Source organism: Lygodium microphyllum, chromosome 6 (assembly GCF_053477565.2).
Source record: "Lygodium microphyllum isolate KBCC chromosome 6, Lygodium_microphyllum_v1.1.10, whole genome shotgun sequence".
NCBI lineage: Eukaryota > Viridiplantae > Streptophyta > Polypodiopsida > Schizaeales > Lygodiaceae > Lygodium > Lygodium microphyllum.
Window position 1 is genome coordinate 13,663,587 of NC_141140.1, and position 72,089 is coordinate 13,735,675.

Sequence of the window (72,089 nt, forward strand, 5' to 3'; positions counted from 1 at the left end):
TACCACTTGTAATGAATGAAGCTGAGAGGAGAGAGAAGAATGAGTTAAGGAGAGAGAAAGAGAGAAGGAAGAAGAAGAAAGACTAAAAGAGGAGAGAGAAAATTAGGAAAGAGGAAAGAAAGAAGGAGGAAGTCATGGAAGCTCGAGATGAAGGTGAAGAGTATGTTTTTTATAATATTTGGATGCCCTAAACTAGATCTCTTACACCTTATGTACCTTGGTTAGTGTGACTAGGTGTCTAACCCCTAGTTCTCGTATATCCTGCTCAATATAGAGGTAAAGAAAGATGAGACATATTACGAAGAAAAATAAAGGAGAGAAAAAATATATGACAAAAGGGAGAGAGAGGACATACATTTATTAGACTGCAAAAATACATATACATGTATTATGTACACATACACATATACATACATTCACATACATGCATGTGTGTGTGCGTGCCCACACCTACTCCGGACACATACAAAGCATAGCAAAAACAAGAATAAGTGGCAAAAAAAAAAATGTATCACTCACACTCACATGAACAATTGATTATGTATTAATTGTTAACTTTTACCTACTATTATGTAAATTATATTTAACCTATACTCAATACATATATGTATAATCAATATTTATATTGTAATATTATATATTAACACTTATTTATTATGTATAATTATCATTCATTTATTATCTAAATTAATTATAATTGTGTGTGTGTGTGTGTGTGTGTGTGTGTGTGTGTGTGTGTGTGTGTGTGTGTGTGTGTGTGTGTGTGTGTGTGTGTGTGTGTGTGTGTGTGTGTGTGTGTAGTTATTTATATATATACACATGGTATAATTATATATTAATAAAATAACATATAATTTATTAGATACTAATTAATCGTTATTAATATATTACTTAAATATTAATAAAAGTATATAATATATATGTATATAATAACTAATAAATAAGCTGATATATATATGCATTTTGTGATATCTATCTACATTAATATATAGTTATAATCTATAATAATTACTAAATGGGTTGTCAAATTATATGATATTATTGGCTTAGTGTGTGAGGATAATATGCATGCATGATATGCTCAATATGTGAATAGAAATCACCATTAAATGTGTTTGTCTTTGAGAAACTTTGAGAAATGGTCGTAAGGTTGGAGATATATATTAGATTAGATCCCGTTAATATTAGTCTTCTGCTCCATATACATTAGTGGGTGCCACATACCCATATATTGCAATTTTGTGCATTCAACATTGTATTAGTGTAAGCTACCAAAGCTTTCAAAGCTCAAATTATGTTTAATATATCAACCTCCCATGAACCCTCTTGCCACATGAAGATTTCTTTCAAAACCACGATGCAAAGCATTGGGAAAACACCAACATGAAGCATCGGGAGAATCTAGGTGTAAAGCACCTAGTACTGTATTGTTTACACCTTTGGTTGGGATTCTCAAACTAAGGAAAGTCCCCAAGCCTATGTAGCATAAGGAGAAAGGTTTTGAAATGCAAAGGTAAGTGAAGATGTTTATCCATCATGGCAGCCCCATTCACTCCCACATTTCAAGGTAATTATTCCCTCCCTCCCCTCTCCTTGCATTTCAAGATTTCAAGACACACACACACACACACTCTCTCTCTCTCTCTCTCTCTCTCTCTCTCTCTCTCTCTCTCTCTCTCTCTCTCTCTCTCTCTCTCTCTCTCTCTCTCTCTCTCTCTCTCTCTCTCTCTCTCTCTCTTCGGGGGTACACAAAGCAGTTATGGAAAAAGACCAAAGATAGAGTGGGCACATAAGCAATAGACAGGAGTGAAGGCATGGACAATGGTGGGCATGAAGGCATGAAAGTGTAGATGCATAAAGGCATGGAAGTATCATGACAAGGCCAGGCAAATGCATATGCAATAAGTGGATGGACGTGAAACGAATGGGTGGATGGACATGTGTAGTAACAAGTGCAAATAGAGGCATGATCAATAGATTGATTGTATATGCATGTATGCATGGATCTATGGTGCTTGTTGTGTTGGGACCTAAAATGGACCCAATACTAGCTCTAGGGCTCTAACCAGGCCTTCTATGCTCACCAAATCACCCTCACAGCCTAACACCTAGGAGCGTCTGGATTTTGTATACTCTCTAAATAAATCACACGTTTGTATCAATTTGTAGTCCAACATTTTTCCCTTTCCAACTCCAATAGAGGGAGTATCCAAAAATATAGGTGACTAGCATCTCAATTCACATATACAAAGAGCTTCCCCCAGCAGAGTGTTGTGGCTCCTATGGCTCTCCTACACCCCATTGATTGGCCCCAACATGCATCATCTCACATAAAACACGAACGTAACAGAGTACTGTCATAATATAAACATAAGGATCTAGGAGATTGTATATATTCCTCACTTAATCCCTTTCCCAAGACATCACACTACCCTACAGCAAAGGGAACTCTTACACTCTCAATGTTGGTCGTCACACCTAAACATACAATTACAATGCATCCATGAATTTATCTTCTGATACTATATTTAGATTGCATATGCACTCCATACTCAAACAACTTAACTAAAAAACCAGCCAACATGAAGTGCACAAACAATCTTTTCATGATTTCTTTCTACTAGTGTTGTGTTGCGTTGCTAGGGAACAACATCAGGCTAAATCGTACTATTAAACCTCTAAAATTTTATATAAGCCATGGCCTATATGCTAAGATATACAAAGAAATCAACAAATCAATCAAATATATTTCCATTTCAACCCCACAACCCCTACCGTTTACATTTAGATTATTTGCACAAATGTAGAGAGATTTCGTGATAATTTTTCATGGAAACAAGCTTTAAACATGCACTTTAACATATAAAGAAAGGTAAACTGTGACAAAATCTCATTTTTATCTTCATTACACAATCATAAACATTCTCTTATTTTTTGTAATTTCTAACGCACGAAAATCATTTTTTTCTTACTTTTTTTCCTTTATTTGATTATTCTGCATAAATTGTTCCATTTATTTCAACATAAATTATTGTTTTTTTACTTTTCTAATTTGTATGACTTATATAAAGTGTGATCCATCAATATATTCATTTTCATGCCATACAAACATCAAAATGGAATGTTTTGTTTTGCGTGTAGTTTGAAGCAATGGATGGTGAGAAATTGGTGGATCTCAAGCCCCAAAGGATAATAAAGAGAATTATAGCAAGCATTAAAAATCAATTTTTTAATGGGAGAAAGGGGCACTGAAAAAAATTCACCCCCCATCTCATGAGTTTTTTATGAGTTTTGCCTCTCTAAAGCACAATTAAAACATAACCTACCAAGTAACTAGTTCCAATTTCATCTTTTCACACTTGATTTGAAGTGGTTTTGACTCGGTCTCAAAGAGGAAAATGGCTTTGGAATTGCAACCCGACTGGATGGGTGGATTTTTGGCATCAAAATCTATCATCTTGGCCTCCGTGTCACTTACTTTTCAGTTGTTGAATTGAGTAGCTACTTCATAATGTCAAACCTTGTGACCATTAAATAGGGGGTCAAGTCGACGAATGGACACTTGCGTTGGATTCTTAGCATCAAAATGCATCTAGGAAACCTCCAAGTGCTTGATTCGTGACTATTTTATTTTTCACTAAAACCACCTCTTTTACAACTCTCAGGTCTCTTTGCACTTGAATTTCACCTTTAAATTCAGCTCTCATTTGGCGACCACGAGATAGGTCGACTCAACCTGTCAAATCCACGAATTGATTTGCACAAGCATAAACCATAAAGAATATCAAGCTACTACAAATAAGAATACACAATAGAGCACAAACACAGCTCTCACCCTGCCCCTTGACAAAATCAAAGTATAAAGTCTACGAGGAATAGGCCAAGCATAATTTGATAGAGATCCAAAGCTAGTCACTAAGCAACTGCTCCAACATAGACCGGCTAAAAAGAACTATCAAAGAAGTCATCATAAGTGGTAGTTTGACCTATCTACCTGACCTAGGACAACTAGACCAAGAACTCCTACTAGGCAAGGACTCCTATAGCCGAGTCCATAAAAAGTCATATATTTTCCATTGGCCATAATTTTTTGCTCTAGTATTTTTATACTCATGTGTAAAGAGGAGGGAGTTAACCATATTGTGACCCAAGGAGAATAGGGCATCGGTTTGAAGTCATGTGTCAATGCCCAAGAACCTGCCAAGTGCTCGTAAGGAGACACTAAATCCTTTTTCTTGCTGCTCACTTTTGTTTTCGCTCCAACCATATTTTTGTTTCAACTAAATGCCATCCCTAGGAAGACAAGGCATACCCCCAAGAATCTACCAAGTCTTTGCAAGGTAATGAAAAGCTCTTTGAATTTTTATTTCTTTATTTTCTTATTTTAGGGACTAGAACTCCTTTTTACACACCTTTGTATTATATATAATTCAAATGTATTCATTATTTCTTCTCTTTTATTTGACATGCTTCTCTAATTACCTCACAACTAATAGGGATTCCTAGAAATAGTTGCCTAGCAAGAAGCTAGCAGAATAGAGTCACTAAGACTACTGTCAAAAACAGCTCTTATAGTGTTTAACAATGTCTTTACAAGAGGTGGAAACCTCCCCAAATACACCTAACCCAATCTTGGGATATCATACCTTGAATGTTGGTCCCCGACAAAAGAAAAAATATCCCACATATAGATACACATAAAGCATAGAAGGAAAGAAACCGCAAAGGAATAGCATCACCTGGACTTGGCCACAAGAAGCTTCTAAGTAGTAAGATGCTCTCTCTAGATGCTCCGTCAAATCTATTTAGTACAGCACTAAAACAAAAAGCCATTAATCGCACCTGCACTACTAGACTTCCAAATGGCCCTCTTAGCCTAACAAGATGAATCCATGTCATTGCAAAACAAATGGCCCTCTTGGCCTAATGAAATCAAACAAAACTCTATGAGAGCAAAAATCTCCCTTTGCCTAACAAAATAAACCAATAAAGCACACCATTCAGCATCCTATTACTAAAATAAACCCTTGTTCCCCACATAAATCCTACTGAAGCACAAAACTAGACCAAGGGGATGGCCATTCAGGCCCTAAACTAAATGCATCACATTATTAGTTAACCCCCTTGCATAAATGGCAAGGGGTGTCCTATGAATATGTATTTGAACGATCCGATGCATCCATGATAGAATAGGAAAATCGCTACCTAACTCATAACCCATACTAAACATTGGTGGCTAAACAAGACATGTTAGTAAGTAGTCCCCATAGTAACCCTAGACTAACATCAAGAGGCCATTGTAAAAGCCCCTTAAGACCACAATTAAGAAAGATATCTTCAACAAAGGCATAATTAGCCAAGGAATCTGCAAAATGATTCCACTTGCATGGAATCGGCTGGCAGGTCACCACCTCAAAGATCTCAAGGGCATCCAAGGTTGCACAATGGTACATCCCTAGAATGGGATCTCTCACACTATAAGTTCCATTCAATTGGTTGATTACTAAATGTGAGTCACCTTTCACTAGTAATAGATGAATACCACCACGTTAGGCTAGATTTAACTCCATAAGGAAGAAGGCCTTGTATTTCGCCATGTTATTTGTAAAAGAAATGCCTAAATACATGCCCGTCTTTAAAACCACTCAGTGATGGGTATCTTTTATGATAACCCCTGCACTCGCATGCTTAGTAGGTCCTTGAGAAGCTCCATCAAAATATAATGTATAAACCACAACTTCATTGATATAACCTACCATGGCAATCAATCTACTCATACTTATGATAGTCAAAGTCTAAATTGAGAGAGGGGATGTAAGACAAGTACAATCCCTCATTCTTCACCGAACTCAAAAGGGACGCCAGTATGAACCTGATAACAATAATGGCAATAGACTCAAATATCCCACGTAAAAGATCTATCTTGCCACTCAATAAAGTGATAACCCTTAGTCCACCAAATTACTTTGCCTTTGTGGTAACACTGCTCTAAATATAAATGTTCAAGATAAGGAATGATTTTTCCCATCCAATAGTCTTGGTACCCTCTACGAGTTTAAGCTGGATCCTAAGGGACCTCCAAAGGCACCAAGTTCGATGTCAATCCCTATACATAATAGGGCTTCAATTTATTGAAATTTACTTTAGTTTTGAACTCTACCCCTTGCAAATTTGCTAAAAGGACTGTAGAGCCATTCTTCCTTATACGAACAATCTTATAAGGGCCATCCCATTTGGGTTCCAACTTGCCTTGAAAGAGCTCAAGACGAACGTCTGACATTTATCATTGTATTTGGTGCCTTTGCATATCATGTTATGGCTTTTGGCTTATGTAATGCATCAGATTCTTAGCAACATATGACTGATAAAACTTTTGGTGATATTTTCTTAGAGAAGTTGAAAGTTTTTATTGATGACCTGGGGGCAGCCACCACACAAGGGAGAGACAATTGATCATTTTGAGAAAATATTTCGAGTGGTATAGGCAATTTTGCATTGCTATTAATCCAAGAAAATGCATCTTCTTTGGAGTGCTCTATGGATTGTTGTTGGGCCATGTGATTGAGGCTTTGACAAAAGCTCTGAAGATTAAACATAATACAACTATGCCTTTCAACCCCCAAGCTAATGAACAAGTAGAGAGTGCTTAAAAATAGCATGTGGGGATTTTATCCAAGATTGTATATCCAGCCGAAGGTAAGCAAGATTAGGATAAGAAGTTGTATGTGGCTATTTGGGCTTATAATACAACATTTAAAAGAGCTATAGACCACACCTCTTTTAAATTAGTACATGGGAAAGAGTGTGTTTTATCTTTGGAGATTGAGCTACCTATAATGAGGTTTGCCTTAAACCATTCTTTAGGAGAAGGGGAGGCACTGCAAGAAAGGTTCACTTCCCTTGCACATCTTGACGAGATTAGATTACAAGCATGTTAGAAGTGGATGAAAATGCTTCATGATCTTCGAGCTAAGAAGTATAAATTTGCTAAGGGTCAATTGGTAGCCATTTGGTTATAAATAGTGAAGTATTTCATAAATAAATAGATATCCCTATCCATTAATTGATCTAGAATTTGATCAATAGAAGGCAGCAAATAGTAATATTTAATCAAATGTTTATTGAGCTCCCTAAAATCTACACAAAGCTGAATTTGATTATTTTTCTTTTTCCTGATAATTACTGGTGAACACCACTTTCTGTGTTGTATAGGAAATATCATGCCAGCCTTACACAATTTTTGTAGCTTCTCAAATAGTCCATCGTCCCTTAGCTCAAAAGGCATATGCCTCACTTTTTGTCACAAGGCAACTACCCTCCTTCAAAGGAATAGTATGCACATCTAGACTAGGCGGAATACCCCTCAGCTCATCATAGCTCTAGGCAAAAATATCACTTTTTTTCGAGCAGGGCGACTATCCTCCTTCAAAGAAATAGTATGCATAACCAAACTAGGAGGAATACCCCTCAGCTCATCATAGCTCTAGGCAAAGATATCACAAAATTCTTAGATTAAGAACACGTTGTCTTTCCTCTCTTCCAAACCAAGCATAGATCCTAATTTAATCAGTCATGGCTCATCCAACATACTGAGATCTAGCTCAATCACATCCACATCTCTAATTTTGTATCGACTTATTTAGAGTCACCTAGTAGATATCTTCTATAGTGGCCCATCTCTTGATTCATCACTTGATGAAGTCTCATTGTCAAGGGGGGGCTCTAATGCATTTAATTCTGTCAAAGATAAAGGTACTTTCTCACTTTGAGGAGATTCAAGATATGTATCCACTATCTCTACCAAAAATCAGACGACCCAGCGGGTATATCAACTTGATAATCGAATTGCAAGATCCATGGTCTTCCTACTAATAATACTTGATAACTTAGCCATCCTACAAACCTAATAACCCTAAAGTCCAAAATGCATTCCACATTAGCAACACTCACATGGACTTTGGCAATGTAACCTTCTAATTGCCTTAGAATGTCCTCAACCATCGTAAGAATTGTGGAGGCCTCCTTTTGGACTTCCAGTCCCAACCTTTTCATCAATTCTGAACTCATAATGTTGACGAAGGATCCTGTATCCACAATGGCATGATCCACTACTATTCCCAAGGGTTCAATGATATATCCAATAATACGGAGAATATTTTTAAACTCTTTATGCACTCCTAGAGATAACTTGATCAACTATGCAGGAGGATTCATATCAGGCTTTACCTCACAAAGAGAATTGGCTAAGTCAAATTCATGATAATTTGCAATGGTTATCTTTTCCCGCCAGACCATTCTTTCTCTTGGTCACTTAACAAGCTTAGATGTCTCTTTCTTGGCCTTTATCTTCTTCTTTAACAACTTCTTATCAGAGTCAACTTTGCCACCAGCAGCTTTTAGAGGATCGACTTTCACGTCAGGGTTAAGGAATTGCGTCCCCTTATCATCCTGTTTCAAGTTTGACTCAATAGGTTTCACATTATCTTTATCACCTTCTTTAACCTTCAATCCTCTTGTAATGGCTCATAAATTGGAAGCCTCTGTGGTGTTGACTTACATAGCTTCAATAAGGCTGACACCACTAACACTGGGTAGCTCTTCTTTGATAAATTTTTCTCTTTGCAATATTTGCTTTGGTCCCTCATCCAGCTAAAGGTTATTATTAAATGTTTCAATGTACATTACAAAATATACAATGCGACATGGTCATACGGATGGCATTTTCACGCGGAGCGTATCGACAAAATGCCCTCCACAACGGATTATGGTATCATGGCAAAGTTCGAGCAAGAGAGTTGATGATGAGCAACGGATCAAAACACCATTATAGATGAGATGGAGTATTTTGGGAACTTGCAAAGTATTATCACGGTGAATTAACATAGCTTCTCCATGATCCTATTCAATGTGCAGTGGTTCAAAGTGGTACTAGAAGGTGCCGGGATAATAGTTTGACGAGGTCCATTTGGATTTCTTGAAATAGATTTCAAAAAATGATGGATGAATTTGCACAACACGTTTGTATTGCTAGTCCATTGTGAACAGGTGCATGAACTTATGTTTTCTTTAATTTTATTACGACATGGTATATGTCACAAAAGTTAAATCTCTCTTGTACGTGATTTTGAACATGTAATTTTCTATCCAAACCCCCAACAACCTCGATGGTAATATGTTGTACCTTGAGTTTCCCGAAGTGCGAGAGTATACGATGAAAGCAATGTTCCTAGTGTAGATGAGAACAATATGCAAATAGATGGGTTGATATTGCATGGGGTGGAGGCCACCGAAAGCTTGGAGCAAGTAGAGGAGCCTGAATCAAGTAACAATGATGAAAAGACAGAAGACCAAGAATTCTTTGAGAATGGTGGACTCATCCTTTTGTGGTGACCTTTCTATCAACCTTCAAGTGTATGTAGAGTTGTGTCAAGAGATTGATATGGGACCATAGGGTACATCATACTTGGAGCATCCACCTACTCAATTCATTGATGAATCGCTTATAAGGGCACATAAGATATGCATTTTAAGTAAGATCATTTTTAAAAGATATATATTACTGTGCTTTACTTGATTTATGTTGGCTGTGACTGATTTGCTGGCCTGTTGCATCAAGGCTTTGCCTAAGCGGTACCGCTTGCGGCGCAGTCGCATCTCTCGATTTTGGTTGAGGGGGTGAGACTGGCGTGCTTAGGCTGGAGAGATCTTCGATCTCATCCTCTAAGATGGGCTCAGTATCTTTTAGGTGCTCTTGGCCCTCTTTTACCCATTCCTTCACTTTCTCGATAGCCTCTAGTTGGTGCTTTAAATGCGGGTATTCCCCTACCTTAGCACTTCGCTTTTTGGCCATCTTAGGAGTTGAGGTTTTTGCCTCTACGTCAGTGACCTTCTTTCCAGTAGGCAGAGTCGTGGCACTCTCAATTTTCAGCATGATCTTAGCTTCGGGTTTCTTCTTTCTCCATCTGTAACTCTTTTTCCCAATTGAGGCTACATCAAGGTTGCTAGGGCCTGGCAACGATATGCCAGCCTGCTTCGTCGTCTGTGCTCGGGTCATGACACGCAATGGGATAGGCGTGGCCTTCCCATCGAGGTTCTCAACGCCAAACAGTCCCAATGGGACAGATGGCAAGTTGGCTGAACTTGAGGATGGTTTTCACTTGGAACAGTCAATGAAGAGAGGAGTGATTCCACACTCAGGGCACCTTAGGTCTGCCTTATCTCTATTTGGTTGCTCCCTTTCAATACAACGTGATGAGATGTGCCCTGGATGAGACTGCAAGTCCGACACATGATTGGATCCTACGTCTATCCTCCTAGGCCTCTACCTCGGCCTCTTCCTATCAACATCACCGGTATTGGTCAATAGTCCATAAGGACTACGTTGCCCTCGTCGTCGTGCAAGACATATGGGTATACGTAAGTCTCTTCCTCATTTTACTCCTCCACGTAGTGGACTGGAGCCTCACTTGATGGATGGGTCACATAGGGACCAGGTGGTCTAGGTATGCCTGTAGGGTTTATGTCCATTCTAGGAACAACCGGTTTAACGTCGTTAGGCACAGGAAGGGCCAATGGGGCTCCCCTTCCGAAGAATAATTGGGGTTTGCTCGCTAGATATGGCTGGCCGTATGGTTGTGAGTACGAAAGTTTTCTCTGTAATCTACAATGCACAACATCGTGACCGAATCTACTGCAATTAGCGCAAGGTCGTGACCTAGGGTCTTGACACTTTGTCGACAAGTGGTTTTTGCCACAGTACACGCATTCGACTTGTGGGCGCGTTGGTCATCTCAACATATCCTGCAGTTTGGCTATCTGCATTTTTACCTCAGCCAAGTCTTGGTTTGTCTCAATGGCTTTCCCTTTGTCCTGGGCCATTGGCCTGATCGTTCACTACTAGAGGCTGACGCTCTCTCCAAACTCTGCAAGTTGGTCTCTTCTGAATTTGAGCTCCTAGAGCTCTGCTCTTTCATCTGGTTGTCTACTCGAATGGCCTCTTCAAACACCTTAGCTAGGGAGTCTCGTTGCAAGCTCGAGTTTCCTGCCAAGGCCTTATATGGCTCCTCACTCCGTATTCCACTAATAAACACGATGAACACCACTCTTTCAGTAGGTCGTTCGCCCATGGGGATTCTCTTGAAGAGGCTCCTCACGTGGGTGACATAGTCGCGGATGTCCTCTTTCTCTTTTTGCTTGACATTCATTAGTCTTACTAGCAGATTGTCAAAGTATCCGGGCTCGGAGAATCTCTTAATGAAGAGGTTTTTGAGGCCGTTGTCGTGATGTTATAAGGACACAGTGTGAAAAAGTATGGAATGCATCATCATTCAACTTCTTTATTGATCTAGAGAGTCAATGTGATCTGAGCCATTAGTACTAGTGTGAGTTGCATGGATTATCTAAAAATACTAGATTTTTGGATAATTTTAGCCTATTTTTTATTTATTTATTGTAAAAATCCAAAAAAGTTAGAAAAAAACTTCTAGATTAAGATGGCATGCAAAAAGCTAGTTGCTTTTTCAACCAATTAGGGGATTTTCACAAGAGGGACAGAGTGACGAAATTGTGCACGTTGCAATCACTGTAAACAGGCTAAAAACTGCAGATTGAACTAAAAGAAGAAGAAGGAGTGATCTGGGAGATCCGTGACTAGGTTTCCTGGAGTTTTACCCCCCTTTCAGAGCTAACGGAGCCATCAGATTTGGGTTCTGAGCAATAGAGAAGGAGCTGTAATTTTTATGCACGTTTTGTTCTACAAAGAGACTCGAGGAGATCTAATGCCTGGAGATTGCTTCTGAGTAGTGTGAAGATTCCAGGTTCTTTCAATACATATTTATCCAATTCATTGCGATTTGTCTTTGTAGTGTTTACCACTTGGGTATTCTCTATCTTCTCTTCCATCTCCTATCTCTACTTCCTTCTACTTCTGATCCCCGAGGATTCGACCTTTCGACAAAAACCCCTCCAACACCGTTAAACTCCACTGTTCTCTAGACTTGAGTATCAAGTCCTACCCTTGCCGCCTAAGCAAAGCCCGAATGCTTGAGAGCATTGAGTCAAGTCGGTGAGGCCGTTGGCCTCACAGACTTGCTTGAATTACTCTACAAAGCTGTATGGATCGTCATGGGGTTGGTACTTGTTGAGTTGCTTTGCAATAATTGGGATTTTAGATTGGCCCTTAGAGCCTTGGTTTGCTCCTAATCTTGCTAGTAATGATGTCGCTAGTACTGCAACACTCTGCTCCGATGTTGTGTTGTCGAGCAGTCGCTTCATGAGAAGCTCACTCAATGTCAAGTCTCCTTCCAAGGCTCTCTCATGATCGGTCTGATTTCCACATGCTAGGTTCATCACCCATTGTACCTCGCGCAATTCTGTGTTCTGCCTTAAGCTCCTAGCACATTGGTCTTGGTTGTATTTCACTATGCCTTGCAGCACCTTGTGGGCTAGCTTCCGCTCCTCTTCCAAGTATGTTATGATGGCCTCTATCATTCTACCGCGGTGCTCATACTGAGCGTGCACATCATAGCTACTCACTAGATATTGAATTGCCTCTGGAAAAACTCCTAAGTCGAGTTCCTCATTTGGCATGCAATCTGAGCTTTCCTCTGCCATGTCACATTCTCGTGCTCCACCAAGCTGTCGATCAAGTTGAGCAAGTTGGTCAAATCCACTTCTCTAGCACCGCTTGCTTGGTCCTACTCTATGCTTTCGCCGTCCGTCTATGTCTTGGGATCTTCTCCTATTGGTGGGTTCTTTGAGGGGTTTATCTGAGTGAGTGAATTGACTTATTGCATCCAATCCTCAATTTATCTCTACTCAGTGTGTGTGTATTCTTTCCCGTGCACTTGTGCTTAATCATGCTTTTAGCTCTCCTTAAATGTACTTCAAGTGTAGAAATTCAGGGCGAGTGCGAAAAATAAGTATCTAAGCAGCTTACACAGTCTCGCTTCATTTTAGGCTTAATAGGGTTGTTGGCCCAGTTCTGGCCATCTTGTTAGGTTTTAGGGTTTCTCACTGCATTGTCTTACCCATTATAGGTTTGTTCATGGTCTTTGGCTCAGCTGGTTGTTGCTAGGACTCTGGGTCTTGCAATACCCTACTCGAGCTGCTAAGTGGCTACATCCTACGAATTTGCCTATTCCCTGCACCAGAATCGAATTTTGCGCATCGAGAGAACTCACGAAGGTTTACATGGCCGAGGGTCTGGTCTAATTTCCTGAAAATTTGGAAAATTCCGACTCGGCCCAACTCGTTCGAATTGCAGGGACCGAGCGATCGATTTAGATGGGCCGAGGGCCGAATGGAAATTGTGGGCCGAGTGTGAAGCTCGGACAAGGTGACTCGGACGGGGCGATTGGGACAGACCGAGGAGATTCACTCGGATGGGCCGAGGCACGCGGGCTGAGGGCCAAGGGCCGAGTTACGATATGGCCAAGTGAACTTTTGGCCGAGTGGATTCACTCGGACAAATGGGATAAATTTGCCGAGGGCCGAGTTGCAAGTGGGCTGAGTGATATGCTCGGGCGGGCCGAATTGACTAGTGGGCTGAGTCAACAGAGAGTAAGTGGAAAGAGGGCCGAGTTGCGAGTGGGTCGAGTGATATGCTCGAGAGGGCCGAATTGATTAGTGGACTGAGTCGGCAGGGAGTAAGTGGGCTGAGGGCCGATTCTGGGACTCGGCCCAGGAACCGGCCACTTGGACTGACCAAACTGCACGCGACGACGGCCGCGAAGGCACTAATTTTCTTGAATCTTGTGACACATGCAATCGTATCATATAAGAGCTTCCAGATCAGTACCAAGGCATAAGGGGAAGGGCTTGATATACCTGGAACGCGCGGTAGACTCCCTGGCGGCAATATCGAATCGAATCTCCAAGAGCTCTCTCTCTCACTGTCAGGGTATGAAATGAGTTCTTCCTTGACCTCTTGGCTCTTAAATTCCTTCTGAGGTAAGGTTTTGATGTCCCCAATTACTCACTTGCCGATATTAAACGTCCCAAGCACTCTTTTTTTCCATTTTTGTATGATTTGTGCCCTGTTTTATCCTGCTTTACAGCAGCAAACCCTATGCTTTTCCAATCCAATTTTCTAATCCTAACCTATGCTAAATGCAACAAAGATCGAAGGCAAAAAAGCTGAAATGATTTCTCCATCTTTTCCAATCATCAAACCAACAAAATAACCCAAAATACTTACTTATTTCGAAGATCAAAAAACCCAAACTTCCTACCTATCTCAAGCTCTATTTCGAGGATGAATCCCTTACTTCAATGCTCGATATGAGGCGCGCAAGTGCTCAAGCTTGAATCCGTGGTCCCGACAACGAAACCAAAATGTAGTGGGAGCTCACGCTCAACCGACAAGACCCTCGGACCGCTTATTGTTGCAAGCGTTTCAAATGAGCTCTCATGGCTATCTCTCACCTAGCCGACACATCGTCGATCCTCTCGGGGTGTAGTAAGCTTATCTTGATGCCGAAATGAGTTGCCTCCTCTCTCACACATGTCAATAGCTCCACGATCCTAGATGCTAGCTCAAGCATCCTCAAGCCTCCTCTATCTCCAAGCTCCATCCACCATAGCTGTGCATGCGAGAAAAAAGAAGAGAAAAGAAGAGAGAAGAGGAGATGGTGAAGAGCTTCACCCTCTTGATCCCTCACTCCCATTCACTCACTCACTCCCTCCCTCAAGAGCACACACACAAGCAAGGTGCAGAGAAGAAGAGAAAAAGAGAGGACTCTTGTTAGCTACACACCAAAGAATAAGCTCTCATTCACTTTTTGAACTTTATATACAAAACCCTAAATTCCCATGGGCACCCATCCCTTTTTACATGACCGGCCATTGTAGCAAGGTCCCTTTTTCTAATTCCCTCTTCTTGCTTCATGCTCTAAACCTATACTCATCTATTCTTTTATAAATGGCACAGGAGAGAGCCTGGCGCTCTTTTACAAGAGTTTTTTGAGTTTTTTGAGGTGCCTTTCATTTAAAATTGTACTTTTTGCCCCAGCTTAGCTTTAGGGGCCACCTCTATGCCTTTGCTCTTTTTCCATCCTTTTTTCACTTTTTCTTTCATTTTTCCACCATCTCGAATGGGTTAACACTTTAGTTGGGGGTTTATCACATGCTAGAGAGGCTTAACTGACCTACAAACATGGCCATGACTATAGACTCAAAGTATGCAAGGACACTTAGATTCAATGAAAAGTTTCCATAAAAATCGAGTGACCATCACTAAACAACCCCATTAGACCAAGACCAACCCACCATTGTTGGAAATAGATGACTCGATTTCATAGCCTTAGAAGCCATTTCGATGTTTCAAGGATTCACCCTTATGGGATCATTGAGAGATGGAGAAGATTCTATAAATTAGCACCAATACGAGATGGAGATGACAATGTAGGATTAGGAAAACAAATTTTTAAATATGTGGCTGCAAGCTTTGAGGGCAGTAGTGGCATGTGTATAGATATTTGGGGGCCTATTTCAAATGCACAAGAACTCTTAAGCACATCTTTCTTGGGAGTCAAAACCAATTTTTTATGTTGAGCCCTATATCAATTTCACACAAGATCAATCTATTCTTGTGTGAAACATAAGACCAATCTATTCTTGTGTGAAAAACAATGTTCCTCTTATTTGCTTGTACAAGAGAAGAGACCTCAATATGAACGTCTACTTGCATTGACTATCTTCAACTTGTTAAGTATGGACAAATGACTTGTTGAAAAAGTTGTGGCTACTTTTTGAGTGTCCAATCCTTTGGATCTTTTGATGGGGATCATGGAGGGCCATATCAAAGGTTTCGTTTTACTTATGTTAGAGTCCTATTGCACATGATTCCCTTTTCCCATGCCAAAGTCACCATTCATGCATTTTGATGATGCTGTAGGTGGTTATTCATCATCATCAACTAATCTCCTTCTCCTCGATTACATATTTGTTGGGGGTAAAGGCGCTTTTTCCTAGCCGCCCGTGTATTACTACACTGACAATACCCCCTGAAGGCTTGATGTGAGCCTTCCTTGGCAACCATTGAAGCCTTCTACCACCCTGATTCAGAACTTGGTCTAATCTACCACTTTGGCATCACATAATCACTTAGGCATTATGTTTGGCATCATTTGTGCTTGCCTTGAGCTTTGAGGCACCACATTTTGAGCTCCTTCTTGCTATCATCAACAATAGACATGCTGTTACATGTCTGTGATAGTCATCCTCTCATTACTTGAAGCTCATATCGACCTTCATTGATGCTCATATGAGATAGTTTGATGCCCATATGCTTGGTGGGTATCATGCTATTGTTTTGCCATGATTTTGGATTGATCAATGGGCTGAAAAAATCACAGTTTTCAATAGTGAACCATTGTTGTACACATGTGGGGGCTAAAGCTCATTTGCTTATGTTTGGATATGTCTATTGGATTCAAGCTATGTCTTGGATGTATACATTGATGTGGTGACTCTCGGGGATTGACATAGAGCTTGGATTTACTCTTGGATCATTGGTTCGCATAGTATTTGGATCTCCATCTTTGATGTACATATGGCATGTACTTTGCTTATGGCTGACCGATCTTGACATGCTTGGCCTATGCCAATACTACATGCATGTTACATTGTCTAGAGTTGGATGCTACTAAGCCTTGCTTTGGCTTGGCATTTGATCGTCTGGAGCTTACTTTGGCTATTTCTTGGCTTGCTAGAGTTACACTTTGGATGTACTTGATGTCTATGGATGCTATGTACAGATGCTACATGGCCTACATCCTCGAGATGTCTCATTGATGCTTGATCTTGGACATTTGTCACTGGTGCACTCTTACATGCTTTGTTCAAGCTTTCTTGCTTAACACTTATGGCTTTTGTGCCAGTGGGAGCGTCTTTGGATGCTTGACAGACAAGGCGGCTTATGCTATTGAGCACTTTGGATACTTGAGACTACTGGGATCTTTGCTTTGGATGATGCTTGGCTTCTACTGTTTGTGAGATGACACCTACTTGTGTCAAGTCTTGGTAGTGGCAGGTACATTTTTGCTCCGTTGATTGGGGGCTGTATTGACTCACTAGCAGATATATACATATGATATGTTTGGGTATTGATTTCATGATTATCGACGATCATATGCCTATGTTATGCGTGCATGATGCTAGTTTTGGAGTTGGCAATATTTGATCGACTTGGGATTGCTTTTGACATTTTCAACGCTCATTTTTAGAGTTCTGTAATTTATTACAAGCATTTATGTATGGACTGATGTGGAATTTTCATGTTGAATCATCCTGATTTGATGTATTACTGATGCTATTTAGTGGGCAGCATCATTAGCTATCAATTCGTGGTCATTTTGCCTTGGTTTTGGTGGTATTTTGGTTGTTTACAACAGAAAATAGCAAGCAGTTTTTGAATTGTCTACACTATTTCAGCTTGCAGTATGGCATCTTCTTCCACTGACAGTGCTATCTTCAACATCACTAAACTTGATGGTACAAATTATGCCTATTGGAAGAGCCAAGTTTGGTAGATGTTGGTGTAGAAATCGCATATAAAACCACTAAGATTGACTAGAGAGCACCCTAAAACTATGACTGATGACGAATGGATGGAGATTTGATGAGTTATGCAAGTCCACCCTCATCTTGTCTCTCACTAAACAGGTGCATTACAATGTGGTTGAGGAAGCACAGAGTGCTTAGTAGCTTTGGGATAAGATCAAGAACATCTATGACAAGAAAAGTCCAGCAAGTCGAATATATTGGTTGAAGTAGCTTATGGACCTGCACATGAAGGAGAATGTGACAATGTCTGCTCATTTGAGCCAGTTCCATGCTATTCTCAAGAACTTGACTTCGTAGGATATTACTTTCAATGATGAAGTTACTCCATTGTTTTTGCTTAGGACTTTGAGTGAGTCATGGGATGTATTTTGCACTGCCTTATGTGCTTCTGCTACTACTTTGATCTTGCCTAATGTAGAGAGTGCTCTTCTGCAGAAAGAGCTCAACCATAAGAACTTGGATGCCTCTTGTGTGTCGCATGCTTTGATTGTTAGAGGTAGAGATGGTACTTGAAAGAATGACCATGGGGATGGACGTGGCATAGACTCGCAGACGTCTAGGTCTAAGTCACTTGGTAAGTTGCGCAACAAGTCTCATGGGAGAAATGCTAATGTGACATGTTATCATTGCAGCAAGAAGGGTTATATACACCCACAATGTCATGTGTTGTGCAATGAGAAGCGCAAAGAGAAAGGGAAAGACAAAGTACAGGAAAAGTCCTCTGATCGCAACATGGTGCCTTCGAAATCCAGTGTGAAAATCAAAGAAATAAATGTCACGCAGATTGAGGACTCCGATGGGGAGTACATACTTATAGCTAGTTCTTGTGATGCTATGCTCTATTGACTGAGGTTCACTCTATATATACATAGTATTGGCTTTTGGATTTTGGTGCTTCATTTCATGTCACGCAGGCTGAGGACTCCAATGGGGAGTACATACTTGCAACTAATTCTTGTGATGCTACACTGTTGATCGAGGTTCACTCTATGCATGCACTGTGCTGGCTTTTGGATTCTGGTGCTTCATTTCATGTTCCACCATGCCGTGAGTGGTTCCATTCCTACTGCATTGTCTCTGGTTCAATCCGCTTGGGTGATGACATGTCACTTGCTATTATTGGCATTGGGGATGTACATCTATAGTTCTCTACTAGCAGTACTTTTTTATTACATGATGTACGTCATGTATCTGCACTTACATGTAGTCTTATGTTTGCAGGGCAACTTGATGATGCTGGGTTTCATGTTTCATTTGGGGATTCTTCTTGGAAATCACGCGTTGCGAACTTGTGCTTACTAGAGGTGCCAAGACTGGTAGCCTTTATCCTCTTGTAGTTGATGGGTCCTCTGTTGACCATGTTTTGTTAGTGGGTTCCATCCTACATAGCTTTTGGGCTGAGGCAGACAATACAACTTTGAATATCATAAATAGATTACCTTCCAGTGGTTTGGATTTCCAGGTTGTAGAGAAGGTATGGACTGGGAAACCTCTGTCTTATGCGCATCTACGTGTCTTTGAATGTGAGGCATACTGCCATGTGCCCAAGGACAAGCGTAGTAAGCTGGATTCTAAGAGTGTCAAATGCGTTTTCCTTGGCTATGGAGATGCAACCAGGATGGGTTACCGCCTCTAGGATTCGCATGCGTGGAAAGTCATTCATAGCCACAATGTAGTTTTCCATGAAGACAAGATGCATTAGCAACTTGAGAAGGTGGTAGAGATATGGAGGGTTATATTCTAGGATGAGCCACATGCTCCTACATAACCAGTTGGACAGCTTGCAACAACAGTTGGTACACATGGCCAATGTGTTGGACAAGATGTTGGACATGCAGCAGAGCCTACAGTGAGATGGTCTACTAGAGATAGATGTCTGCCTGATAGATTTGAGCCCTCAATGCATTATATCTTGGTTACAAAGGCAAGAGAGCCTCTCACCTATGATGAGGCTATGTGCAAGGGTGACGATCACTCTTGGGAGAGGGCTATGCAATTTGAGATGGACTCCCTCTGTGTAAGAATATGACTTGGGATTTAGTTGCATTGCCTAAGGGCAAGAAGGCTTTATCATGCAAATGGATGTACAAGCTGAAAAGTACCTCTAGAAAACCCAAGCCGGCTTATAAGGCAAGACTTGTTGCTAAGGGTTTTAAATAGGAGCATGGAGTTGACTTTGATGAAGTCTTTTCTCCTGTGGTCAAGATGACCACCCTACGCTTGGTTTTGGCCTTAGTCGCACAGCTTGATTTGGACATTTATCAGATGGATGTCAAGACTGCATTCTTGCATGGGGATTTGCATGATGAGATTTACATAGATCAGCTTAAGGGCTTTGTAGAACCTAGCAAGGAGCACCTAGTGTGCAAGTTAAAGAAACGTCTATATGGCTTGAAGTAGGCACCTAGGGAGTGGTATCATAAGTTTGATACCTTTATGCAGTCACATGGCTACAACATGAGTGCTATGGATCCGTGTCTTTACACAAAGAAAACCTGTGATGGCTCATTGCTTATTTTGGTACTTTATATGGATGATATGGTAATAGCAAGGAAAGCTCATGATGAGCTAGATGCTCTTAAATATTAGTTGAAGAAGAGCTTTGAGATGAAGGATTTGGGATGTGCCTCTCACATTCTTAGTATGTGCATTAAGTGCGACATGCATCAAGGACTACTCTACCTCTCACAGAGGGAGTACATTCATAAAGTTCTTGAGTGTTTCCACATGTAGAACATGAAGCCTATTGGTTGTCCCTTACCTTCTTATGTGAAGGTCTCACAGGTTGATTGTCTGCAGATAGATGAGCAGAGGGCCGAGATGGCCAAGATCCCTTATGCATCAGCCGTGGGCAGTTTGATGTATGCCATGATAGCCACTCGTTCAAATATTGCCTTTGCAATTGGTGTTGTGGCACGCTATATGGCTACATCTAGCAAGAAGCATTAGGATGCCATGAAGAGTATCATGAGATACTTGAAGGGCATAGTGGATATGTGTATTTGCTATAGCAGCTAGGATACACAAACTCCAATTATGCAGGCCATGTAGATAGTAGGAAGTCCACTTTTGGCTATGTATTCACCTATGTTGGAGGTGTTGTCCCTTGGATGTCCAGGGTTCAAAAGTGTACAACTCTATCTATCACTAAGGCTGAGTATGTTGTAGCCAGGCCTGCAAGGAGGCCATATGGTTAGGCCGTTTGGTTCATGACCTTGGGATTGATGCTATACCTACACTGCATTCGGATTCTATAAGTGCTATTCAGCTAGCCAATAATCCGGTCTTCCATGCGAAGACGAAACACATTGAGATGAGGTATCAATTCATACGTGGGGTCGTGGAGGATAGGTCTGTTGGCCTTATCAAGATCTCCATTGATGAAAATCCTACAGATCTGCTCACGAAAGGCCTCACTATTGAGCACTTTGCCTTCCTCAAGAGATTGATGGGCGTTGGATGAGATGATGTTTTCCATCATCATATTGTACATGTGTACATTGTACTGTCTTTTCTTTTTTCTTTTCACTCCTCACTGGGGCAGATTCGCCTTTAAGTGGGAGGTTGTTGGGGGTAAAGGCGCCTCTACCTAGCTGCCCATGTATTACTACATTGACAATACCTGCTGTTGCACACTACAAGTAACGAGTGTCCGTCTCGCTGTCACTTTATTCTTTATTCTTTTAGTGACAGTTTGAATAAAGGAAGGCCCATTCACACATTGTGACTGTTGGAGTTCCCATTTCGTGTCTCTCTCTTTCTTGCTCTTGCTCTCCGGCCATAGCTCTCCAAGTGCAAGCTTCGATCCTTCTCACCTTTCACTATTTGCACTCCTCCTTTGTTTGTGATTCCTCCCCCTCCTTCTCTCTTTCCACCTACTTCCCTTTATCCTTTGATTGCTTCTTCTTTTACTACTACTTTGTCTTCAAGTATTCCTACTCCTTCCCCATCCCGTAAGGTTTCTTTTGAGGATGTTGAGCCCTCAAATGGGAGATTCCTCTTTGGATGAGGTGAATTTACCTTTACCTAGTGAGGGGGAGTCCTTATCCTAGATAGGTGCATTCTAGGTACCAGAGGCTTCTCAGTCCCCTTTACAATAGGATGAGCTTATCCCCATTCCTAGGTAGTATTGACAACTTATGTAGGAATTAGGTGTTTCACACTTTCTTACTGTGCGAGAGAATACAATCAGATCGACTTCTAAATGCCTTTTCATGCGATTTGCATTGGCATGCCATCTGTCTTAGCTATTGACTTTGCTTCAATGCCTATTCCAAAGGAGACGATGGGTAGATGAGCTTCTAAATGCCTTTTGATGCTACATCCCTTGCTTGTGTTTGGGCTCATGATTTGTTGAACCTACTAAGAGAGTAGAGGATTTGAACCTCTTCACCACTTCAAGTTAGACATGGCTACTCCGAGTCCCTCTTTAGGGTGGGGGGGAAGGGGTTATGCAATGCATTTCACATATCCCCTCCCCCCACCTTAATTGCAAATCACTTGTTAGTACAAAATCCAAATGATTTATTGCATGAATATTGCATGTTCACAAAGTAAAATTAGAGAAGACACATTGATTATAGAGAAACAATAAACATTAAATGATATTTGCATTACAAACAATTCAAAGATCAATAAACAATAATTCAAAAATAAGAGTAGTCCAAATGTGCGTATGCCATGACCATAATCAATTATACATCCATTCACCATTTTCTGCCATAGCATCAATCAAGGTCTTTATCATCACAATAATCTTCATTGTGGTCATCTCATGCACGATTGAGATGCTTGATGGAGGAACTCCCTATACATGGACCGTGCTACATTATCTCCTCTCTTTGACCTTGTAGACATAGTTTGATTTTGAGCAAGTTTGTCCATTGGAGCATCTTTTGTAGCTTGCACCTTGAATGTAGTGTTGCACTATTTGAGAGAGAGAGAGAGAGAGAGAGAGAGAGAGAGAGAGAGAGTTGTTATGGCGAGAGGGAGGTAGGAGACGCTTGCTATATCTCATTGTCTACTCCATGGTTGCATGTGTGTGTATGTAGAGAGAGAGAGTGAGAGTTGCAAAGATGGGACCATCGGATTGGGAGCCTAAAGCAGAAGAAATAATGTTTTAATCTTTAAATTTTATTTTGCTTTTAAAATTTGAAGGTTTGGGAACATTATATGGCTTCCATATAGGCTAGGAAACAGGCCTGGTAGTATAGAAGTATGGATGAAATTCAAATGAAATTCACATCCGTAATCCAAACATTCATGGAGTCGCCAATAAGTGAAGGCCACGTTATTTTTCTTTAACGGGTCACTATCGTAAGCCCTCATGTACGCTAGCTGAGAGATAGAATAGATTTACGGATTCGGCAGCCAAACAGTTTGCCATTATTCAGAGCATCTTGGAGCCAAACAACATTGCATTGGAGAGAGAGAGAGAGAGGGATGGACGCGCTGGTCGTGGAGAGTTCCATCCTCCCATCATCTTACCTTCACCAGAGCACACTTATGCCATCTACCACAGGAACAGTCAGGCTTCCTGAAATTAAGAGAGACAATGCTCGCACGGTCTGCCTTCAGCTCCGTCGTCACCCGCGTCTCCGCTCAGCCTCTCTTGACATCACAGGTCAGAGCCTTCTGTCTTATTCTCATTCCATCATGTCGGTCTGCGTCAGGCTCACGCGTTTTGATTCGAAGCTTTGTAGGCAGTGGTTCCAACTTTCCAACGGGCTCATTCTATGCTATTTTTTCTGCATGAGCTTAGGTCAATTGCAGGATCAAGGTGGAATTGCTCTGAAGGTATGTGCTGTTTGCTTGCTATTTCTTGATATACACCATCCCACTTGCTAAGGCCGGCCAGGAGCGTTATTATTATGCTTGTCCACTCTACATTGCAAAAATTGACCCGTATGCATTCTTTCGGGTAGGTGTCTTAAGATTATACTATCAGCAATTTAGGCAGGCTGATTGGATTCCATTTATCGACACATTGTGAATGAATGTTTGCTTGGCACACACAAAGGTATCAACGCATTGTGAATGAATGTTTGCTTTGCGCACTGTACTTTGTGTAGTCTTCTCTGCAGCACTATATGCACTCACTCTGCTTTGACACTTAACATTCATGTCTGGATTTTGACTCTTTGCACATGTTTAAAGCTTCCTAAGACTTTGATTAGAAAACTTGTCTGCAGAAAAGAGCTAGTGAAGTTGCACCAGATCTGAAGGGAGCTTGCATATTTCTTATAGGTCTGTTTCATGGACGCTGTCTCTGAGAGAACTTTGCTAGAGAATCTTTGAGACCATCTCGGGGCTGAGCACTGCTATTCTCTACAGGCATGATGGGGAGTGGAAAGGATAGTGTTGGCAAAGCTTTAGCCGAAGCCTTGGGGTATCATTTCTTTGACAGGTGAGGCTGATTAACTGTAAGTTGGACAACAAAATTGGTTTGGGATTTGATAAACCTTCTGTTTATTTTTGAGTTTCTATAATCAGGCTTGCTGTGAGCTATGCAGTGATAAGCTCATTCAAGACGCTGCTGGAGGAACAAGTGGGGATGAAGAGGAGGAGGGCTACAGAGATGCTGAGGTTTGTGTAGATCTTAAGAGGAAGTTTGATTTCATGTGGTAGCCTGACTTACATGTGTCACACTCAACACATTTATGCTTGGAAAGAGAGATGTATTCCACTTGTAATAATGGACAATCCTAAGTATTACTTGGATGTTGTATCACTAGACAGAAGTGTTGAAACAGCTCTCTTGTATGGGCCGTTTGGTTGTTGCAACCGGTGGAGGTATTGTTGTGCGGCCAATGAATTGGTTAGTAACAGCAACTACTTTATTGTTTTGCATTTTCTTAAACTGAGTTTAAAACTTACTTGGGGAAATCTACTTTATTTTGTGTTTGAACTTCGTTTCTGTTGATACAGAAAGATGTGTTTACCACCTCATGATGACAGGAGCTATCTGAGGCATGGTGTAACAGTCTGGCTGGATGCTCCTTTAGAGACTTTGGTGGAAAGGGTGATGGTGGACACCACTAGTTCACAACCATTGGTTGAGTCTTCTGGTTATTCTGAGGTTGCAGAATAAGCATTAAATTGTTCTTCTATTGTTTGTATTGACTATAAAGTTAAATGCTGCCAATGTGCCTTCTAGGCTATGTCAAAGGTTTCGGATATTTTGAAGGAAAGGAGTCCTTTCTATGCAGATGCAGATGCTACTGTCTCTCTGAAACGTAAGATACATATACCTTTCAGCATTAAGGTTTTGAATGAATGTTTTACCGTGATCTTGGAAAGAAGGGGAAGTTATACTGTATCCTACATGATTCTAATTCTAGGCTGACTACTTTTCAGAACTGGCTGCCCGCTCAGGATATTCAGGCGTAGCTTGCCTCACTCCGACAATGGTTGCAATGGAGGTACAACTAACATTCGTTCTTGCGTTCTGGAGGTTTCTGGCTTGTCATGTGGTTGCCCTTGTGTCAATCTTTCCTTTTTGTGAAGTGCAAGGTGTCAAGGTACTTTTGCTTAACAATGGGTTGTATTAGGGAGTTGGATGGAGGAGGATGACAGGACATTAGGGCAAGGGGGTGAGTTTGTTTGTTCTTATGTTCTTTCTTTGGGGGGGCTTTTGTGGGTTTTTTTTTTGGTTTTAGAGGCTGTTGTAAGCAACTCATGGCACTATGAAACATGTTGAGGAACTCAGCTATCACATGTAGGCCGATATGGATGGAGAAAATGGAAACCACCCGTGTAAAAAAACTAATTTTAGGGTTATCATTAAGGTAAACAACAATGATGAAGGTGCATGAGATCGATAGAAATTGTACTGCAGCATTTGTAAGATGAGGCAGCACCGAGACCTTGAAGAATGAGTTTGCACTGAGACATAAGATTTTCTTCATATTCTTTATCTAGGTAAGGCAACTTTTGCTGTTCAGAGTGATAGATTGTTTCAGTGACAAACATTGGGCTTGAAGGAGGTCTAAAGACTAGGGGTGAGTATTATTACTATCACAGCTGATGGTGGTTTTTAAGATAATATGCAGTGTTGGTTCATGAGTCTTGACGACCTTGGGCAACAGTTCCATGCCTATACTGCAATAGGTTTTGGATAAGTGGTTTATGTGGTACACCTTTCTTTTTAGTACTCACTTGTCTAAGGAGGTGCATATGAGACAATGGAGCTCTTTAGATCTTCTAGATTTAAGTGCAGAATTGTGGACAGTACTGGGTCTTAGAAGGTTGAATGGTTTGTGTGGTGGATAGTTCATGTTACATAAGGACCGGCAGCTGCAAATAATTATAGGCCATAAGGGACTAAAAGTTTCTCTAGAGATTTTGGTTGAGAGTATAGCTAGTTCTAGGTCTTTGAAGGTGACGTTGTTTGTGTAGCTGAGAGTTCAATTAGGCTTATTGGGTGTATCCAATCAAGCAACAAAGGAATCGGTAATCAAAGAATTATAGCCAAAATCGTGAGATGTTTTATTGTTGTTGTTTTTTTTTTGGGGACAAAAATGTAGCAATTTAGTTATCCAAAAGAACACAAGGCAATTCAAGGGCATAAAAACACGGTCACAGCTAAACAAGGTTGTCCACGTCTGGCGGAGGGGTCAATCGGTCTTGTCCTATCCGCTGCATTTGGTCCTATCCGGTCCGGTCCATTTCCTGTGACCCATCTGATTGCACCCTGTGACCCGTCCAACTGTGCCCTGCCGTGATTGTTATGCCGCACGTGGGTCTGGACTCCTGTACCCTTAAGCCTTGCAGCCAATAAAGTTGTAAACGGTCGCTTTTTTGATCGTTTTTAGGGCCGTTTTTCTTTTCTTTCTTTTCTTTCTTTTCTTTCTTATCTTTCTTTCTTGAATCTTCTCTATTCTTTTTTTCTTTCTCTCTATTCTTTTCTTTCTTTTCTTTCTCTCTATCTTTTCTCTCTTTCTCACAAAGACTGAAGAGAAAATATTAAAGTTTTAAACTAAGGAGTAAAAAAATTCTCTCTCCTTTCCTCTCCCTCTCTCATGATTCAAATTTCATCGATCTCTCTCTCTCTCTTATATACACAATGGATTATGGCACAATGCAACTATCCTCTCCCATGGATGATGGGCCACTATTCAAATTTGAGAATTTGAAAATCTCTCTCTCTCTCTCTCTCACATGTAATTTTTCTCATCTTTTGACACATTAATACATTAGTGTACTTCTCTCCCATCTTGCTCATAGCCTCTGGCTTTTTTCTCTTTCCTGTCTTTCTCTCTCCTCGTCACTCTATTTCTCTCTCTTCTACACTTCTCTCTTCTGCAGTCTTCTCTTTCCTCTTTCCCTCTCTCCAGCCCACTTCTTGACAAGTGGTATTAGAGCTTTGGTCTTTGGTCCATTTTTCTATATGAGAGAGAGATGGATGAAATTTGAATCATGAGAGGGAGAGGAAAGGAGAGAGTTTTTAAACTTGTTTATTTAAAACTTTAATATTTAATCTTTTCTCTTGAGTCTTTGTGAGAAAGAAAGAAAAGATAGAGAGAAAGAAAAGGATAGAGAGAGAAAAAAAGAATAGAGAAGATTCAAGAAAGAAAAGAAGAAAAAGAAAGGTAAGAAAGAAAAGAAACATAAGAAAGAAAGGTAAGAAAGAAAGAAGAAAAGAAAGGTAAGAAAGAACAAGAAAATGGGCTTGAAAATGGTCAAATCAGTCAGGTAAACGTGACAGGCCGGTAGGTCTGTTGACGGGGCAGTTTGCGTGACAGGTCAAAGTCAATGATTGCGACAGGCTGGTAGACCTGTCGAAAGTTGGTTAACATGACGATTGTGTGGACAAGGTGGATAGCGCATGACTAGGCGGACTGCACTTGACTAGGTGGGCAGCAACAACCAGGCGGACTGCAATGACCAAGCAAACTGCTAGGACCAGGCAGACTGCATGCGACAGGCCAGGACTGCGGATGACGGGGTCAGACTGCAGGTGATGGGTCAGAAAGGTCAATGGCTTGAATTGTTCTGTTTTTTTTCAGACATTTTTGATATATTTAATTTCTTGAAGAATCAAGCCCCTTATTTTACCAGGTGTTCGCGCTTGCAAGCATAGAACAAAGATCTGTGCAAATTTACTCTTGAAATTTGGGGCTTTTCCTAGATTTGGTGTCGAACATGCATAACAACTGTTGACCCATAAATTGCAGACATTGGATGCACATACCTTGAAAATTTTGGGGCTTTTCATGTATAAGTGAAATTTTGCTCGGTTGAGTCAATTTCATTGAAATTTGTGCACTCTTGGACTCTGAAATTTGGGGCTTTTGCAGGATTCGTGAAATTTCTGCAACATTTGCCCGCATTTGATGCTCATGAAGATGTATTGATGCAATCGGGGTAGATTCACTACAAAAATTTTGGGGCTTTTCACATCGGTGATGTACTTTGAGTCGATTTGAGCCTTAACAATGAAATTTGCAGCAGATTCACTACTGAGTGGGAGAAATTTAAACTTGGGATGTTTCAAATGTTGTAAAAGGGTGGCTTCTCTTGGTATATGTATTGTTGAATGCTCATTATGCAGTGAAATAGTGGTATATACAGCACTTGGGTTATTGCATTTGGGAATTATGGTGGTGTATTACTAAAGTGGGAGCTCTCGTTAATGCAAATGTATCAGTTTTGATTTGTGTACATGTTGTAATCAATACTTGAGACTATAATTGCAGCAAAACATTTGCTTCTTGGACATCTTGAAAGTACAAGTGTGTACTTCTTGTTACATTCAACAACCTTGGTATTGGCTAAAAGTAATTTGCACTTTATTGCAGTTTTTTATTGCTGAAGATGGTTGGCAGTGCATCTATATCTGACACAAAGAATCTCTGTGAGATTCATAAATTTGATGGCAATGGCTTTGTTCTTTGGAAAGATCGTATGTAGAGTATACTCTTTCAAAAGGATTGTGATGATTCCTTGGCAGAACATTGAGTGAACTCGACAAACATGGAGAAGAGAAGAGAAGAGAAACGAAACTCTGATGAATGGAATGATGAAGTTCTGAATCATGGAGTGAATGTGATACAAGGGAACAAGGGTGTCGTAGTACAAGGAAGATGATGAAGACAGCTACGAACCACGAACCAAGAACCGCAATGTTCTCCTGAAGGGGTGTGAGGGTAGTGGAGAGGCCGGAGAGAAGAGGTGACTGATTGAATGAATCAGCCGTGAGGAATGAATGAGAGAGTGACATATAAATAGGCATAGTCAGTCTAGGATGGCGTCCCTTTTTGGGGTTGCAAACCCTAAACGCAAAATGCAGAAACGCAAAAACGTAAACTGCGGGTAAAGGGTTTCTCAACACCTCCTCTCAGGCCCAGAAAGGGGAACAAGAGAACAGTGAGGTGGAGATGCAATGCTACATGCGGAAGAGTGCTCATGTAGGAGGTGCCACTTGGACAAGGTTCCTCGTGGGAAAATTGTTCACATATCCAAGCGCCCTAGTACAAAGATGATGAAAACATGCAATGCATAGGAGGAATGTCAGATTTTGTGTGGTACTGAGAACCATAAGGATCTGCGCGTACTCAATCTTGGGAGGTGGCTCCATGTTGATCAAGTGACCAAGGCAAGTAGATATAGAGGACCCCTAAGATCCAAGATTTCCACCAAAAAGGGGACCTGCAGTAAAGACCAGTAGACAGAGTGAACTGGAGAACCCGAAACTCAATCTAACTCCGTGCATCCATGGTGAAAGGAATACGAAGGTCTCGTCACCAAGTCGTGGTTGAACCTCCGAGGTCCTGATTTAGGTGGTACTTGAAGATCCTGGGTATCAATAGAAAAGATGATTGGTTGAAGAGAGCCATCCCAAGAAAGTCGAGGATGGGTGAAGAACTTTATGTGGAGTAGGTTCCCCTTCTAAGGTGGGAGGTGGAGGAGCCTCTGCTGAAGTCGAAGAAGTAGATGTCCCCTCTGAGGGCAAAGAAATAACATCCTCCTCTGAAGTAGATAGGGAATCCAAAAACTCATGGATCACGGACTCCGAAATGTCTAATAACGAAGGAAGTGCTGTCGGTCGTGTTGAAAAAGGTATTTGGGGTGTCAAAGAGCTCCTAGAGGTAGCCTCTCGAACCTAAGCAGTCGAGGGTGGAAAAGGGTGGGGCTTAGAATGAGCTAGAGGTGGGCAACAATTGCTGTCTCTCAGTGGAGCAGATTGGGTAGCCGAAGAAGAGGAAGGAGTTGAGCAGCCACTGTCTCTCGAAGAAGCAGACTGACGAGGAGACGGTATTAAACAATCACTATTTCTCGATGCATCGGATTGCAGATCCATAGGTCGTGGAAGCCACTGTACTTGAAAATAAGTGAGAGAAGACTGCTACGGGCATTGGGACGATCTCCAGGAGGTCATAGTGCTAATCGATCCTCCATGTGCTTGAAAGGACTTAGTGCGCATCGGATGCGTTGTCGTGATGTTATGAGGACACAATGTGAAAAAGTATGGAATGCATCATCATCCGAATTCTCTATTGATCTAGAGAGTCAATGTGATCTGAGCCATTAGTACTAGTGTGAGTTGCATGGATTATCTGAAAATACTAGATTTTTGATATTATTTATTGTAAAAATCCGAAAAAATTAGAAAAAACTTCTAGATTAGGATGACATGCAAAAAGCTAGTTGCTTTTTCAGCCAGTTAGGAGATTTTTCATAAAAATACAGATTGACGAAATTGCGCGCATCGCGATCGCTGTAAATAGGCTAAAAACTGCAGATTGAACTGAAAGAAGAAGAAGGAGTGATCTGGGAAATCCGTGATCAGGTGTCCTGGGTTTTTACTCCCCTTTCGGAGCCAACAGAGCCATCAAATTTGGATTCCGGGCAACAAAAAAAGAGCTGATTTTTCTGATCCACGTTTTTGGTCTATGAAGGAGCTCCAGGAGAACTAATGCTTGGAGATTGCTTCTGAGTAGTGCAAAGTTTCCAGGTTCTTTCAATTCATATTGATTCAATTCATTGTGATTTGTTTTTGTCGTGTTTACCACTTGGGTATTCTCTATCTTCTCTTCCATCTCCTATCTCTACTTTCTTCTACTTTTGATCCTCAGTGGATTCGACCTTTCGACAAAAACCCCTCTGACAGCGTCTTATTACCTTGAGTATAGTACTTTGATAGCCGATGCAGAATAATCTTTGTGGCCCAGAAAGGAGAGGTGGCATAAGGAGTGTCTGGTGGAAGACGCATATGCTCTGGGGGGTTGGGAAGCAAAGGTCGAAGTCGGCAATCTTCAGTGGTGTGTCTGGTGATACCACAGTAGGAGCACCCAATAATCTGGATATCTGTTGATAAAGAAGCCATGGATACCAGCATGCCTTGCTGAAGAAGGAAGAGGTCAGCCATCATGAACCACGAACCGCAATGTCCGCCTCAAGGGGTATGAGGGTAGTGTGAGGCACGAATTGCAATATCTGCTGCAAGGGGTGGAAGGACCGGAAGTAAGCTGCCAGTGGGAGGAGAATGCTACTAGCAGTAAGAGACTGAAACCAGTAGAAAAACGCAGGTGAGGAGAGAGAAAGACTAAAAATGCAGGCAGCAGGAATGTGATGATGTAGCAGGCTGTACGGCAACAGGTCTGTATAGGAATAGCAGTTGCCTGGCTAGAATCAGCTCCAAACTGTGTGAAGAGGGGTAGAAATCAGGTGCCAACTGATGGAGATAGCAATGGACAGCTTCGGTTGAGATGTCTTCCGCGAACGGGGTGTGGGCAGTAGGCTGAAACACGTGAAATCTGCAAAAACGAGATTTTGATGCAGCAGAAGAAGAAAAGCGGATGCCAAACCCACCATCGGTCTTTGTCTTCACTAGAGTGGAGGATCTTCGTTGCTAGGTGAGCAAATCCAACTCTAATACCATGTCAAAAGATGACATACTGGCGAGACAGTAGGGTTGGCGGGGAGGAACATGGAGTGAACTCGGCAAATATGGAGAAGAGAAGAGAAGAGAGACGAAACTTTGATGAATGGAATGATGAAGTTCTGAATCATGGAGTGAATGTGATACAAGGGAACAAGGGTGCCGTAGCACAAGAAAGATGATGAAGACAGCCGCAAACCACGAACCGCAATGTTCTCCTAAAGAGGTGTGAGGGTAGTGGAGAGGCTAGAGAGAAGAGGTGACGGACTGAATGAATTAGCCGTGAGGAATGAATGAGAGAGTGGCCTGTAAATAGGCATAGTCAGTCTAGGATGGCGCCCTTTTTTGGGGCTGCAAACCCTAAACGCAAAACGCAAAAAACGCAAATTGCGGGTGAAGGGTTTCTCAACATTACTTACATTAAAATGGCTGTCACAGATGATATCTTGGTTGATATCAAGGGACTTGCTACTGCTTATGCAACTTGGGAGAAACTCAAGGCTATATATGAGAATACAATTCTTGTCAATCAGGTACATTTCATGCGAAAGTTGGTCAACTTAAATCTTGATGAGGTAAGCTTGCCTCAGAGCATTTGAATGCTTTCACTGGTATTTTGAGTCAGTTACAGGATGCATGCTTGCTAGCTTTTGATCCTAAATTGAGGGCTATCTTCTTGCTCATGACTTTGCTCGATTCGTGGGAAGCATTGGTTGTGTCATTGAGCAACAACCCCAACTTGACATTTGATAGTGTCGTTTGAAAGGTCGTATCCACCAGGGATCAGAGAGAGAAGGAAGTAGAGAATATGAGATAGAAGAGAAGAAAAAGAATAGATAAGAGATATACAAGATAAAGGCAAAGCTCAATGAATCAAAGCACTATGTATTGATAAAACCTGAGAAGATAAACAAAATCCTTGTCTGAGACTACTCGGAAGCAATCTCCAAGCATTAGATCGCTTGGAGCTCCCTTGTAGACAAAAAATGCGCACCAAACATTAACTTCTCCGTCACTCAGACAACAAATCTGATGGGTCCATTGGCTCTGAAAGAGGGGCAAAATGCCAAGCCACTTGGCCAGAATTCTCCCTCTCCCATATCGCTCATTCTCCCAATTTTGCGGAGTGCTATTTATTGCCCTTGTAAACTGCAATCGCGCGCCATGCGAATTCACAAGTTGTTTTTGCATTAGATCTCTCAAACTAGTTGAAAAAGCCACTTGCTTTTTACATGTCACTCTATTCTAGAAGTTTTTTATACATTTTTAGGATATTTACAAGAATTATATCCAAAATATAAAAAATAGACTAAATTTATTCAAAAATCTAGTATTTTTAAACCATTCATACTATGGACACTTACACTAATGAGTAATATGGCATTGACTCTCTAGATTAATAAGAAAGTTGGATAACGATGCACTCTAGAGTTTTTCACACTGTGTCCGCGTAGTGACATGACAATGTGGTTGTATTTTCAATGAAGAGATTAGATGCAAGGCAAGTGGGAAAAACAGTGGATGAGCCTACAATGTAAGAGGAAGAATTGAAAAAGGATCAAATGTTGTAAATAAGAATAAAAATCGTAGCAAAAGAAAGGAAAGCAACAAGATGTAACTTCTTATTAGTGTGGTTGCAAAGGGTATAAAATGCATGATTGCAGGTACTTTAAAAAGGAACAAGAATGCAAGAAGTAGGCTAATGCAAAATGTTAAAAAAAAAAAGGATGTTAACTCTACCCCTAAAGAAACAGAAAAAGCAAATGTGGTATCTAGTGTTGTTATTGAGGAGATAGAAGAAGATAAAGATGTTGATTTGCTGGTTGCATCTTTAGATCCACGTTCTATGACAGTGGAGGATATGTATACCACTAAAAAGGATGTGATAGATGCTTTGTTGTCAGCTCATAATGGTTTGTCACAATCGTGGATTGTTGACAACGGTGCTTCATTTCATGTAACTCCATCTTTGGAGCGTTTTTCTTTTTATGCAAAAGGTAATCTTGGGAAAGTCTATCTAGGTAACAACCATGCTTGTGATATTGAAGAAATAGGCACCATACACTTGGCTCTTGAAAATGGTCAGGAATCGATCCTTCACGATATTAGGTATGTACCTGGCATCGAGAAAAGCTTTCTTTCTATTGGGCAGCTAGACAGCAAAGGTTACTTCTATGTTTGGTGGTGGAATGTGGAAGATACAAAAAGGGTCTATCACTAGAGGTGGTAAAAAGGGCACTCCATGAACAAAAAGCGGGCATTGACTTTCAAGAAGTCTTTTCTCTTGTTGTCAAAATGACCATTCTTCGGGTATTGTTTGCTATTGTAGTATCTATGGATCTTGAACTTGATTAGATGGATGTTAGAACTGCATTTTTGCATGTTGATTTGGAAGAATAGCTGTACATGAAGCAGCCAGAAGGTTTTGTTATACAAGGAAAGGAGCATTTGGTGTGTAAGCTCAAGAGAAGCTTTTATGGTTTGAAATAGGCTCCTAGATAATGGTATAAAAAGTTTGATGCCTTCATACTCTCTCATGGGTTTAAAAGAAGTAATGCACATCAGTGCTTATATATCAAGAAGATTGATGATGGAAGCCTTATTATACTTGTGCTTTATGTGGATGATATGCTTATTGCTGGTAAGCATAAAAGCGAGATTAATTCATTGAAAAAACAGCTGAATTCAGCCTTTTCTATGAAGGATTTGGGTCTAAGTGAATACATTTTGGGTATGCGTGTGACAAGAAATAGAGAGCAGCAGCTCTTGTTTCATAAGAAAAGTACATCAACAAAGTACTTGATCGTTTTTCTATGGCTGATGCTAAGCCACTTGGTGTTCCTTAACCACCATATCTTAAGCTTAGCAAAACAGATTGCCCAAAAGATGATAGGGCAGCCAACTCTATGAAGGGTGTTCCTTATGCTTCAGCTTGTGGTTCACTTATGTATGCTATGGTTGCCACTAGACTTGACATTGCTCATGCAGTGGGAGCTGTAATCAGATTTATGTCAAATCTTGGCAAAGCACATTGGGAAGTAGTGAAATGCATCTTATGGTACCTTAAGGGCACACAAAGAAAATGTATTTGCTATGGAAAGGGTACGTTAGATCTGTAGGGGTATTGTGATGCAAGGATGGCAGGTGACTTGGATACTTGCTAGTCTACTAGTGGGTATGTTTTTACCTTGATTGGTGGGGGAGTTTCTTGATGCTCTAGATTGCAAAAAGGTAGTAGCACTTTCTACCACTGAGGTTGAATATATTTCAGCCACTGAAGCTTCAAAAGAAGTTGTTTGGCTTGGTCGTTTGGTCAAGGAATTAGTGATGGAAAGGTCTTAGTGCATGCATGCGCATGGCCATCGTCTAATTTGGATCGCCTAATTTTTACCTAATGAAAGGTAGTGTTGGGATGGAGCATTCGTGTGCAGTGAGAATGGACAATAGATGGAGCATTCGTGTGCAATGAGAATGGACAATAGATGGCAGCTAGTGCCTTCATTCTCCTCCTCCTCCTCTACTGTTGCTACTGTAGCACCATAAAAAGCAAGGGGACAACTGGTGATGAGCTGAAGTCGAACTTGCTTTGATACCACTGTTTGCGATGGTGGATGTAAATCCATTTGGGGGGGGGGGGGGGGGCGGGGGGTTTTGCGTAGGGAGGGGGAATGTATACCAAAGCTGAAATTATAAGAATAATGATTATTAAATGATTGATGAAAGTAAAACTGATAGGGCCTGAATATATAGACTGAAGTACCCACCTACACCCACCTACACCTTTGACCCTTGTTTAATGCTAAGTGGTGTAAAAGGTGTTTACACCTAGACATGGACTTTTACACACACTAATGTGTGTTCACATGGGGATAGTTAACAGTGAGCAGGAGTTACAGGGTTCAGGTCCCCAAGCTGATGAGGGAAAGTGCAAAACTGATAAAAGGTTCAGGTTACACAATTGTGTTCACATGGGGATGGCTAACAGTGAGCAGGAGTTACAGGATTCAGGTGCCCCAGCTGATGAGGGAAGTGCAAAACTGATAAAGGTTCAGGTTACACAATTGTGTGGTGCGGTTGCACTTCTGCTTTAGCTATTGCAATGCTGGTGGAACTGAGCTGTGATGTTACCTTTAATTCTAACAGGGTCAAGTGTGTCATATGTATGCAGTTAGTCTTCCTTTGCCACAAATTTTAGAAGTTATGGTCAGTGAAGTTGAGCCTTTAGGGAATCTCACTTTAATACTAGTAAGAAAAAGACTAATGCCTTTTAAAGTTCAACCCAGTTATCTGATACATTTCAATCACCTTATGGAGCAATTCCATTAGTAAAGCATATTGGACTGTTATAATGCTAGTAAGGCTGAGTTTTTAACCATACATGATAATTCAACAGATTTCACTTGCTGATTTTGTTGTCATTTGATTGCCTCAGCCAATATTTTGTTGTCATTTGATTGCTGATTTTGTTTAAAAAGGGCCGAATCATATTTTGTGCATGCTTGATTGTGCCAACCCTTAAATTAGAATAAACTGAAAGATTCTGTTTCTATTGTTTAAAAAGGGCTGAATCATATTGTGTGCATGCTATATGTAGCCTCAAAGCCTACTTGATTCTAATAAATGTTTGTACATCTTGGAGATTGTCACTCCCCATAAGCAAGATTCCTTGATAGTACATTTTCTTGGAAAACATTTCACCTAGCATATTGGTGATTGCAGGTATTGGAAGAGATTAATAATTTGATACAATATCAGAAGAAGAAAAATGCTGTATTCCGGTCCTGATTCTCAATCACAGCATCATATAGAGTACAAAGACTAGATCATATGGATATTATGCCAGAGAAGAAGGTTTTACAACTAATAAACAAACAAGATGATGCAGAGCATGTCAAGCACCTCCCTTCTTTTTTCTTTCAATTCACTGGAGAGCTAAGAATAGTGAGATAGAGTTGTTGAAGCCCTTGAACACTAGGTTGAAAGGTCCAATAGCGTGAGGCCCTTCAAATGGAAGACACACCCCAATTGAGTGAAAATTTGACAAAAAAATCATTATTTTTAGTCATCTGAAGGTATGATACAAATTCTTACATATTAAATATATGTTTATATGTGGCAAACAATTAATTTTTGATATTTTTTATTCTACATCATACATTATGTTATCCTTTTAAATCTTAAATCTTTATTTGCACTTATTAAATTTAATAGCTTCTCAATCTTCTCAATAGTTACTTTATGCTTGAAGGGGGGACTTCATTTTGCATACATAATTGGCATGTTAACTTTAATAGCTTATAATTGAAATGTAACTTCAATAGCTTGTTAAATATACACATGTGGCAATGTAAAGTAAAGAAATGGGCATTCTTAATATTAATTGGAAATATGGCTTTTCAATTATTGTCAAAGAAAAGTTTGCTTTCATGAAAAATAGATATATAGACTTCAGTGTCTTGTGATCACATCCAAGTGTCAATTAACATTGAATTAAGTAAACTCCTTCCATGTTAAGCTTCTTGAAATCTGCTTGCTTAAAAATTATGTTAAGATATGGAGTTTGTTGAAAGATCTAGAAGAAAACATTGTTGGGTCTCCTTGGGCACCATAGTTGTGCTACTAGCCACCAAATTTTCTTTTTGGATTGTACACTAAGTGGATGGACAAGTGTGGTATCTTTTGCATAGGCATTGTGAAGTTCATTAGTTTGAGATCCACTCTCATCATCTTGTATCCCTTCATGATTTGGTATTTGTGAAGCTCGATAATAAAGTCTAAAGTTGAGATAGCACCTAGCTTGTTTAGTTAGCACAAACTTACTAGAAATAATTGTATTGAATTACATCCTTAATATATATTATAACAAGTCAATACCTTTTGAGCAATTGCACCTTGTAGAAGGGAGCTGTGGTGCATTGCAACTTAACCAAGTCAACAAGAATATTATTAAACTTATCATATTCATGAAAAATGATCTTTTTAGCTTTACTTTTCTTCACTTTCATTTTCTCTATGCTAGAAAACTATGGTTCTATTGAATCAACAACATTGACATTTTGCGCTAAGTTTATAGCTCTAAGTCAAAATGTACGAGGTAAATATATGATGTATTTCTTGTGAGTCAATGTATTTGCTATCATAATGTATATGGCCTTGTAGCTTTGTCAACTAACCTTGGTTATATCACATGTTATTTGAACTTCTTCCATGAATAAATTGTTAAGGACATCTAGAAGAATCTCATTCAATGCAACAAGGTGAAGTGTTTGACGTTTAGGATCTCTCACAAACCAATAATATATTTGCATTTCAAGAATGTCTTCATATGATTGAATTGCCAGGCCTCGCCTTGGTCTCTAGCATAATAAAAACAATTCTTGAAAAAAAAAGTAGATAACATTAAGGTATATTGTGCATCAAGATAGTCTACTATTGGGATATTACTAACCTTAATGCTTGCACCTCTCTCTTTTAGACTCCACTGTTCATTGATAGAGATAACAATGGTAGTACACGATTTTTTCTTTTCTTGTAGTCTATGGGTGTTTGCTTGTGTCTTTGTAACGTCACTTCGTAGAATGTTCTTGTTGTTCTCTAGTTGCTTTCAATGACACATTCTCCTTGTCCATGGATGATTTTCTTTGCATCTTTGCCATTGCTTGTTTCTTGTGTTGGAGCCTATCTTGTATTTATTCATTTCTTCTTCTACTATAAGTACTTTATTTTCCTAGCCATGCAAGGCTTTTAAAAATTCATCCAAAGGAGCTAGTGACTAAAAGAAAGACTCATGAATATTAGGTAACATTGATTGATACTATTGATGCATGAGTATTGCCACCTAAGCATTTGTAATAACCTAATAGACCTTGTTTAACATTCCCAATGTAAGTAAATAATGTAGATACTAAACTCAAAGGAGGACTTAGGTTAGTACTAAAATTTCATTTGGATACAAGGAACCCTCAACCCAAAGATCAATATTTTTATTTCCCTCTATATGATAGTGGGAAGCTATTGTTGTCTCTAGGTTATGCTTATCATGAGGGGTCTTTGTCATAACATATTTCTCATCCACACAAATACGCAAATTCAGCTTTCTCTTATGATTGCTTATATTCCTTAGAGCTTCCATTAGGAAATGCAAGGTAGGAGAGGAGCTTGTGTAAATTGATTTTCTTAGTGTGATATTAGCTTAGAAGGATTGGAGAGTATAATAGAGCATGAAAATGCTTAGATGAATGTAAAATATGGTTAGGCACCTTTATAGATGGAAAAGACTACTTTTTGAGAAGAGCGGAAGTCATATTTTGGGGCCAAAATTAGCCTACCTTGTTAATGTGGTACTTGAAAAAAAAAAGTTAGACATAAAGTAATGTAACTGTCTCTATAGGGTCTTATGCACTCCATGTGTGAAATTTTAAAAAGGTAAATTGATTTGAAATTTTTTTAAATGTAAAATAGAATATAAAAGGGACATTTTAATTGGCAATATATTTGAGTGCTTTTTAGATAAAGAAAACGTTTTTGTGTAAAAAAATAAATAGTCATTTTTTGGAACAAAAATAAATTTGACTTGTTGATATGGCACTTTTTGAAGAGTGGCGGATCCCATCTTGGAGGATGAAAGGGTTGTTACTTGGGTGAAAAGAAAGGGAGACCCCTTTCTTTTGGGATGGCATTCATCACAAAAAGTAGGGTGAAGCCTAGAATGTAGGAGGCTTTAGGGGACAAAAAGGCATACTATCATGATCACACTCAAAGGGACTAATTCAAGTTTAAGGTTTCCTCCTCAAATTTTTATGAGGCCCTTTTGGATTTTATATTTTCCATAATGTGAATCTTTTCCATCCATTAGTGCCTTGTGGCTTATGTGACTTGTTTAGTCATCATCCATAATTAGGCGAGCTTCTTAGGATTCATAAATTACCCTTAAGATCCTTAGGCTAAATCCACTAAGTTACATCATGCTGAACTTCTTTTTTTGCTATAGCTAGTTATCAAAAGCATCTTAATATAAAATAGCTAGTATACAAGTTTTGAGTTTTGTTTTGGTACTTGCCAAGTTTTGTATTTCAGTTTGAGAACTAACCTTTTAGGAACCTACATGGTATTCAAGGTTTGGTTTCTCTTTTGGTACCTAACATGCTAGGAGTTGTATATCAATTACTTTTCGATTGCATTGAAAAAAAAGAAAAGTTATGAGGAGATTGTAGAATGATTAAAGAGGATGTTAATAGATGTGGTCATGGGATGCATGTGAATTTAAGGCATCTCTTATATAATACAAGCTCATTGGTAAGGGTTTTCATGTAATCATTGCCTCTTATAATGTGAGGGTTTGGATATTTAAATGTGCCATTGGGTACAATGGAATCTCGTTTATTTGTCTAGAGTACTACTTTCACTTGATGGGGTTTTGCAACATGAATTCTTATTTTGTATCATGTTCCAAACTTACATGTATGGCTCAATGGTGATGTTGCAAGGTTGGTTGAGGAATTAGACAAGGTGTTGTATGTAACCTCTTGTGGCTTCTTGAATGGGTATTCTTGGGATTGAAAGGAAGGCTTGGATTTTGTGAGACAAAAGGAATGATTCCTTAGATGTTTTTGGAGGTTATGGTGCTCATTTTTCCATCCCCCCTTTCCCCTACTAGGTTGTGATTCATAGACATGTATCATTCTTTAGGAATTCAATGTGTATGTATTACAAACTTTTATGAGGGACCCTTCTAACTTTAAAATTTTAAAAAAAGTGACATAGGGTGTACTAGGATCCTCTCACTTTCTTATTGGTTCTTTCTTCTTCTGTTTGTTAATTTTTCGCCATAATGCACCTCGAACTTCTATACTCCAAGTGCACCCACCATTGTAGTAAGCCAAAAAACCCCAAAACCATCTTGCACTACCTCAACTAGTGTAAGCACTTCCTTTTGACACCCTTGAGCCTATAGATTGTGCTTTTTGCCCTTGACATTTTGAATAGCCAATTTAGTACATATCATATGCCTTTGGGAAGGGGCAATGAGGTTGATCTTTAATGACTGACTTTGAAAATCTTCCACTTGCTTCTCCAAGTTGAGGGTTAAAGGTGCAAAGGAGGCAACTAAGCTTTAAGGAAAGGGAGTTTGTCTTAATAAGGGAAAGTAGATTAAGTAGCGAGAGCTACATGGGTCATGTCTTATGAGGAGTGGAGGCTAGAGTGTTGGGGGTATGTGTTAGGATTATTGAGTTGAGAGTTAAGAAGGGATATGATTTTCAAGAAAATTTAGGGAAGGGGACAAAGGGTTTTTGGGGTAAATTTTGTATTGTATAAGCATTGGGCATTAGTAAAATTTTGTCCTTTACTGCTTCAATGGACACTTCAGTTGATTCATCCCTCCATTGATGACACTGCTCCTTGTGTTCCTCTTGGAATCATGGTTTAGTATATTGTTTCACGAAATTCAACATACTCTTCTCCCAATGGAAGAAGCATGACCTCACCTTATAGTGCATCAGATTCCTCTTTCCCTTCTTAAAAATCTCGCGAATGCCAACCAATTTGCCTAAGCAATGAACTTAGCAAATTTGGCTCTTGGAGACCTATACTAAACCATCTCTTTATTCAACAAATTGCAAAAGAGCACTTGAGTTTTCAACCTTGAACTCATCAATAAAATTAATAAGAAAATCTCTAATATATAGATGATATGTTTTGATATCCAGCTCTACATGAGTTGGTATCCACTGTATGCCATGGTGATGTGGTAGGATATTAGTCACTGGCATTTTATGTGACCGACATGAGGATACACTAGTGATTCTATGGTTGGATTTAACCCATGTAGTCCACCTTTGGTTATGGCACATTTGTTGTGCCACCTCTTCTTTTCTTACTGGATTCATACTTAGTAATAGTGTATACATACATTGAGATACTTTCATGTTAGTCCTTTATCATATTGTAGATTTAGTTCTTTTATGTGGAAGAAGAAGATGAATATTTCAACCCTATCTCTTTGTGTGCTCAAGTGTCCATTGCTTTTGTATGCGTGCTCTTGGTTTCTTTACCTCTCTCCCCTCTTCTTTGATTTCAATGGTATTAGAGCTATCTCGTGATTGCATGAAGCTTGATTGAAGGCTAGGGTGAAGGTGTTAGAGCACGAAAGCAAGCACAACAATGGGTAAGAAGCTATTCTACCTTGCTTGATTTACCTTAGGTTATAGCTACAAGAGGCTTCTAAGGTTAGCAAGGCTCTAGTATCCAATTGCAGTGAAGCTTGGTGAGTAGAAAGAATAATGTATATATTGCAAATTTACTCTTTAGGGATTTTTTGATATCATTTTTGGCATCCGAGGTCGTTTTGGTCTCCGTTTTGGACTTGCAACAAGTGGTCTTCTACAAGTTCTAGATGTAATATAACTTTGGTTGTGTTAACCATTTACATATGCATAGGTTATAAATTTTGAATCTATAAGGTTTTAGGTGTTTGTTTGGTTTTGTAGATGCATAAGGCATCTACATACATATTGCAGATTGCAATTGTTATTGTGCAATCAATGAAAAAGGGTTGCGTGTTTTTTGCAAATTGTTAGTTTTGTCAAAATGTCTGACTTCTTCAACCACAAGATTGGGAGAAGATACAGAGTAAAGTCATGTATTGGTTGTCTATTATAGTATTATAAATAGCATGATGGGCTATTTATAAGAATCTGATATCCCTGCTATTGCATAGAAGAATTTGGCAAGGTTATTCAAAGTAAACACCAAGGCTAGAAAGCTATAGCTCAAGTTTTTAGAGGCTAAATCAAGTGAAAAGATGGAACTTGTCCATTAATGATTATGCCTTGAAGATCAAGAGTATTGTGGAAGCTCTTGGATCTGTTAGTGTGATAGTTGATGATGATGATGTTATGTGTGCATGCTTAGATGGATTTGGAGATGAATACAAGAGCTCCAAGTCATCTATGAATACGAGGGATGGCATCTATGATTTTGCAAACTTGATTTCTATGCTGATACTTGAGGAGAAGAACATTGGCTTGGATTCCTTTTCTTCTCAGAGCAAAAATAAGTCTCAATATGCATTTTACTCTATTAGTAGAGGTAGAGATTGTGGCAAAGGTCGTGGCAAAGGCAAAGGTGGTGGTCGTGGGATCAAAGTTATGATGCATAGCAAAACAAAGAAGAATAATCTTGAGGAAGGGGGGAGTAAAAAAGGCCAAGTTGCAAATATTCTAATAGACAATAGAATTTTGGTGATCATAGGGAGTGTTGGCATTGTGGTCAAAAAGGCCACATTTCTAATAATTCTTCAAAAAGAAGGTTGAAATTAAAAATGAAAAAAGGCAACAAGACAATTATGTATTGCAATTAGCAGAAACAATGATGACACAGAAGTGAACAATTGTTTATTATGCAGTACTTTATGAATATTATGACTACTGATGGTTCATCAAAGAAGAATGTATGGTATGTAGACTTAGGTGCTTGTAACCACAAGACTTCTCATGGAGAGTGGTTTAGAGAGAGAAACAGCTTGGAGTCTCTAGGCTATGTGGAGACATGGGATGATATAGCTCACTCCATTACTCAGGTTGGAAATGTTTATTTGAGTATGTAATATCATAAAAATTAAGTACTTGGATGATGTGTTGCATGTACCTAATATTATTAAAAATTTAGCTTTTATTGGTCAAACAGTAGAACAAGAATTGTAGATTCATCTAACGGTTGTTTAGTAGAAGATCCTAAAAATAATTCTAGATTGGTTGCAAAAGGAAAACATTCTAGTATATTGTTTACTATTGATGTAAGTCTGCTTGGAATGAATGCCACCATGTTTTCATAAGGTTCAAGTGTTATGGTTGATGTTAAAATTTGGCATAAGTGAATTGGTCATGTCAATGTGCAGTGGTTGAAAGACATGCATTCAAAACTGATTGTGAATGGTTTGCCTATGTTTAGAGGTGATGGGATGTATAAAGTATGTGAAGCATGCCAATTTGGAAAGAAAAAAAGACGCGCATTTTCACATGAAAACCATGTATACAAGAAGGCACTTAAATTGATACATTCTAATGTGTGGGGTTTTACAAAGATTGTGACTTTAAGTGGTTGAAAGTATAATGTTTCCTTCATTGATGATCATACTTGTCGGAACGTATGGGTTTACTTTATGCATGAGAAAAGTGAGGTGTTCACTCGCTTTAAAAGCTTTAAGGCTTTGGTTGAGAAGGAGACAAGGTTGCATATTAAATGCCTAAGTTTGGATGGAGGGGTAGAATATCTCTTTAAGGAGATTTTTGATTTCTTAATAAAAAAATGGCATATGAAGGTAGTATACATCTAGATATACTTCGTAGCAAAATGGAGTTACTAAGCTAAAAAATATGTATATTTCAAAAGGTGGCTCATGCATTGATGTGAAAAACAAACTTGCCTTATTATTATTGGATTGAAGTAGTTGCTATTTGCTATATACATTATGAACATGCTATCCACTACTGCTATACATGGTATGCCACCCGAAGAGATGTTTACAGATAGAAAGCTAAATTTGCTCCATCTAAAAGTATTTGGATGTATTGATTATGTGTATATTCCTAATGAGTTGTGCAATAAATTGGATCCAAAGGGAGAAAAAATGTGTATTTGTGGGATATTCTCTTGAGTAGAAGGGATATAGATGTCATAACAATGTTACACGTGAGTTGGAGTTAGTAGAGATGTTATTTTTGATGAAATGAGAAATTGATATAGTAATGTACAGAATGCAATTGGGACTAATGAGCATGAGAGTGTGGGTGTGCAGAATATAGATCAATAGCGACAGATATTGAGTGGACCATAAGAGTCTCCTAGTCATGGTTTTATTATTAGACCTTAGAGTGGTAGATTGAGGTCACAAGTTACTCCACCAAGTACATGACAATATCAAGAAAAGGTAAAGATAAAGCTGGGGACTCATCTACTACAATAAATGTATCATCACGTTTCTCTCATGTTGATGTTGATTCAAATGGCTTTGAGAAAAGCTTGGATGAGGAGTTTTAGATTATTCCGTCCATTAAAACACTTGGTGTTGAGTGGACCATAAGAGTCTCCAAGTCATGGTTTTATTATTAGACCTTAGAGTGGTAGATTGAGTTCACAAGTTACTCCACCAAGTACATGACTGATATCAAGAAAATGTACAAATATAGTTGGGGGCTCACCTACTACTCAATTTGTAGAGTGGCTTATTAACTAGATTTGAATGAGGCTCCAAATCTATGATGGGGTCCATTGCTCTCTTAGAAGGTAATGAAGTAGGCACTTCAAATAAATATTTATACTCCTCAAGTAAAGCTTTCAAAGTTGGATGCTCAGCTGAATTCTTAGACTGATCTTACCTCTTTATTCAAGTGTGAAACAAAAATTTGAGATCGTCACTTGAACTCATTCTTGATTTGTCTGATGATGATAATCATAAAATCAGATTTACTAAGAAGTCCCTGTAGATGGATAAGTTTCCCATCAATGGAAAACTCCATGTACAACTGCGAGAAATCCATAGTAAGTTTCCCTAAAGTCATCAGTCAATTAGAACTAAACACAATATCTATGGGTCCCATTTCCAAGACAAATAGGTTCGCCTCTATCTCGTAATTCTCAACCATCTATATGGAAAACTCTGGGCACATTTGAGTGTTGATTTTCTCTTCACCATTACCTACTTGTACTCTTATGGATTGTTGTAAATCAATGGAAAAATAGTGTAACATATTGACAACTGACTTATTCATAAAACTATGTGTACTGCCATTGTCTATCAAGATAATTTGTATTCCAATGATTTTTCTCGTCCCGACTTCAACAAAGGGAGTATCCCACACATACAAGTGACTAACACATTGTTGCATACACATACAAAGCATACCCCGGCCGATTGTTGTGGCTCCTAGGACTCTCCTATACCTTGAGAATTGGCCCTAGGGTTCACCATCTTGGACATAAAACACAATTGTAACATTGTCCCCTCTTTTCCTAAGCTACACATTCCAATAGATATTTTTGTTTCCTTAGTTAATCAGTCCCAAAGAAAATCATACTCTCCTTCAGCTCATGGATCCTCACACTCTCATCATTGGTCATCAATAATTTCAGCAACCAATTGCAATGCATCCAAGAGACTTCATTTTCCTTGATATTATGTATAAGAATGAAAATGTAATGTGTAATGTCATATAGTACTCAAACAAATTAACCACAAATCAACCAATGTATCGTGTGAAAAAAACATTCTTTCAATGATTTCCTTTCTAACATATTGCTTCATTGCTTAGAAACAACACCACCAGACTAATCTGTGCTATTATTCTTTTAAACTTAAATGAAATGAGTTTTATATGTCATAATATGCATGAAAATTAGAATTTAATTAATACTTAACTTTTTACCACCCCTTCTCCCGTACCGTTTAGCTTTTGCAATCGTACATCAACTTAAGAGGGTATTTTATGTCTTTTTTTCACGTAGAAAAGTGATAAACACACACTTTCACATAAAGATGAAGATAGAGTAAGGAAAATCCTCGTGCCCTACCTATACCTAGTTTATAATACTTTTTTTACGCATTAAAACTAAAATTTTCATAAAAAAATCTATTTTTTCATTTATTTTAATATTAATTGCTATTTTTCTAATTTTTAGATGTATGAAGCTTATGTGGATTGTGATTCAGCATTACATTTAATATAACTCCATAGAAATACCATTTGGACCATAAAAATCCATAAAATTATCATTTTCCTACCAAATCCTATATTATAGATTTTTACGATTTTGATTTTCATTACATGAATTCCTAGATATTACTAATTATTCTATAAATTCAAATATATTCAAGCATATTGAGACATTTCCAATCATTTTCCATAATAAGAATGAAAGATTCGTCATGAAATTCAATATAAGACCACTTACTCTATAATGCACATATGCCACGCATCGCATTTCAAAAAAGGAGTCGTTGACACTCTTTTATAACAGCTGACACATCCTTTGTGCTTTCTTATTCCATTTCTCACATCTCGTCAACTGGCACCCTCCTCATCCTCTCAGCCCATATGAATAGCGATTATGGTGAGAGAGAAAGATTGATATCTAAACTTTTTATACATTGCATCAAATCTCTTGCTGTTTCTTATTATATGGAGTGAAGAATTTAGGGATCTCATCTACAGGAGAAGAAGGCATGATTTGAATGGACACAACATGGTAATTTTTTATCAAAAATGGAGCACAAAAAAAATGGTGCCCCCTCCCCACCCCCATTCATTGAGTTTCATGAAGTTTTGCTTCTTTTAAGCTTAATTAACATATAACTTGCAAAAAATTGATTCAATCCTCGCACGTTCACATTGTTCAAAAGTGGTTTTGTTCCAAACGAAGAAAAAACCGACCTCAGATTTGTGATCCAACTAGACGAGCGGCTTCTTGGTATTAAAAACTATTACTTGGGCCTTTCACATTTGCTTTTCAGCTTCTAAATCAAGTAGCTACTTTATAATGCTAAACCTTGCAGCCGTTAAATGGGGGGTCCAATGAACTTCAACTGATGAATTGCCACTTGCATTGGATTCCCAACGTTGAAATGCATCTAGAAAAACTTTAACTGCTTGATCTGTGATCATCACATTTTTCACCAAAAATGCTTCTTTTATGGATCTCGAGCTACTTTTGCACTTTAAATTTAGCTCTAAAATTCAACTCTCATTGGTAAACATGGGATAGGGTGACTTAGCCCCTTGAACCTATGAACTAATCTACACAACCATAAACCATAAAGAGAATCAAGCTACTTCAAATAAAAATACATAATAGATCACAAACACGGTCCTCATCCACAAACACGGCCCTCATCCTCCTACAACACCCCCCATGGAGCAGCTAAAATAAACTATCAAAAAGGTCATCCTAAGTGGTGGTATGGTGGCCTACCTACCTAGTCTAAGACAACTAGACTAGGAACTCCTACTATGTGAGGACTCCTATAGCCTGGTCTACTAAAAGTCATACATTTTTTTCCATTTGACCATATTATTTTTTCTTCAGTACTTTATACTCAACGTGTAAAAAGAAGGGAGCTCAATGTATTGTGACACAAGGAGAATAGGGCATCAGGTCCGTCTCAGGTCCCCAGTCTCAGTATCCAAGAACCTACCAAGCTCTTGTAAGGCGACACAAATTTCTTTTTTTTTAATTTTTAATTTCTTTTATTTTTTCTCCAACCATCCTCAAGTCTTTTTTGGCAAAATTCCACCCCCAAGAAGACAAGGCATCATCTGACTCATCCCCAAGAACCTACGAAGATGTCGCAAGGCAATGGACATCAACTCTTTGAAATTTTTCTTTCTTTGGATTTTCTTATTTCAGGGGTTAGAATCCCTTTTTATACACCTTTATATTATATATATTTCAAATATATTCATTGCTTTTTCTCTTTTATTTAGCAATCTTTCCTAGCTGCCTCACAACTAATCGGGATTCCTAAAAACAGATGCCTAACAAGCTAGTAGGACAAGGTCACTAGGACTACCCCTGAAAGCAACTCTTAGAGTGCCTGACAATGTCTTTACAGGAAGTGGATAACTACTTAAACCCCTTAGATATTCCTAACCTAACCCTGGGACTTCGTACCCTGAATGTAGATCCCCAATAAAAGAAAAATACCCCACATACATATACACATGCATCATAAAGAAAAGAACTCGTAAAGAAAGGATATCACGTGGACTTGGCCATAAGAAGCTTTTGTGTAGCAAGAGGCTCCCTCCAAGTGTTCCGTTGAATCTATTTAGTGTAGCACTAAAACAAAACCCATTAATTATACTTGCAACAAACAAACAAGTGGCCCTCTTGGCCTAATGAAATGTAACCATAAAGCACACCACTCAACAACCTACTACTACTAGAAGCAAACCCTTGGTCCCCACATAAACCTTATTGAAGCAAAAAACTAGACCAAGGGGATGGCCATTCAAGCCCTACAATAAATGCATCAAATTATTAGCTAACCCCGTGCATAAATGACAAGGGGTGTCTGAGGAATATGTTATTGAATGATTCGATGAGAATCCAGACAGAATAGGAAGATGGTCAATCAACCTAGCTCATAACCCATACTAACCATGATCAGCCAAAATAGGACATGTTAGTAAGCAATCCACACAGTCATTGAGAGATGTACTTCTTGTAAAAAGTGGTTTTAGCAATGAATATCTTCAATTGTTCAACACTAGCACGAATTCTAGAATTGTCCATTGTTTTTCTTCCTCTCCAATATTGCCATTTCTTCCATTTTTAGCCTCTATTGGTGCTCATTGATGGCACTTTTCCCTAGCTAGGCACCAAAAAAATGGAGCCCTAAGAGGAATACCAAGAAAAACTAGAAAACTACTACAAGAAAATCTATATTGTCACACAAATAAGCACGTTCTTCATTTTTTTAATCAACCACAAAAAGAAAAGTAACACCAATCTTCACGCAGTATCACATAGCAATTCTCCCACACATTTATCACAACAAATCTTCAACATATTCTTCATATCCTTCATAGAAACCATCAAAGAACCACAACGACACAAATGAAATATAACATTTGAATAGAATTCATCTTTCATCATCTTCATAATCTCTCTCATGTAGATACAATGTTTTTAATAGAAACTTGGCTCTCTCTCGTACTCTATCTCTCTCGCATATGCTCTCTCTCAATAGTACATTGAAATAACAATAAATAATTCTTAATAATACTCTCTTGGTCGTGGATACCCCTCCCAAGAGGTATGTTTGATATGAAGAGTCACCATAGTATCCCTTGAGAGCTCACTATTGTCACTGTCACTGTAGTCTTCACTTCAAGTCTTCTTCAGCTACTTTTACTTCTTCGAGCTATTTCAAGCTTGCATTGTTCCTCTTTCAAGATTGGAAAAAAATTTCCAAGCTAAATATCCATCTATCAAAATAGATATAGAAGCAAATAGAGACAAAAGCTCTACAAAATACTACAAAGAGTCAAAAAAAGGCATTCAAATCATACATTTCAAAGTAAAAGCATTTAACACACTCTAAATAATTCCTCAAAAGACTCATTCATAATCCCAATCTCACAAACATAAAGAAATATGATCAAAACATAGGCAAAACAGACCCTATTAGAACCAAACAGACACATTACACAACCCATTAGAATGTTATATCTCAACCAAAAACCATCATAAGCTTCTCAAACATACTCAACCCATCCTAACACATTCCAAAACACTTTCAACTTAACCAAAATTAATCAATAAACCCTCAAAATCAACCATTTAGCTCACAAAAATAACAAAAATCAGCTCCAAAAACAAGTCAATTCAACCCTTAATAATAGCTATCATGTTTTAAACATTGCATTGGTTTTCTTACTCTACTTGAATTGTGTGGACTTGAATCACTACCTTGTGCTTTAGCTTCATCTTGTGCCTTCTTTCACACACCAAGTGTTTTAATGGATGGAATCTAAAACTCCTCATCCAAGCTTTCCTCAACGCCATCTGAATCAACATCAACATGAGAGAAACCTGATGATACATTTATATGAAGAAGTAGCCAAGAAAATGAATGAGCTTTATAGATGGGATTCATTGAGCCTAGTTCTTCACCTTATGCATCTCTGGTCTTGTTAGTGAAGAAAAAAGATGGATCTTGTAGGATGTGTATTGACTATAGGGATCTAAATAAGATCATAGTGAAGAATATGTATCCAATTCATAGAGTTGATGATTTGCTTGATGAGCTCAAGGGGGCTAGTTTCTTTAGCAAGATTGACTTGAGGTCCAGATATCATCAAATCTGTATGCGAGAGGGTGATGAAGTTAAAATTACCTTTAGGACTAATCATAGTTTATACCATTTCCTAGCGATGCCATTTGGACTTACTAATGCTCCAACTCCCTTTCAAAGTGTGATGAAAAAGATTTTGTAGCCTTTCCCCCTCCACTTTGTCCTTGTCTTCTTTGATGACATATTGATTTACAATGAGGCTCTACAGGATCATTTATTAAATAGGAGAAAGGTTTTTGATGTATTGAGGCATCATGGACTCTTTGCTAAGGAGAAGAAGTGCTCTTTCATGCAGAATGAGGCTGAGTACTTGGGCCATATTGTTGGTAAAAAAGGGATATAGGCTGATCCTTAGAAAGTGTAGTGTTACATATTGACCAACACCTATACCACTACTTCACTGAGGGTTTCTTGGTCTATCGTCATTCTATTGTAGATTCATTGCCCATATTTCTTTAGAGAGTCTACCATATGGTGTGATACCAGGTGGTCGTGGCATAGGGGATGTTGTGCTATAGGAACATGGAGTTATTGCCTTTGAAAGTCATAATATTATGGATAAAGAGATGGCTATAAACATCTATGACCAAGAGAAATTGGCTATTCTACATGTGATAAAGAAATAGGAATATTATTTGTATGGCAGCCGGTTTAGAGTTCAAAGTGAGCATAGGGTCCTAAAGTATTTCCTTACCTAGTCAAATCTTACCCTTAAGCAATGTAGGTGGGTAGCTATCTTGCAAAATTATGATTTTGACATCCTCATACAAGGAGCAAATATAATATAGTAGAAGCTGATTCTCTTTCTAGAATGTGGGCATGTTGGGTTTTAGCTATGATTGAGCTACATAGTGACTGGTTTGAGGAGTTATAGAGGCCTATCTTTTGGATGATGAGCTCAGCCATGTATTTAAGAAATTATAGTAAGGTCTTATGGAGGAAAACTCATGTTATCAGCAGCTGAAAAATCCCTAATTTGACTTAATGGAAAGATTTTTTATTCCCTCAATTTCTTCTTTTAGATTGAAAATTATTGAGGAGTTATATTTTTTGCCTATAGTTGGACATTTTGGAGTGTTCAAGACCTATGATAAAATCAACAAAGGCTTCCACTGGAAAGGATTTTGGAGAGGCCACGGCTATGTTACGAATTGTCTACCTTGTCATAGAATAAGGATAGAATCCATAAGTTAAATGGTTTATTGCAGCCATTGCCTATCCTTAAGACAAATGGATAAAAATTACCATGGATTTCATTACCAGCTTACCTACTACAAAAAAGGATTGGAATATCATTTATGTAGTAGTGCATAGACTCACTAATTAGCCCATTTTATTCCTATCAAGATCTAGCTCAATGCTTCACAAGTGGCTAGTCAATTCATGGAGCAGATATTTAGATTACATGGATTATTGTAGGTGATTCTATATGATAAGAATACTAAGTTCATGAGTAAATTTTGACAAGTGGTATTAAGCTCTTTGAGTACTAAATTGGCTCCTTCTAGAGCCTATCATCTACAGAATGATGGTTAGCCAAAAAGGATAAATAAGTGGTTGGAGACTTACCTTTGCCATTTTTGTCATGATGTGAAGCACATGTGGGATTCATGGTTGCATTTGACCGATTTTTCCTATAATAACTCTACTTATGCTACCATTGGAGTTTCACCCTGTCAAGATTGTGGGAGAGAATGAAGGAGTCTCACTTGAAGCTTTCTTGCTTACACAATGGGGGAATACACACAGAGATGGAGGCTGAAAACAGTTTTCCTCTTCTTAGTTGTGTAAGCCAAAAAGAACTCACGTACATAGAAATAGAAGAACCCTATATATGGGTCTCAAACCAAACTCAACTAACTAAGGTGGCATACTAACTGAGCCACAAACTAGAGTAGATAAGGATAGCTGTCATCTAGCTATTATTCATGGGCGGTGTACCAACCGCATCTGCAACTAACAAGTCGATGACATAAATACACAACGGTCACCCTGGCGTATCACGAGTGGAGCTCGATATCTCAACACTCCCCCTCGAGCTCAATCCCAATTCCTGCACACCAAGCAGGTCTCTGAACTTGCGCAGCTTCTTTGCGCCCAATGCCTTCGTGAATATGCCAGCTACCTGATCCTCTGTGCTGACATAAACTAGATCAATAAGACCTAGTAAAACCCTCTCCTGCACATAGTGATAATGCACCTCAATGTGCTTTGTTCTAGCATGATAGACTGTATTATTTGCCAAGTGTATACTACTCATGTTGTCACAATAAATGACAACTGGCCCAACTGTAGGCTGATGCATATCATAAAGTAGCTTATGCAACCAAGCTACCTCACATGCAGCCATTGCTGCACCCCTGTACTCAGCCTCTGTGCTGGACAAGGCAACTGTAGGCTGTTTCTTGCTGCTCTAAGTGACTGCAGCACTCCCAAAAGAGAACACATATCCACTGGTAGATCGTCTATCAGAAATGCTACCAGCCCAATCAGCATCAGCGTATCCATGCAACTGTATCTGAACCCTAGTCTCATAAAATAGTCCATACTGCAATGTGGACTTCACATACCTGAGTATGCATCTAGCCGCATCCAAATGCGGTTTCCTTGGAGCCTGCATAAACTAACTTACCAATCCAACAACATAGCTCAAATCTGGCCTGGTAATAGTCATATAAATCAAGCTTCCTACTATGCGTCTGTACATAGTAGGGTCTTCTAGAAGCTCACCTGCATCTGTGCTCAGCTTCACATTCTGCTCCAAAGAAACTGAAATAGGCTTACAGCCTGTCATCCCATATTTGGACAGCATGTCCAATCCATACTGCCTCTGCAAGAGCCATATCCAACTTGGTGATCTAATCACCTCAATGCCCAAGAAATAACGCAGCTCTCCCAAATCCTTCATCTCAAACTTTTGCTTCCATAGCATTTTCACATGAAGGATATCTTCATCACTGTCACCTGTGATAATCAAATCATCAACATAAATGACAAGCGGCATAATACATTTCTCTATTTTTCTCACATAAAGTGAGAAATTTGCCTTGGAAATCTAAAAGCCAATAGTGACAAGATACTGTCCTATCTTGTCAGACCATGCTCTAGGTGCTTGCTTCAAGCCATATAAGGCTTTCTTCAACCTGCAAACAAACTCAGGATGAGAAGCATGCACATAACCTGGTGGCTGCTCCATATAGACCTCTTCTTGCAAATCACCATGCAAGAAGGCATTCTTTACATCCATCTGATGTAAAGACCATCCCTTTGATGCAGCCATAGCAATGACTGCTCTTACGGTTGCCATCCTTGCAACCGGACTGAATGTTTCTTCATAGTCAGTGCCATATGTTTGTGCATACCCCTTGACTACTAATCTTGCCTTGTATATGTTCACAGAACCATCTGCATTGTGCTTCACCTTATAAACCCACTTACAGCCAATTACATTCTTACCTTTAGGCAAAGGTACCGATTCCCATGTAGCATTTGCTTCCAAGGCATCCATTTCTTCATCCATGGCTTTCTCCCATGTTTCTTTTCCCATGGCTTGCTCAAAAGAAGTGGGTTCTGGTTCCTGTATCACTTTGACCATATATGCATAGTGAATGGCTATAAATCCATCATATTTCAGTCTATCCACAGGATACCTAGCTCTCGTAGACCTGCGCAAAATAGGTTCACTCTCAGGTGCTCTCAAAACATCCCTGGTCTTCCTTACTCCAGGTGTAACAATAGAAGGAATACCCAACTCATCATCAATGCTCTGTTCTGAGCCACTGGATTCACCATCCACATAAGAGTGACCCGCATTCACATCAAACATAGGTTGATCAACCTTCTCTTTTCCTTTTCGTGATACCTGCATACCAGTATCTGCATTGCTTTGAGAAGATTCTCCTTATCTCAATCTGCCTGTCCATGGTGAAGAATGTGAACCACTGCTAGAGGATGCTCCAGCTCCACTAATATTTTGTGACTGCTGCTGTGAATTCTGTGCAGCATTACCATTTTGTGCATCTACATCATCAATCACATTTACTGGTTTATACCAGCTACTCATCTCATCAAAAACAACATCTCTGCTCACTGTAAACTTACGAGTAGAAGGGTTATAGCATCTATACCCTTTTTGCTGCAGAGAGTAACCAATAAAGATGCACTTCTCAGCTTTTGGATCCAACTTGGATCTCAACTCATCTGGCACATGTACATAGGCAATGCAACCAAAAATTTTCAAATGAGAAATATCTGGTTTCCTACGAGTATACCTCTCCTCTGGAGTCATCCCATGTATTGCTGCAGTGGGAGTCCTGTTCATTATGTAGACTGCTGTAGCAACTACTTCAGCCCAATAAAAATCTGGCAGGTCTTTTTCATTGAGCATGGCACGAGATACCTCTCCAATATGCTTGTTTTTCCTTTTTGCAATTCCATTTTGTTGTGGGATATGACTACATGAATATTACTACTTTATGCCATGCTCCTGCAGGAACCTTGCAAACTCATTTAAGAGGTACTCTCCCCCTCCATCTGACCTTAGGCATTTTATTTGCAGACCTGTTTCTTTTTCAGCCATAGCTTTAAGAGTTTTGAAATGCCCAAAAACTTCACTTTTCTTTTTCATAAAATACACCCAAACTTTTCTGCTATAGTCGTCAATAAAAGTGACAAAATAATGACAGCCTCCAAGAGATGCAGCTTTAGTAGTCCACACATCAGAGTGGATTAATTCCAATGGCTTCTTACTCTCTTGAACATGTCTAGGAAATGGTTTCCTTGCCTGTTTTCCAAATTGACAGGCTTCATATACCTTATGCATTTCTGCAACCTTGAATTTAGGCAATCCTACAACAATATTTTGGGCATGCATTGATTTAAGTCGCTATACATTAACATGACCAATGCGTTTATGCCAGATATCAATATCTGCAACTACACCGGTTCCATGTGCAAACATTGCTGCACTCAATTCAGGCATGTCTGCATCCAACGGAAACATTCTGCCCTTCTTCTTTTCTTTTGCTCTATCAAGCGACCTTTATTTTTCATATCCTCAACAAAGCATCCATGAGGATTAAATCTAACCTGCAAGCCCTGCTCAACCATTTGACCAACAGAAACCAGATTCTTGGTGATATTCGGGACATGAAATACATCGGACAGGTATTTCTTTTTCCCATCCTGCATAGACAAAGGAATTTTTCCAATCTACACAATAGGATGTGCAGTATCATCACCAGTCTCCACAAATCTTGGTTTTTTCATTTTCCTTGCATCCTCCATCCATTCTGCATGACCTGTCATGTGGTTTGGTGCACCTGAGTCAACATACCATACATCGTTGCTTTCTTCTGTACTTGTCACAGAATTGTTCATGTGCTACACCATAAACAAATGCTCATTTCTGTCATCACCCTGTCTACTAGAAGATGCATAATTCCCTTGTTGCAATTTTCCATTCATGATGTCATTTTGCTTTTTATAGCAGTCTTTAGCTATATGACCCATTTTACCACAGTAGTAGCATTCAACATTGTTGTTTACATTTTGGCCTCTTTGCCATCCACCACGACCTCTTTGGCTCCCCCTGCCTCTAGAGTTACCACGTCCTCCTCCATAGGACTGGTTTTCTTGAGTTTGCTGCATATTCTGATTTCTACCACGGCCTCCAAATCGGCCTCCTCTACCTGTTCCTCTACCTCTTTCAGCATTTGAGTAGAAGACAGCTTCTTTTGAAGTTCCTCCTGAAGAAGATGCACCACCATTTCTCTGCTCCTCAGAAATTAGAAGAGCAATCAACTCCTCAAAATCAGGAAATCTTTCACGAACGAAAATGGATGTTCAGAACTGTGCATAATCTAAAAGCTCTTGAGTTGCTCTTTTAAGTCAATGACTTCTAAGATAGACATTTTCCATGGCCTCTTTGCTATTGGAGCAGCTCTTGGTGCTAGCTTGATCTCATGATCAACTTCCCTTTGTCGTGAAAGTTCATTCAAGTCACTTGGAAATATATTTGCATATTCCTTTAACTAGGATGGCTCTTCTTTGGCTTCCTTTTTCACAATGAATGAAATTTTTATTGTGGAATGCGATTTTTCCTTGCTCTCCATTTTTATTCAGGAATGTTATTTTTCCTTTTTCACAATGAACATAAGCATCATTGGGGATCAATCAATCCATTCTAGCAAACACTTATAAGCTCCCAAGTTCATTTTGAACCCCATCTTAGAAAGTTCTTATAAGTTAAATTTCACTTTGCTAGTTTACTAAGTAGAAGCACTTCTTTTCCATTGGCTAACTCTACTAACAACTTCGATGCATGTGCAATGTCTCTTTCTAATCTTCTTATACATTTAAGTGAGATAAATGAGTGTGTACCTCCATAGTCAATTAAAATCTTAAACACTTTACCTCGGTAAGTTGTTGGCATTGAAATCATTGAGAGTTGGTAATTTTGCATATCTTATTTGGGAAAGCATATATTTTTACTCTTTCCATGTCTGTCTCCAATGTAGAGTCTTCCTTGCAAATCCAACATGGGAAAAGACTCTCCATCATCTCGCTTCGAAGGAGTCGGGTTCCACACATGGCAAATCCGCATCAAACTCATCCTGATGAAGAAGGGCCTTTGGGCCATTACCACTGGAAAAGAAAAGAAACCTCGTGATGCTGATCTTGCAGTCACTTGGCAAGAGAACGATGATAAGGATCATGCCATTATCAAACTGGAGCTAGACGATAGCTATATCCACCATGTGGATACCTGTGATACTTCACAAGATACATGGAAGAGACTTGACACCTTGTTTAGTGCACAGTCTAAGTCATCAAAGTATGGTCTCTTGATTGATTTTTTCAGGCTTGAAATGAAGTCTAGCACATCACTTGCCACACATCTAAATTACATGGAAGGACTTCTAACCAAGCTTGTAGGAATCAACATTAAAATGGAAGAAGATATTTGCATTGGTGTTCTACTTAAAAGTTTGCCTCCTAAATATAATAATGTATCAACAACTCTAATCAATATGCCAAACCCTGAGCTTGTTGATAACCATGCATTAGTGTTAGAGGAGGAAAAGAAGCTAAAAACTAAGGAAGAACCAAGCACCTCTAGAGATGAACAAGCATTATATGTTGGCAACAGGTACAAAGGCAAGACATATCATCTTTTATTTGACTTCTGCAAAAGGATTGGACACACCGAGAAGTTCTACCACGCTAGAAAGAGGTCCCAAAAGGGCTATCTAGTTACTGTTAAAGAAGAAGAAGAACATGGAGCAAAAGAAGAAGAAGAAGAAGAAGAAGACCACCAGGAGAAGGAGAAACCTCATCAGTCCTTCTATTCGGATAGAATCTTTTAGCTTTGTATTCCCTAGCCCTAATGCTTCAGACATAAACTTGTAATTTGTAGGGGCCACTAGAGTTTAATTTACATTGATAAATTTACAAGAGAATTAATCTTAATGAAATCTCTTTCTAGAATATATGGCTAAGCCAAGATGTATAGTGTGCTCCTCTTTCATGTTGTTCTTATCCCACTTGGTGAAAGTATTCTTTTTTATTACACCAACTTATTGATGTTGGTTTTACCTTCTAGTGCTACTAGACTTGTTATAAGCTTCTTTGAGATAAGATATGAAGATATTATTGACCCCAAATATCCATTTAAGCATCTAACATAGCAGGTCCTACACCAAAGTGATAGTAGCAATTGTAGTTGGAGAGTTATTATGAATGCTTCTAGGACTATTAATGAAAAGTTGCATAATCAAGATGTGAATGAAAAGTCTCCCTTTCCTTTCCTTTCCTTTCCTTTCTTAAATGCTTAAAATTTGTAATCAAAGATATGTTTGGCTTGATCTAGTGAAAAGAATACATGTGGTGGACCAAGGAGAGGTGTGTAGAGTTGATATTGGGATAGGAAAGTTTCCCTAGTGGACTTTGACTCTCCTCTTCCATCAAAATCTACATAGTCAAAGGACCCAATGGAGCAAAGATGCTCTCGAAAAGCAAGCATTGAAAGTAAGGGAAAGATCAAGACTATGGCTAAAAAGAAGAGCAAAATCAAATAAAAAAGGAAAGGAATGCCCAAGTACTCTCCTTTGAAGTTCAAGCCAACCCCTCTCAAGTCCAATGAGAAAATACTATCCTTGAAGATCCATTTTTTTGAGAAACCAAAGAAATAACCCATTGCAAAGAAACTTCTTGTCTTTGAGGAGATTGTGGAAAAGAAGAAGAAAGAGAAAGGCTATGGTTATTTTTATACTTTACTACCTTACCAAAGCATCCGATATATCATCACTTTGTAAATTATCATTTGGACTTCCACACACACACACACACACACACACACACACACACACACACACACACACACACACACACACACACACACACACACACACACACACACACACACACACACACACACACACACACACACACACACACACACACACACACACACACACACACACACACACACACACACACACACACACACACACACACACACACACACACACACACACACACACACACATAAACATTTTTGTAACTCATATTATGAAATGAAAGCCTTTTGAAACATGTAATTGAGATACTATTTATTGTAAATCATATTATGAAATGAAAACCTTTTGAACATGTAATTGATATACTATTCTTTGTGAAGACATATTGAAAAAAGTGTATTTTTTTTTGGTATTGTATTTTATTCCTCTTTCAAAAATCGCAATGGTTGAAATGTATGTAGCTTCTACAAGCCAAAGAGCTTTAAGCTCTTTTTCCAATGATCTATGGCACTAAACTTAAACTTATATCCACAACTCGTGTTACCTTGTTAAGAAATCCATTGTCTCATTTGCTAATGTCCACTTATTAGCAACTATAACCTCTATTATTTCTTTATGTTGAATAATATGAAACTCAAGTCTCAATAACAGATACAACATAAGCCTCTAAATGTCTGCATGCAATAGAAGAACGAAGAAAGGGGTAGGGTGCCCACTATTTAGGAGAAAAAGCTTAAAATTTGAGTCCATGTATAAAAATATAAAAATTAAATAGAAGAGACTATTCATGTGTGTGCCAACTTTGAGACCTCTTCTTCTTACCTAATCTAAACATCACGACCAACTTGTAGTGGCTCAATTTTAAAATTGAGCCTCATACTTGTTGAGAAACATGGATCTTGAGCATGGTTTAGCTATGGAGGATAGAATACATAGACATGAACCATGATGACATAGACAAGAGACAATGATTGTCACTCAAGTGAATTAGGTTCCAAGATTAAGTGCGTGGACTCATAAGCACAATCTTGAGTAGGACATGGCAAGGGCATAGATTGGAAGTACAAAGTACAATAAAATTGCATTGAATTAAGAATTAAATGCATGCTTATCTAGTCTTTGGGTTGTTCCACTCTCCTCATTGTGCTTATGGGATACTGAGCATCTCTTCCTAGAGCATAATCATTTGTCAGTTGCATATATGTGCACGCATCCATACTCAAATCTTCTTCAAGAGGTTCTTGCTAATCCACTTCATGTCATGCATAGAAGGGGGACTCCTTATGTGGAATATAACATCCCGCAATGTACATCGGTGTAGTGTGCTTGAGCATAATCCATATGTACCGCTTAGAGAGAGAGAGAGAGAGAGAGAGAGAGAGAGAGAGAGAGAGAGAGAGAGAGAGAGAGAGAGAGAGAGAGAGAGAGAGAGAGAGAGAGAGAGAGAGAGAGAGAGAGAGAGAGAGAGAGAGAGAGAGAGAGAGAGAGAGAGAGAGAGAGAGAGAGAGAAAGAAGAAATAAAGTTATATTAATGTCTTCTAAAGACCAAAACTGGCCTACGAGACAAACTGTGATACAACTGATGAGAGAGAGAGAGAGAGAGAGAGAGAGAGAGAGAGAGAGAGAGAGAGAGAGAGAGAGAGAGAGAGAGAGAGAGAGAGAGAGAGAGAGAGAGAGAGAGAGAGAGAGAGAGAGAGAGAGAGAGAGAGAGAGAGAGAATCTTGCTTAGCTTGGAGAAACAAGCAAGGAGCTACAACCTTATTCAGAGCTTGTGGGATTGAGATTGGTGGGAGCGTGTAGATGCACGATCGATGGGATAATTGGAGCTTGGGACCACTCTAATAAATCTTAGACTACAATGTTGGTGAGTTTTCTTGCTTTGACTATTCATTAGATTAATTTTTCATTACTTGGTGAGCTACAAATTTTTTGTTTGTGATGAACCTAGTAGGTAGAAGTAGATGGTAGGAGGCTTATGGTATGAGAAGTTGTGAGATATCTCAACTAGAGAGAGCACATGATAAATAATCATGCTTTTATATAGATTTGGTGCATAGACAAAGTGTACCTACATTTTGGTTCTATTTTTGGGACATGAAATAATCTCTTTTGTTGAGTCTCTAACCATTGACCATGGGCAAAATACACCGAGCTCGAGTAAGATGGGCTTTCTTGCCATGACGAGCTTGATGTAGAAACCTCATGCATCTTAGTTTAGAAAGATAGAGGGAAGGGAAAAAATCCATAGATGTATGTTGTTTTCCTCTTTTCTTAGATTAGGATGGATTTTGGACAAGATTGGCTAGATTATCAAATTGCCATTCATTCATAAAAATATTGGAAAACACTAAAACAATGCATCACTACTTGTTGGCAATCATAATCACTTGCATAATAGACGTCGGTATGTATTTTTGAGTGATGATATGATTCATGAATTGAGAAATTAGAAAAAGCATAGGTTTTACTAATCTTTACTAGATTTTCATCTATTTCTATCATGGGATTATCAATCACATTATGGGCAATATGTTTGGCCACAACTAGCTAGATGCGTCTATATTAAAAGACTGGCAAAACACTATGTATATGTAGATTATTGTGAGAAACCATTGGAGTTAAAGAGCATTTGAAAGATGCATGAAATTTTGGATGATTTATTTTGTTGACTCAAAATTTATTGATATAGCAACTAAAGACATTGTTTAGTAAGGAACAACAATGTTTGGGAAAATTTTGTGTGAAATGAGAATGTTATAAAGGAGTGATGAAAATTTATTTTGTTTTCTCTATAATTTTCAAGAATTTTTTGAAATTTCAGTGTATTGGATTAAGTAGCTCATAGCAATTAACATGATGATGACTAAGTAGTCATTGGGGATGTTGAAGTGCTTGTAGAGTGACAAATTTCTTACTTGAGTCATAAATGAAAGCTAGATGTGATTTTTTGAGATCCATTGAATTAAAAACTAAAGTTCCACTAGAATTTTATGCAATATTGAACACCCAAGGACAATATGAAGATGTGGTCCAACTAGCTAGCATATGGGTTGACTAGCTAGTGAGTTGAATTGGAGACCATCTGGAAGCATAACACAAAAAAGAAAAGTTAGGATAAGATACTAGGATGATCAAGGATTGTTGAAATGCATGGATCTAGAGCATGGATATGGCGGACGGAACACAAAGACAATGTTCATGATGCCATAGACTGAAGAGACCAATTGTTACTCAAGTGAATTAGGTTCCAAGATGGAAGCTTGGACTCATAAACACAATCTTGAGTATGACACTAACTATGATTGAAATGAAAAAGTACAATTGTATTCCATCATTGGATGATAAGAAGGTACATCACTTTATAGGCTCATGATGGTTCCCTTTTTCTCCACTGTGCTTATGGGATTCATGCATCCTATATTTTAGGCATCCTTTCTAGTAAACTGTTTGAGTCTTGACCTATTGCTCCATATAAAGAGGCTATCACATGGGTGTGATTTCATATTTCTCAACATCCCTCCTCAATCACAACCATAAAAGAAAGCACTAAGTGTACATAGGTTGTCATGAGTAGAACCTTGCTAAGTGTGGGTATGCCACAAACATGGTAAACAGTAGAGGCTTTCGCATAAAAGGCTAAGTGTGGGTACCAAAAAACATGGCTAACATCCAGGGTCTGTTAAAGGCCTCACGAAGTGTGTAGAGGCTGTTTATGCATAGGCTACATGAGAAGTTTTATAAGGCGTATGTCAGGAGCATTAGCAAGTACATACAATAAAAAGTTCTAGTGAAAAAGTGGAGTGAAGGGCCAACATGCCCTTGTGGTTTCTTCATTAGATATCTTCTTTTCTTTGTCTTCTTCTTTGATGTAGTCCATTTTGCTTTCTTTGATGCTCTTTTTGTCTTCATGGACTTCTTTTTCTGAATCTTTCTCTTTTTGGTCTATTGTGGTCTTCTTCTTCATTCTGGTCTTCATTGACTTTGCTTGCATTAGTCTTCATGTCCATGCCCCCCCCCCCCCCCCGCCCCAAGCAAAGAGGTCACAATCTTTGGGTTTTCCATGATGACCAAGGAAATTGGAATGTCTCCAAAATCTTCAAATGAAATCATTGATTGCACTTGGATGTAGGTAGCTCCATATCTTCCTGCAAGTGGAGCACACAAGTCTTGCATGTAGTGTAAATGAGTAAGAAGTGTTATATTATTATTATTCTTCAAGTTGAGGAGCTTCCACATTAAGAACTTCTTGTTTGTCATTGGCATGACCAAGAATAAGCTTCAAATCTAAGATTTAAATCAATAAATGAGTTGAAAATGATTGTGTCAAAGGACACAAGAAAAATTAGTGTTAAACAACACGATTTAGTATCAAAAGATACTGGCTTGTTCTTGAATCTCCAAGCTGGATGCTTGGTCTCTTGAGGTCTTCAAATCTTCAAAAGTCTCCCTTGCTTACTGTTTTGATGGGAAAATGTTGATGAAGATTGATTAAATCAGTGAATTAGAGTGGTAGTAGGCTTGGTTTAAGTGGTAGGAGAGAGAAAATGAAGAAAAAGTGAGCTTCAAGTGAAATGGCTATGGAGTCTTCTTCTAGGGTTTAGCACTCGACTGGTTTTTTGGTCACAATAGCCCATAGAGGTGATGAATCCTTTTATGGGGAAAGAGCTCATTAGCCAACCTTCAATTGTTCTATGGTCGCAGGGAGAATCACAACGAGTAGAGGCAACATGGAGTGTACGATCAGAGACAGGCACATTTCGGGTAGCGATGGAAAATTTTTGCAATGCTAGTCTAGGAAGTCACCAATGTTAGGGCTTTATGTAGCATAGAGAGGCACCCTAAGTAGAGGGAGATATCTCTGGAAGGAACTATTGGAAGATATGGCCTTTAGAGAGAGATCTAGAAGCTCTAATCGAGGTATGTCTTGTTGACTATGGCTGCCATAAAAGGTCAATTGAAAATAGAGGTGGAAACTGAGCTCATAAGCTAACATTGAGTTAACTAGAAGTGAAGAGGAGCTAAGAGAGTAGAGAAGGGAGATGATCCATGCTCACCATGGCTCTGATACCATGTTGAAATGCATGGATCAAGAGCATGGCTATGGCGGACTGAACACAAAGACAATGTTCATGATGACATAGATTGATGACATAGACTGAAGAGACCAACTGTTACTCAAGTGAAATAGGTTCCAAGATGGAAGCTTGGACTCATAAACACAATCTTGAGTATGACACTAATTATGATTGAAAGGACAAAGTACAATTGTAGTCCATCATTGAATGATAAGAAGGTACATCACTTTATAGGCTCATGATGGTTCCCTTTTTCTCCACTGTGCTTATGGGATTCAGGCATCCTTTCTAGTAAACTATTTGAGTCTTGCCCTATTGCTCCATAAAAAGAGGTTGTCATATGGGTGTAATTGCATATTTCTCAACAAGGACAAAGCCCCAGCAAAGGAGGGAAGCATAAAGATTCTTCAAAGAAAGGTATTGAGGAGGAAAAAATGCAAGTTGAGGAGATAGATGCCTTAGAAATAGCATGTGAGGAATCTCAAAGGATGGAGGCAAAATGTGAAGCCAAAATCTAGAAGGAGAAAGAGGAGATGGAGACCATCCCAACTTGGAGTAGGCTCAAGTAAAAGTGTAGAAAAAGTAGGAAGTACCACTAGTGGGAAAGGGCCTAATACAACAGGAGGTGGAGGGATGGTGCCAACTCAACCATTACCACCACCACCCCAACCAAGCCAATTTGCTAAGAAAACAACTTTGTCATTAGGCACAATAGTACTACCATAATTGCATGTAGTTGAAGGACGTAGCCAAGTGACTTTAGGAGCAAAACTTCACTGGGCTAGATCCCGGGGAGTCCACCTTATAGAACATGTAAGATACAACTTGATTTCAAAAGAAAGGGTATTATATTTAGTAAAATTTGCAGGATTATATTTACAAAAAGGGTTTTTAAATTACAATTTGGAAAAAAAATTGTAAGTTTAGTAAATTAAAAGGGGTCATTTTAAGGCCTTATAGCATGTAAAGAAAAAACTATTTCTTAATATCATTTGAATGCACATTATATAGAGGATTTCTTATAGGTGGAGTCCCTAAAGGGCTAGATGCCCTTCACACTTTTTAATCCATGAGAAAGTTAGAAGGACCAACCATTATAGGGTCAAAGAGATTGGTGATGGAAAAAGTAGAATTGGAGAAAAGGAGAGAAAATATACCAATGATAAAAGGTACATCCTCTCACATACCCTGCATCACCTAGGGGCCAGTAATGATCTGCTCAAGACCTTGGAAGAGCAAAGGCCAAAAGTGTAATGTGCCTGCCTTTTGGCTGTCCAAGCATGTTTTAGCGATCCATCGAGAAATGAATCTAAGCATCGTTGCCTGGCACGCCCATGGAATTTTTTGGGGTTTGTCACCTAGGGTTTCCCAAGTCCACCTTGCAACGGAACGTTCGCGGATGAAGCCAATAGGATCGACCTGAATCTGGGTTCCTAGTGGCCAAGGTCTCCTACCAACATTCTAGCATCAGGACCTGGACATCCAACTTTATGTAGAGATACCCAAGCCGAATCAGAGCCATGCCGCACTTGGTTCAAAGAGAATGGGAAACCAGAGGGATGCGCTGCTTGACCTCTCTGCTCGTAGGGCATAGTCCCATTTAGGTCCCCTAAAATGGCATGAATTGGGATCTAACTTAACAATATCTAAAGGTCAAACGATGATAAAACCTTGTGAGAAGCCTCCTAGTTCTTTGGGACCACCCTCTCGTAGGACAGACCAATCGGGTGTTCTTCCCACCTGCTTCCCTTGATAGCTTTAGTCTTCTAATTAGGTCCTATCACATTTATGTTTGACATTCAAAATCAGCTTCCTTAATTAATACTTTTAGGGAATGGGGTTTTTTTTCATAATTTATGGCACAGACACGAATACAGAGCAATTTGACAAACAAGTTCAAACAAGTTCCTTAACTTATCTTCCAGTTAATCCTTGCCTCCTGCCCATATATGAGAAATTATGTATCCCTTCTGTGCAACAGAAGTACACAGTCCAAATCACATGGAACTATAATTTCCATCCATGATCTAGAATAGGATATTCCAACGTCCCAGACCTTGGGCTCATGGTAGTATACAACTCTGTTCTGGACTAGGCAAGGAATGTCTAGAGCTCCACTAACCCCAAGTGACCTAGGACTAAGACACAACTTCCGTGGTTGGCGTTTTCACCACTCGACCTTCAGCCCATAAATCGAGTAGTGCCCTCTCCGACTGAAATGTGGCATGATGTTGGAGATGATCCACTGGTGCAAAATATCCTTCCTTAATTAATCTAGTTAAGAACCAAGCACAATCAAAGCAATTAGACCAATATCATCTTCCAAGAAAAACATTCCTTTATTCCCATGGCAACTTGTCATCACAGACCCTTGCCATGCATTTACCATCAAACACAAGCACTTGGAATAATCATCCAAATCACATTCCACAATTAGTTTAATGCAAAAGCATTTAGGATATTATTTGATTAATCATAAAAAATAATGGTATCCTTTTCCAAACATTGCAAGAATAGTCGCAATAACCTTTCCATTGTGTATTTGCTCTCCCCCTTGGGATCTAAGTGATTCCATGCAAAATTTACTTCACACTTTCTCCATTCAACTAGGACATATGTTGAAGTTTCAATATTGCTCAAGACATGAGTTCTAATAATCCCTTACTTTGATTGATAACCAAACCTTCTTCCTAGCGATTACAAAAGCATCGGTCTTTCCTTTGACTTAGGGTTTCCTAACCCTTAAGCTCTTCATTTGCCTTTGAGCCCTAGAGTTGTTTGTATCTATTCCATTCCCTAAATAGGATTAATAATGTCATAGCTATCAGATAGATCTCAAGGCATCTCAATTTTAGCCCTTATGATTGCCGTTTGTGTTGATTACGCACAACATCAAGACTCCCAATCTATCAAACATAAGCTATTGATGAGAGCTTAGACAAAGGACTAGAGCTTTGATAAAATGATTCTTTTCTAGACTAAGCTGCTTTCCATGCAATCCTTCAGGCATGCAAGTTGCAACATATACCTTCAAAGCAAGGAAAACACACCTACTATTGCGAGGACATGCTTGAAGCCTTAAATCTTGTTTATGAATGCATAGCGTCTAAATACAGTTAACTCCTCTTGATACATGTATTTGGGGAAATTAAATCCTTCAAATACTTGCAATGTAGTTTATCATTTTCAATGTCCTATTCTCATGCGGCATAATACGCGTCTAATGGTCCTCATGCAGGAAATCAAAGTAAGCATCTATTAATTTGGAAATACATTGCTTAGGATCGGTACTGCATGCGGATTGGCAGCGATGCCCTTGCCCGAGACTTCATTGCTTGTTGAGAGATTGCCATCCACACACGTCATTTTCCACATGGGTGCCATCCTCGATCTTTGCAAGTTGCGCAAGGCTTCTACACCTTGTGCTCGACTAGTGGGGCCGTTTGCAAGTGGTGGATCATCTCGCAAGACTGGTATAGGTTTGCAACCACAGGGGAAAGAGATGTGTGTGGCCACTCTCTTTGGAGGGGAAGGGAAGAATATATATATATATATATATATATATATCTCTCTCTCTCTCTCTCTTTTTCCCTCTTCTTATTCTCTCTCTCTCTCTCTCTCCCTCTTCTTATTCTTCTTCTTCTTCTTCTTTGTCTCCCTATCTTCTCACCTCTCTCCCTCTCTCCCCCCTCTCTCTCTCTTCTCTCTCTCCCTCTCCCTCTTCTTCTTCCTCTTCTCTTCTTCTTCTCATTTCTCTCTCCCTCTCTCTTCTTCTCCCCCTCTCTCCCCTTCTTCTTCTCCTTCTTCTTCTTCTCTTCTTCACACACACACACAAACACACACACACACACACACTCTCTCTTCTTCTTCTTCTCCTCTTCTCCTCCTTCTTCTCTTCTTATTTCCCCTCTCTCTCCCTCTTCTTCTCCTTCTTATTCTTATTCTTCTCTGTTTCTCTCTCTCTCTCTCTCTCTCTCTCTCTCTCTCTCTCTCTCTCTCTCTCTCTCTCTCTCTCTCTCTCTCTCTCTTCTTCTTCTTCTTCTTCTTCTTCTTCTTCTCACACACACAAACACAGACACTCTCTTTCACCCTATCACCATCTCTCACTACTGCAGCAGTAGGTTGCGGCCTTCAAGGCTTCTTATCCTCTTCCATGATAAGGGGGTTTATATAGGAGAGAGGAGGGCTATTTTGGGGGGAGGAGGAATGAGGTAGTGGGAGGGGGGAGTGAGGTTGCTTGTTATCATCCTTAGCTTGATCGATTCGCGTTGTCATTATCATCAACTTTGCTGACATCGCCTCCAGCTCCCCATCGAACTCATACTTCATCTCTTCCTTCATCTTCGTCGACTATGAGTGTAGCTCCCTCGAGGACATCTTGCTTTTTCCCTTTTGCCACCTGTCGGCAATGACAGGGGGTGTAAAGAAAATTTCAAAGTATTTAATTCTTTTTGGGGGGGTTTTATGGTCGGCGGGATGTTACATCCTCTCCCCCTTAGAGAACTCAAAATGTCCTCATCTCAGAAGAACCGAGGAAGACAAGCGTTGATGGGGCTTAGGACCTGTGGGTTAAGACCCACCATACATCTGGTGAGTTACTGGTAATGACTCAAGTAGTGCAACTCATATTATTGTAGTTAGCCGTAGGTACAAGAGTAGGAATTATTTCCAATATAAGTTGTATTACATGTCGGTAGAATTTCTAGGATCGCTAATCATCTTGAAAAGGTGTAGTAGGCTCTCGGTCTTCGTCTTCATCTTCATATGATTCCTCTATATATCCATAGATTGCACTTATGTAGCTTCGTTTCGTTGGAGACTCAATGTCTTCCGATGCTGAGGGCAGTCTGCTTGGACGTTCCCTAGCTCATTGCAATGGAAGCATTGATGGTAGGGACATCTCCTATGGATGTGCCCTATTTCTCTGCACGCATGGCATCTCTTGCACTATTCTGGGGAATCCTCTTTGTTACAATTGTCCAAATTAAGTCCTTGGACGTCAGCTTTGCTCGAAGTAACACATCTTGCAAGTCCATTGGATGCATTGCTTCTAGACAGTGGTTGAGAGGAGTGTTTAGGCCGTGGCAAAACTTGGATACTTGCTGCGCAATATCCATAGGTGGCACGTATTTTAGTAGGTCACAAACTTTGAGTAGTAGGATTCCAAGGTTAATCCCAACTGTTTGATCTTAAAGAATTCATTCATCCTCAAAGTCTGGTAGATTGTTGGAAGGTATCATCTGCATACAACATGTTTTAGATGAGCCCAAGTGACAGTGGCTTCAGAAACACCTTGATCTTTGCACCATTGCTTCCACCATAATCGAGCCTAGCCAACTAACTTAAGTTTGACTATCATTGCTTTATTGGTAGCAATAGTTCTAGAAGTAGAGAAATAATCATCCATCAACTCAATCCATATCTCTGCCTCTGCTGCAACGTCTATCCCCTGAACCATCAAACTCGGGTGCCTTAATTTACTTGAGAAGAAATATTCTCTTTCATGTCAGCATTCGTGGGTACAAAAGGTGCTTGAGAGTCAAAGCATACCACTTAGGTTATTCTATTTAGGATATGTCTACGAGCCATATATTAATCAGTCACACAACATTAGGAAGTTTGGCTCTGATAGCAACTGTAACGTGCTCAACTAGCCAAGCACGTTTTAGCGGTCCATCAAGAAATGAATCTAAGCCTTGCTACCGGGCACCCCCATGGAATGTTCTGGGGTTTTTCACCTAGGGTTTCACGAGTCCGCCTCGTAACAGAATGTTCCTGGTTGAACCCACTAGGATCGACCTAAGATCTGGGTTCCTAGTGGCCAAGGTCTCACATCACCATTCTAACATCGCGACCTAGACATCCTACTTTACACAGAGATACCCAAGACAAATTAGACCCATGCCACACTTGGTTCAAAGAGATGGAAAACTAGAGGGATGCGCTGCTCGACCTCTCTACCCATAGGGCATAGTCCCATTCCGGTCCCCTAAAACAGCATGAATCAGATTCTAACTTAACAATATCTGAAGATCAAACAACGGTAACGCCTTGTGAGAAGCCTTCCAGTTCTCTAGGACCACCCTCTCGTAGGACAGACCCATCGGGGGTTCTGCCCACCTGCTTCCCTTGATAGCTTTAGTCTTCTAATTAGGCCCCATCACATTTATATTTGACATTCAAAATCTGCTTCTTAACTAGGCCTTTTAGGAAATGGGGTTTGTTTGTATAATTTATGGCACATACATGAATACAAAGCAATTTAACAAACAAGTTTAAACAAGTTCATTGACTTATCTTCAAGTTAATATTTGCCTCCTGCGCATATAGGAGAAATTATGTATCGCTTCTTTACAACAGAAGTACCCAGTCCAAATCACATGGCACCATAATTTCCATCCAATATCTAGAATAGGATACTCCCCTCATCATTATCATCAGCTTTGTTGACATTGCCTCCAGCTCCCCGTCGAACTTATACTTCATCTCTTCCTTCATCTTCGTCGACTATGAGTGTAGCTCCCTCGAGGAGGTGGTCCTTTCCCCCTTTCACTACCTCTTGGTGATGACAGGGGATAGAATTTCTAGGATCGCTAATGATCCTCAAAAGGTGTAGTAGGCTCTCAGTTTTCGTCTTCATCTTCATTTGATTCCTCTATATATCCATAGACTGCACTTATGTAGCTTCATTTCCTTGGAGGCTCAATGTCTTCGGGTGAGGGTAGTCTGCTTGGACATGCCCTAGCTCATTGCAATGGAAGCATTGATGGTAGGGACATCTCCTATGGATGTGCCCTATCTCTCCGCATGTGTGGCATCTCTTGCTTGCCCCGTTCTCAGGAATCCTCTTTATCACAATTGTTCAAATTAAGTTCTTAGACGTCAGCTTTGCTTGAAGTAACACATCTTGCAAGTCCCTTGGACGCATTGCTTCTAGATAGCAGTTTAGAGGAGTGTTTAGGCCATGGCAAAACTTGAATACTTGTTGTGCAATATCCATAGGTGGCGCGTATTTTAGTGGGTACAGAAGTCAACATTTGTGGGTACAGAAGGTTCTTGACAGTCAAACGATACCACTTAGGTTATTCTATTTCGGATATGTCTATGAGCCATACATTAATCAGTCATGCAACATTACGAAGTTTGGCTCTGATACAAATTGTAACATGCCCGACTGGCCAAGCACGTTTTAGCGGTCCATTGAGAAACGAATCTAAGCCTTGCTACACCGGGCACCCCCATGGAATGTTCTGGGATTTGTCACCTAGGGTTTCCCGAGTCCGCCTCGTAATAGAACGTTTCGGCTGAACCCACTAGGATCGACCTGAGATCCGGGTTCCTAGTGGCCAATGTCTCATGTCACCATTCTAGAGTCGGGACGTGGACATCCTAGTTTACGCAGAGATACCCAAGCTGAATTAGACCCATACCACACTTGGTTCAAAGAGAATGGGAAACCAGAGGGATGCGTTGCTCAACCTCTCTACCCATAGGGCATAGTCCCATTCCGGTCCCCTAAAATGGCATGAATCAGGTTCTAACTTAACAATATCTGAAGGTCAAACAATGGTAACACCTTGTGAGAAGCCTCCCAGTTCTCTGGGACTACACTCCCGTAGGACAGACCCATCGGGGGTTCTTTCCACCTACTTCCCTTGATAGCTTTAGTCTTCTAATTAGGTCCGATCACATTTATGTTTGACACTCAAAATTGGCTTGCTTAACTAGGCCTTTTAGGGAATGGGGTTCGTTTGCATAATTTATGGCACAGACACGAATACATAGCAATTTAACAAACAAGTTTAAACAAGTTCCTTGACCATACAGGAGAAATTATGTATCCCTTCTGTCCAATAGAAGTACCCAGTCCAAATCACATGGCACCATAATTTCCATCCATTATCTAGAATAGGATATTCCAACGTCCCAGACCTTGGGCTCATTGTAGTCTACAACTCTATTCTAGACTAGGTAAGGGGTGTCTAGAGCTCCATTGACCCCAAGAGACCTAGGAGTAAGACAGAACTTCCGTGGTTGGAGTTTTTACTAGTCGATCTTCGGCCTGTGAATCAACTAGTGCCCTATTGGGCTGAAATGCGACGTGATGTTGGAGATGATCCACCTGCACAAAATATCCTTCCTTAATTAATCTAGTTAAGAACCAAGCACAATCAAGGCAATGAGCCTAATGTCATCTTCCAAGAAAAACATTCCTTTATTCCCATGGCAACTTGTCATCACAGACCCTTGCCATGCATTTATCATCAACCACAAGCACTTGGAATAATCATCCAAATCACATTCCACAATTGCAGCAATAGTCGCGATAACCTTTCCATTTTGTATTTGCTCTCCCCATTGGGATCTAAGTGATTCCATGCAAAATTTACTTCACACTTTCTCCATTCAGCAAG

The 72,089-nt window shown here is 39.5% G+C and overlaps 1 protein-coding gene across 4 annotated transcripts; it reads left to right on the forward strand.

Moving 5' to 3' along the window:
• The first annotated feature begins 22,918 nt into the window (after positions 1–22,918).
• Positions 22,919–36,596, forward strand: LOC148034318 (shikimate kinase 3, chloroplastic-like). 4 transcript variants are annotated; one of them, XM_087679268.1, is made up of 10 exons: positions 22,919–23,188; positions 23,327–23,361; positions 23,757–23,811; positions 23,899–23,971; positions 24,078–24,150; positions 24,300–24,382; positions 24,523–24,643; positions 24,734–24,800; positions 24,922–24,986; positions 36,167–36,596. In XM_087679268.1, the coding sequence occupies exons 1-10, from the start codon at positions 23,008–23,010 to the stop codon at positions 36,230–36,232; spliced, it is 819 nt and encodes a 272-aa protein (XP_087535394.1). In that variant the 5' UTR covers positions 22,919–23,007; the 3' UTR covers positions 36,233–36,596. The 4 variants fall into 4 exon arrangements, with proteins under 4 accessions (XP_087535394.1, XP_087535395.1, XP_087535393.1 ...); XM_087679269.1 differs by having other exon boundaries at positions 24,523–24,619; positions 24,722–24,800; positions 36,167–36,595; XM_087679267.1 differs by having other exon boundaries at positions 22,920–23,188; positions 24,722–24,800; positions 36,167–36,595.
• The last annotated feature ends 35,493 nt before the right edge of the window (positions 36,597–72,089 follow it).

Coding starts and splice junctions, on each gene's coding strand:
- LOC148034318 (XM_087679267.1), top strand. CDS start 23,008: ATGGACGCGCTGGTCGTGGAGAGTTCCATCCTCCCATCATCTTACCTT. Junction 23,189..23,326: donor AGCCTCTCTTGACATCACAG/GTCAGAGCCTTC, acceptor GCATGAGCTTAG/GTCAATTGCAGGATCAAGGT. Junction 23,972..24,077: donor GGGTATCATTTCTTTGACAG/GTGAGGCTGATT, acceptor TGAGCTATGCAG/TGATAAGCTCATTCAAGACG.